The following is a 72,089-nucleotide window of genomic DNA, read 5'->3' as shown; positions in this document are numbered from 1 at the left end:
TTTAGCAAGTGAGTTTTTATACCTTCGGAAATGAACAACTAGCATGGTCCCAGATCTTTCAGAAAATGAAAAAGCAAGGAAAGAAGAGGCAAAAATAAGTGGAATTCACAAGAAAATTTATGATTTTTATTTCCTATAAGCATTTTTTCTCTTTGAAGGTTTAACTGGCTCTTATTCTTCTTGATTGGATTATTGACAGAAGTTTAATGCAGCTAGATATTATCTCACTGACATTCAAATTCCTAAATCCACTAGGATTTTTGATTATCCTAGTCCTTCTATTCAGGTTAGCAAGCTCACCTCTAAATGATAACAGGGCAATAGAGCATTGTGCAACGAGATACAACTAAATGCAACAAATTGTGGGATTTCATCCTGTCAGAAGAAGAATGGAAGTGCTGCGTGGTCACTGTAATACAGATAGGGAATGATTTGTGAGTTCAGCAACATGCATCAAGGATTTTGCAAAACTCTGAATTGGGTGTGAGGTGGTAGGAAATACTTCTGTGTATTTTATTTTTTTAATGATAACTCACTGGATCTCGGAGCCCACCCTCCACTCTCTTCAAGTTAGTCTAGGAGTAAGAGCAACAGATTTGGCTTACATTTCCAGCAAGAGAAGTGATACAAGACCAAGCAACTCAGCAGCTGGTCAAGTCCTGGGCAAGCACATGGTGATGCTCCAGTGATGGTGCAGCGGAGCTACACACCACCATGGCGGACTCTTCAGGGGCTGGCCTCATGCCAGCCAGGAACAAGATACCGTGTCTCTTGCTGCAGTTCATTACCTAAGTTTATGGAAGCTTTATGGACCATTACAAAGATCTGATGTGGATTTTAAATACTAAGCAACATGGGGTACTCTAGTGTCTTTATGGTCATCTTTGCCTTGTTTCAATGAAATGTTTGAAAAGGGAAAGTTAGGCCCCCTGCCAAAGCACTGTGAAAGCCAGAAAAAACAAGTGGATTAACAGATACGCTCTCAGTGTCAAGTGAGTCAGTGGTACTTCTAGTGGGAATGGATAGATGCCCACATATCTTTTCTTGCTTAAAAGCTTTATACTACTCCTTAAACACATTAAACAAATATCAGGCATCCTTAAACTTCACGATCTTCTCTTGCGTCATCAGTCCTGCCATCCATCAGTCAAAAATGCAAAACTTTTCATCAAGCATTTATCTCTGCCAGTTCACTTCTCAGCTCTGAAAAGCACACGACTGGTCTCCAAGTCTTTGGTGGATGTTCTGCTGGTAGAAAATTGGCTCCATGGAAGGGTAAATGGAGTTATCAAGGAGCATACGGGTGGCCAGATGGAGAGATGTAAACACAGAGGAAAAGCTGGATGAAGAATAAGGCTGAAGGATTGTGTGGATAGATGGACAGTGATTCACTATGGACAGATGGAAACTGAAGCTGTTTGGAAAACAGAATTTCTGTTCAACAGTGACGCATTGGAATTTGTTTCCATTCAGAATGAAAAAACAGTCAATACACTGGCATTTTTTAACAAAATGGAAATGTTTCTCCCCCCTCCCAAAATAGTTTCAAACAAATACATAGTTTAAAGAATTTTAAACTTAGCAATGTAATACGAAATATTTTTGGACTTTTGAAATGCTAGATATATATATATATATAAAAGAAACATGATTAATATTCTCTAGGATATAAAGGTTGCCATGAAATAGAAAGCTGAAGCTTAATGTGACACCTTGGACAGGAACGAGACACTTATTATATTAAAAATAAACAAACAAAAAAGAAAATAAATGTATTAAAAATAAACTTTTTAAATAAAAATACCTTGTTTTTCAATGTAAAGGAAATAGAAAATAATAATAGTTCCATTCCTAATCACTGCATCCTCCTCTAAATTATTCATGATATTAATAGTCTGTCAAGTATGGTGGAGGTCTTGAAAATGGACAGAAGGTGAAATGGTGGAAAGGTGTCAAAGATTTATTTCTGAAAGTGTTGAAATTGTCCCCATTGCAGACAGTGACAATTCTTAGAGACCTCAATAGGACCAGCTGGGAGTTTGCTCCAAGCTGGCAGTGTCTAATGGAAAACCATAAGTCACCCCAGCCTGTCCCAGGATGGGGGGAAGGCTTCCAGAGCAGCTATCACACACACTTTGGTGCCAGGCTTTCCAGATGATGTTCCTGAACATCCCTGCACTCCAATTTACAGCTTTGTGGAGAGGCCAAGCCAGACTTTGTCTGCCAGGGAGTTTGTTTGACTTGACTTTTCCTTTCTGTAGGCACATCCTTTGCGATTCTCCTAAAACATACCCCTTGCATGCGAGTGGTTGTTTTGTGCACAGGAGTCTGATGGGCTAAGTTCTGCTTCCAGCTGCCAAATTGTTAAATGATCAATGAATAATAAATCACCCCCCGAACTGTGCCCATGTTCTGCTGTCACAGGTGATACAGTGCACTCTGTCCTTGAGATGTAGCTCATTGTTCAGAGGAAAGAGGCAAAACCAGCAAGGACCCAACACCAGCCTGTGAAGAAGCAGGAAAATGACAAATTTCTCCTGTATTGCCATTGTTTTGGAGCCCTTCTGCAGCAAATCCAGATATCTTCCCTTCAAAACAAAACTGCCCAGAGACATGGTTGTCCACATAACAGGAAAAAAAAAAAGCAACTCCAAAGCAAAATAATTGTACAAAGAAACAGAGCCCCAGAGGTGTGGTGGAAGGTCTGGAGAGTGAGTGCAGGTCTGTGTGCCTCCAACAAAATGGGCACTTTATAAGATGGAGCTGGTAGGACATGACAGCTTCAGCTCTCTTATGATTTGCTCATTTCTGCAGGAATCACACTGTTTTTTCTTCTAGTACCCCTTCTTAATTTGGTACAGAAGGAAAAAAAAAAAAAAGCCTTTTTTTTAATTAAAAAAAAAAAAAAGTCAACAAGGCTTTAACGCAGAGGGAGGAGCACTTAGAGAACAGCTGGGGGGCCTGAGGAGAAGACCATGGAGTTGTATATGAGGAGAGGGGGATCCTGAAACCACCTCCCAGATCAGCTTTCCATTTACAGTTTTTCATCGATCCCTTGCAAGAGGCAGCTAGCTGGTGTGATTGCCCAAGAAGGAGGGCACATGAGCAGGAAACCTGTGCCTTGATGCTGAATTTTGGTGAAGGTTTGTTGTTGTTTTTTTTTTTTTCCCATGCCGAGAGGGGCCCACAAACATCCTCTGCCGCATCACATTCTGCAGCAGGACTTGTTGCATATTCTAATTCCCGCTGGCTCCCTGATTTAGTGCTACAGCTAATGCTTTTGATGTCAGCCTGAGTGAGATAGAAAGGTTTAAAAATTCATAGCTGACCTTTCCCTGACACGTTTAGTTTCCGTTAGGCAAGCGCTGCATGGCAGGTCCGGGGGAGGGGAGGGCAGTTTTTTAGCCTGAATTGCCTTTTTCTTAAAACAAGAGAAAGCATTAGGGGTGTAGGGGGAGTTAGTGTTTCAGTTCTGTACGGGAGAATTAAACTGAGGGAGAAAGGCCTCAAAAGCAGAGGACAGGCTTATGAAAAATATATACCTTTACCAAAGAAAGATGGAATACAAATTGGATCCCTTTTAAAAATATGGCTTTAAAACAGATGTTTTAAAGGGTGGGAGGGGGGGATGAGAAGAGAGGGAGGGGGGAAAGCGAGGGGAAAAAAATGTCTCTTAAATGTGTTCAGAACATTTCTGCAGCCTGCAGAGCTGGGATTGTTTATTAGAAGATAAGATAGTGAAAAATGTATTTTGCAGAAAGAAAATAGTAAAGCTGGTTTCCCAGCAGATAAGAAGCCAAATTTCTATTTTATGCTCAATTGAATGATTCAGTTACATTATCTAGGAGGCAGCAGTGAAATAACACCCTTCGGAAATGAGACTCTGAGGATGGGAGGCTCGGAGATGGCAGCAGCAGGGCCCTTGCCCAGCAGCTCCAGCCCCGAGACCCAGAACACCCCCGTGGCACAGCCCTCCCTTGAGAGCCACATCCCAGGGAGCTGCTGAGCATGTGTAACGCTCCAAAGCTGCAAAGATGCAGGATTGGTGCTTGTGTCTTCATGCGATCCGCTGGCACGAAGCACTGCTGTTTTGTAAGCAATGCTTGGGGTGGCTCCTTCCTTCCTCGCCACTACGCGGCCTGTCCCGGACCATAGCACAAATGAATCAGCAGGGAAAGAGCATGGAGCCGAGCAGGGCCAGCTGCTGTCCATGTCTCTGCGGGAGAACTGCAGGGCCCGGAGTGGTGGCAGGATCACGCTGCTTTTCTCTCTGCAGTGCCTTGCCATTTCCCTAGTCTGCTATCCACAGAGGCAGCTACTGTATTGTGCGGGGGAATTAACGTGACATATGCCAGGACATGTGTTTTTGCAGTTTTACAATGAGTTCTGCAGCTTTTGGGATTCTCCTCAGAGCTCCAGCTTCAGAAAAAAAAAGGAAAGAGGAAAAAAGGAAAAGGGAAAAAGGAAGTGGAACTTATTTAGCATTCTAGCAGTGAACATCATCCTGTTTATATAAAACAAGCACCCTTTATAGTCTCGAAATCCAATAAAGAAATTGGTATTGTTATTTTAAAATAAAAACTCCGCCAAGTAAGCCCAAGAAACATCCCCAACTTTTTTTACCCCAGGATTCTTAAATGACAGACTCTCCTGTTTTGATTGCTCAGGGTTGACAATATTATTTGCTGTGGTCCTTAGGAGACTTTGCTTTTGTTTTTCTTTCCCTTAATATAAATGTCATTCCTTCTTAAAGCTTATGGCTCCCTCTGTAAATGAAGAAACAAACGAAGCATGTGGCACATTAGTGCCAATCTTTTCCTTGCACTAGAGGATCTGGCTTACAACAGTGGTTACTGTGTCCTTGATAAGTCCATTTTTTATTTACTGAGCCATTTAATTCATGATTTATGAATTGTATAGGCCTGTCCACACTGATCATCCAAAGAGAAAGCCACTATTAAAGGACAAAGCAGCTCTCTGCAAGTTTTTACAGTCTTTGTCATGGGCAATCTGAGGTGCTAACAGAACCTGCATCAGGCTCGGAGCTGATGTATGGGTTCAGGTGTTAGGTGTACAGCCTGGAGTATGTAAAATCGAACTCCTGCATTAGGGATTATGGGGGAGAATGTTTTTCTGGGTGAGACCAAGGTGTGATGACAGCTGTGTCCACAATGTAGTGAGGGAGATGGCAATGGGCCTCTCTTCTTCAACATGATGATTTTCAGTGGCCTGTTTGGATGACTAATGATCGTAGTCCAGGTACAAGTGGGCAGATAGATCACATTAATTGACTTATAATGACATCTTGTATCATGACATGATTTGGAAAGCTAAGAACTGAATGCCACGGGGGAAAAAAACTATTTACTGAGCAGAAAGTGTCTGTCTTTGTAGAGGCTTGTTTCACCAGAAATAAGATGGTGATTTAAAGAATGAACCAGATAAAGTATTCCTTCTTAACCAACAGATTTGAATATGCCTTGAGGGTCTGCATTTGATTACTTGTATAATATTATGCTTTATTATGCAATTTACAGCTAAAGGTTCCGATTAAGACTGAATTGCCACCGCAGTAGGTAAGCATTGATTAGACACATGACAAGGAAGTCCTTGCTCCAGCCTTAATTTTTGAGAAAGGATTAAAAAAAAAAAAAAAAAAAGATCTTCAAGTTCATTGAGTGGCTGACTGGGGACTGGAACCCAATTTCTGTACTCTAAATCACAGCACTTACTAAAACTTCCTTGTCATTTTCAATACCGAGTTTCCTTTCAACAACACTCCTATGTATCAGTTTGATCCACGATTTTGACAACAACATGTCAAAACAAGTCCTTCTGAAAAGGTCTGATGGAATTTTCACTTCTACTTTTAGGATATATTTCAATAGTGCCGAACTTTCCATTTCCACATTGTATTTTTTCATTATAGTATAACATAAAATGGTGAGCTGATAAAGTTGAGGAGATATGCCAGACATTTTAATCTTGCTTAATGGCTTAATTATTTTTTGATATGAAAATCTGAAAGTTTAGTTGTACGGATGGTTTAAAAATTGTTGACTTCCAACATAATGAGCAGGCTTGGTGTTGGCCTCCTGCACCACTTCCCTGAGCCAGTTTTCCTCTTTTAAGGCCATATGATAATAAAGGGACCTGATGGATTATACTGTCACTCTGACTGCTTTCCTCTCACTGTTAAAGAGCTAGAAATATTTATCTTTTCCTTTTCCAAAACTAGCAATAAAAATTTTAAGTCTTGACCTCTGTTGGCCGAATTTTCAGAAGAAATTCCAAAATGAGGGAGTATTTAGAGAAAGAAAATCTCCTAAGGGGAAGAGAGATTAAGAATTAGAGAGATTATTTATAGCTTGCATCCTGCTGTGGATAAAACAGCACTGCAGTGCTCGGAAACTCAGTAATTGTAAAACCACTGCCCTGTTCCTTGGGAACCCCATACAGCATCTGAGGTGGTCAGAAGAGCAAAGGTAATGCCTTTTAGATTTACAGCACACCTCTGCCTTTTTCTTTTTTCTTTTTTTTTTTTTTTTTCTTAGCGCAATGAGGCCTTTGTCCATTTCTGGGACTCCAGAGCACTACAACCACACATAAAATAAACTATATTTTGAGTCTGTTAATTTTTTCACCTCTGGGGTAAAGGCTGGTCTAGCTTGTTAGAGAAAGCTGTTGTGTGCTGTAAAAAATAATTGATACATAACTTTGTGAATAACCGTCACAAACTCCCTCATTGCGTTTTGTGATTTAACCTCTTGGGAAAATCACTCACAGTGTGAAATGCATCCCAAAAATCAGGGACGAAGGTTTTTGAAAGACAGTATGTGAGTGAAAGTCTTGCCCTTCCTGAGTATGTTCTGATGAGTCCATTCAAGTATTTGTCTAAGCACAGCATCAAAGCAGATACAGACCTTACTGAAAATAGTACCCCTGGGCAGATGGAGAAGACTTGTGCCTGTTTCCATTGTGCAGAGTGGGATGTGGGTATGCAGATACACGCAAAGTTGCTGCTGGCAAGAGGTGACAGCAATAGAGGACTCTGAGCTAGTGTTGAAGATGATTTAAGTGTAAGGGTTGCTAAAGGTGTAGACTGTTCAAAAAACAACATACTTGACTATTCAGAGAAGGAATATGCAAGAGCTTTTGAATTCTTTTTTTGAAACAAATGCATGATTTCCATTGACCTACATGTTACCAGATCTCTTTTGGTATATTTGCCATCACTAGTAATGACTGAAAGACTTTGACATCTGATGGAGGCTCAGGAGTCCAGAGCACTGTGAAGAGAAAATGGATTTTCTGTCCTATAAGAAAATTGGATATTTTGATATCTGTTTTTCTCAGGAACTCAACTAAAAATGAAAAACAACAAGAACAAAAAAAAAAAAAAAAAAAAAAAAAAAAGGATATCTTTTTATAGAATGAAAAGTTCCTGGTCACTGTAGCTGACAAATGACGTTGTATGCTGAACTTTGCTTCAAAAGGGCAGCTGTCCGAGGTGCGGGAAGCTTGGCTAAGACATCCCAGTCCCATGTGCTTCTGTAATAAAAGTTTGATCCAGAAGAGATGTAAAAAAGATAGTTTATTGCAAGTGAATCTAAGTGGCATCTCTAGTCAAAGGCTAAAATCTGTTGTGGGGTGTCATATGTGGAAACCCCCCTTGAAAATCCCTGATTAACTCTGTGAGGAACCAGAGAATTCCACTGACAGGGGCCATCAGTCCTCTGTCCCACATCACAGCTAAACTTAATGAAAATAAAATACAGAAACAACAACAACAACAAAAACAACAACCTTCTAGATTATTCCAGGACATTTTGGTCCTCATTTGCCTTGTGAGCACAAAAGGAAAGAAAAAGCGGGCTGCCCAGCTGCTCTGTTCTCAGAATCGTCATCACCCTTACTGGTGGTTGTGGGATCGCTGTACCAAGGTTGTCACCACTGGAAAGGTTCAGGACAGAGTAATATGTCTGAGTGGCCATGAGCCAGTCTGCCTTGTCATTTATACAACTGCTTTCTCCCTTTATCTAATTTATTTTCCCTTTCTTAAGATTCTCCTTCTAGAGAAACAAACTACTGGTGGGAATGGGAAGTCTAAATAGCTTTCAGGCCTTTTTTTTTTTTTTTTTTTTCTTTCTGTAGTGTACACATTTCACCTTCCTGTGCTTAAGTGCAATGCCACTGCATTACTTTCACTCCATGGAATCATGGAGCAGGATGTTTGTGCCTCTGTGTCATTCATGACATTATATCAAACAGCTCTGAGCAGGACTTTCTTGTGCTCTGCTGACACAGATAGGGTGAAGTTCATATAAATCTCAGGCATTATTTTGGGAGACTTTCACATCCCCTTAACTATGAACATGGCTGTGTTCATTTTTTTGGCTCATACTCAGAACTAGCTTCCCCCACAGAGCTGCGGTGGTATGACAGGACTCGCACTGAAGCAGCAGACGGCAGGGCTGGGCATAGGGACTTTGGCACTGTTTTATCCTCCAGACTCTTCTGTACTATTATCTGTTGGGGTTGCAAATAAAATATTGATTCACACAAACAAGGGCTTGATGTGGGCCAAAGAACAGAAAGAGATTGTAGCTTGGCTTGAAACTGGGAAACAAACTCTTCCAAACTGAACAGGCACAGTAGCAGTTAATGAAAGGTTGAAAAAAAAAAAAAAAAAAAAAAAAGCCATTTCTCTTCACATTTTGTTTTGTTTTGTTAATCAGTAAAAGAGTCATTGTTTCTCCAGGCCTGTGGGGACTAAAGTAAAAGCCCCTGAGATGATTACATTGGATATGAGCTAAAGTATCTTTCCAAGAGATAAAAAATGTCTGGCTGACTAATAACTATGAGACAACAAAAAGAGAGAGAGGGAAGAGAAGAGAGAAAATGTAATGCAGTCAGAGTCACAGAGGTCTGCTGCGGGAGCATTTTAACATGCGCACAGTCTTCCCCACCACACGCACACAACTATCTCTTTAATGTGCCTGTTTCTCTCACTCGCTTTGTAAAAATACTGCCATGAAAGTGGGAGAGTTTATTTATAGAGAGAGCACAAGAAAACAAATGTTTCATTCACTGAACTCTAACCTCTTTCGATATTAATGTGGGTGATAAATTTGTTGGCTAAAGGCAGGAGATAAACGAACTGCATTTAGCCACCAAATTACATTCCTTGCTATTCTTCTGTGAGAAGAGCCAGGGAAATGCTGGCCACTGGTTTTTTTGTGTGGCACCGCACCTAGCGCATTATGAGAAATACCAGTGACTAATAAGAGCAGCTCGTCAAACAGATATTTTATTCCCACAGTACCCTAAGAAGAAACCTAAATTTCCTTCAGAAAGGATGCCTAGACTTGGGTTTACCTCTGCAGGCTGATCTGCATCCTGCAGCTACCTGGAACCCTATAGACAGCAATCACACTCCATACACTCCTCCTGCCTGGATGAGATTTCAGGCTCTGCCTGTGACAATCACAATGGAACTAGTCAAACAGTATTTGCCAGGTAATTTATTCAGTTGATGTTATAGTATTTTGATAGCATTATTTGCCAATTTTCTCCTCCTTCTTCCTCCATTACATACCTAGTTTATAGAACTGGTGAGACAATTTGCAAATAAGTTTAATAGATCAGATTCACAGCACTTTACAAACAAAATATTATAGGAGTAATTCCCATGCTTCTAAATTGGAAAGTCAGCAACAACTAGATGTGAAAAGCTTTCTCATTTCCATTCCTCCATTCCAGTGCCTGGTCGAAGGTATGAGCAGGTTTCCTGGAAGACTGTTATTTCTAGTGTGCAGATTAAAACTTACAAAAATCTTCAGGGTTTGTTCTATAAATTTTAAACTTGCTGGAAAAATGATACTAAGTTATATACTTCATTCATTTTTTTTTTTTCTTTTTTCTACAAAATATTTAGTACATTGCCACCACAGCTGCATGAGTGAATGTGTGCCTTCTGAAAAGTTGAAGGGATGATTGTCTTATATAGCAGGCCTTATTATATGTATTATGTCTTATATTTGTAGCTGACAGTGATAGGCAATTCACTGGGAATATCTGAATCTAGGACGAGGTGAACTGAACTTTTTAGTCCTGCTGCAACTGATTTCACTCTCCTAGGCAGAATTTGCCTCTCCACAATGGCTGCTCTTTGACTTGTGTGCCATTTTGGATCTGCTGGGAGGCTTTGACCAGGGTCATCTATCTTTACCTACAGACATACACCCAAAGAACAGGGTATTCACATTCTTTCCTAGGAATGGGTATTGGGAGTTCATTTGTCTGTTTTAGCTAAGTATAGAACAAAAAATAAATATACAAAGAAAACAAAACCAATCTTTTCCCATCCTCCTAGGAATTTTCCCAACCCAAACTTTCAGATTTGCTTGCTGAATGGACCAGAAATTGATTGAGGTTGGGGGAGAATGCCTCTTTGGTACAATTTCCATATGATGGGAGTCTACAAACCCAGATTTTCTTATGCATCTTCAGAAAGCTCTTTCTCCCTCTGTGATGGTCCGTCTACACTCAGTCACACTGTAAGTTAAAAGAAAGGTACATTAAGCCACTCCAAGCTGCAGGCTGCATGGCTAGCCTGCTGCCTGTAGTCAGCTAGCATAGATAAAATTACTGTGTCTGGGCTTCTGCACAGACATTCCTTCTTACCACAAACAAGACCATTCATTGACTTCTAATTTTATTTTATTTTATTCAACTGACTTGGTAGTGAAATGGAGTTTAATGAGGGAAGATCTAACTGTCTGAGACTGATGACTTTAATGGTGTTAATGAATCCCATACAACTTATGCATAAAATAGACTACTTATCAAGGTCATTGTATATTTGCTTTAGTGAAGCAACAAAAGTATCAATCTTTTCTATAAACCCAGCAGATTATATAAAGCCAAGTAAGTATTTAAAACCTAGCTTAGAAATATGAAAAGGGCACATTTGTTCCAGGTTCTCAAATGATTCTTTAGAATTAGCAGATGATTTAGTGACATTAACCTTGAAAGGCCCCAAATCTATCCAGCAAATCTAAAAGGAATGGAACCGATTTCTCTGGATTGGCGAGGTATAAAATTACATCGTCAGTGTATAATAGCTGAAACTCTCTTATTGATGATTAACCACATTTATTAACAGAAGGCTATAATCCCAAGATGATATTTGTACAATGACTGAGATACAATACAGAGCTTTCTAAAGGACCAGATCATGAAATTCACCAAAGGTCACCATGAAACCCCAAAGAAATTAGAGCATCAGTCTTAGAAGAAATAGGCAGAACTATTGGCCTTTCTATCTAGTGCAAAACAATTCTGACTGGTTCCTCTAGAAATTTCCTTATTTTTAATATAACTTATTGCAAATTTAGACCCAGGCTTTAATTGTGCAGGAGCTTTCAGCTAGTAGTATAACTAATACTGCTGTAAACTTCCAGGCTAGGAAGAGAACCGTGGGTGAGCCTTGGTAAGAAGATGATCTAGTGAGGTTCATTGCTATATGAGCTCTCTGTGGAGGGACTATACAAAGAGACCATTGTTGCCATCACTGTTCATCATGGTAGGCCTTAAACAATACATAAAAACCTGATTTACTGAAAATGTATGGAGAGGTGATTGGGGGAATGAACCATTTGGAAGGAACTGCTGGAGAATGAAAACGAGAAGTACTTTTACCCCAAGTGGAGTTTCATGATGGGTTAATTTTCAGGCCAAGCAGCTTCCTGTACCTGCTGCCGCGAAAAGCAAAGCATGTGCTGAGCACCAGGAATCTCTACAAAAATTTCAGGATACTAGCAACCATAGTCCAGCTTTTTTGTAAAATTTTAATTTAAAAAAAAATTATTTTTTTTTTTTTTTTTTTTTTTTTTTTTTTTTCCTGCTTGTTTAAATCCACCTTCAATTTCAAATTAAACTCAAGACTTCTCAGTAATCCCCATGTTAATCTTTCCATAGCATTGCTGTAGTTTGGTCAATAACTGCCATGTTCCATCTCAGAGGTAGTGGTATTTTGGTGTTATGGTGCCTGTCTTTGTGTGTGTTGTCTATAAATCACTCTTGCATTTCTTAGAACAGAAAATTATTTTTGAATGCAAAGATAAAACCATCATTAAAACACAAGGATGTCCAGGCCACCTACCTAGAGAACATATACAATGCTACAAAACTACTTCTCCCTTTCCACTCTCTTTCCCTCTCAACCTGCATGAAATTACTAAGGCAGAAAGGAGAGAATTTGTCCTGAATTTTAAATAACATTCCATTTAAAAATGCTGGGGTTAACAGTGTCAGCAAGAAACTCTGCTTTGGTTTTCGGAGCTGAGGGAGAAATGCAGTCCAACTTACAAGGTGTAAAATAATAATAATAGTAAAAAAAAATTAAAGAAATCTAGTACTAAGCTATTCTCTTGAAAATCATTTGAAAAGGGCAAAGTATTGGAATTTGAGACAATAGGAAGAAAAATGATCTTGGTTTAGAAAGTCTGCTTGCATTCTAATGAGAGAGGCTATTCTTGGAAAAACAGGCACCTTTACTGCACTCTCTCAGTAGAAGATGGTACGTCAGGAATAGATATCATATTCCCTCTGAGTTCTTCATGTTGGACAGACAAAAATTATAGCCATTGACTGTAGTGAACGGAGCTACCTCCATAAAACAAGTCTATTAGAGCTGAAACTGGCTTTCCTCTTTCAAAAGTATTGTGAAGAATTTGAAATGTTTTCCTCTCTTGAATTAAGACAAGAAGCTGACATCTTTAAAACCTTTGCAAACCTATAATCTGAAGAAATATTTCACTTTGAAAAATTGCAAGTGTTTTCATCTGGTATTTGAACAGCTCCCTCCCCTCCATAATTAAATAGTTAAAAGGTAGCATAACTCTTTGTATATTGTAAAATTACAAGATTAATAATTCTGCACCAATTTAAAAATGGAAAGTCATCCTGAACTGGAAAATTGGCATTTTTCAGAGAAAATGTCAGAACAAAATGTTTTGACAACTCTGAAACTTAAAAAATATGGAGTTGAGGAGCAAGTCAAAATTGTTTTCCAGCTTGCAAAGTTCTACTATCCTAAAATAAAATGTTTTGGTAACAAAACAAAACAAAATAAAAACAAAAAACCACCTGTTCTAGAGCTGGTTGTGATTTCTATGTGCTCCTCAGTGACACCCAGGCTTATCAGATAATCTGAAGACCTCCTTCCTTACGTAGGAGGTATTTACAAGACTATCTTCATCCACATCTTCCTTCTGATTTCCTGTATTTGGTTGTGGATGGGTCAGTCTGAGAAATGCTTCCAGCAAAGAATAAACCAATCCTACTACTGGGAACATCCACCTTCACATCTACTTTTCATATCAGACCTGATGCTCCCTCATCTTGAGTACAAGCTTGGATACCACATGGTTCCTTCCCACAGACCCTCAGAGCACTGCTTCTCACCCCTGTAACCTCACTGCTGTGCCAGTGGTCCTTCGGACAGATGCATGGTCTGCAGGGTCTGGAGATGGGAGGATTTCTTCCTCTTCAGTGCATTGCTCTCTAGTTAAGGTGGGCCTTGACCACAAATAAAGTGATGTCAGGAACCTCCAAGAATGTTTGGAGCTGTGCACTTGGATTTTGTCTTGCTCTGGTTGCTCATGGCATAACCACAGATCCTCCCCATCCTTTCTCTCCACCTTGCCTTAGCAATAGGAGCTACACAGAAAGATCTTTCCCACAAACTTGTGCATCTCTCCCTGTAGATTAGTCAAAGGTGCAGATAAAGAGGGCTGAATGACTGAGTAAGGCTGCAAATGAACTCCCATTAGCTCTTGCTGTATATCTCTGGTGGAGGGGTTTGGTAAACAGTTAGCACTTATCTCTCTGCTCAGCATTTAGCTGATTTCCATAATGAGCTCCATTGAACTGAGAGGCCTCGAGGTGTCCCAAGGCTTCTGAGACGCAATGTGTTCTCTAAATCTGATTTATGTAAAGGTGAAGGCAATTGTGTTAACAAAGGAGAGGAACACGATCAACATGCAGTCTGCAGCGGCTGGAAGACAGCAGTGTCTGTGGCTGGCTCTCTCTGAGTGGGATGTGACAGCGGCTAGCCGCAGGCTGGGGCGGCGTTGAGATGCAGCCTTGGAAAACGCAGCCGGGAGGAAGACTGCATGTGTTTTATTTATTATTATCTTCATATTTTTTCTCTCTCCCCCTTCAGAACAGAGAAAAGCCGCAGCTCTGAGCCATGCAGCATCCATCTTAGAGGCGAGCGGAGGTGAGCCAGCGCAGGGTAAGCCCATTGATCGCGCAGTCCCCGCTGAGTCCCGGCGCTCGGTTCCAGGCTCAGCCCTATCTCCGCCTGGCAGGTTCGGCTGCAGAAACCTCGCTGTGGGCCTGAGCGCAATCTCAATTCCTCCTGCTCAGTCAGGCACAAAAGCCTGCAGACTCCAGCAGTCCCTTTTGTGGGCTGGAGTCTATCTGTCACAGCCATGAACAAAGAAAAGAACATTTGTACAGGTTTTTACAAAATCACTTATTTCTTTGCATCACCTCCGTGGGCCCCTGTTTCCATCCAGTGGCAACGGGCTCCATGTTTACAACCAGAGAGCCTTTCCAAGGTCACGTTCATCAGCAGTTACTTGGAGTCAGCTCTGAGATAGGTGCTCAGGAGCTTTGGGCCACAGTTTAGAGAAAACTATTAAACTACAAAATAATGTCACAAAGGAGAAAGTGGAAATCTTCTCATGTGATGGAATAGAAAAATTAAGGCTTGGGGGAAAAAAAAATGCAGGAAAAAGATGCTATCATTGGGAATAATTCTACTTTACATGTAATGGGAACTATATGACTCAGTGGAGCTTTTGCATGGCTGGATGCTTTAAGCAAGGATAATCATAAAGAGAACTGAGTAGAACATGAAGAAAAAAAAGGATCAAATACATATTTTTCTCATGGTAAATTAAGAGAAGATTGTAGGAGTGGAAATTCAGATGAGGCAAACGCAGTGGAATACCGTCATGACAGAACTAGCCAGCTGCCTCTGCTTTAATCCCTGCTTGCAGGGTGGAGATGACAATATGAGCATGTCTGTCTCTCAAGGAAAAGAGAGGTGTTTTTCTGCTAGTTTGCATTTAATTGTGTATTTTGCAGTTTCTTATAACAGCAGCTATTCTGCTAAACTTGTTTTAATATGCAACAAACACTAACCATATAAACAACACATCGGTCCTAAACCCTTATTATAATTCCCAGAACCACTTGCAAGCTTTCTGAAACCCATTATTATAATTATAATCAAGAATCACAGGACACTGTGATTTGTGCCAAAAATATATATACACTAAATTGTTTGTACAGGCCACAGAAAGGGACCGAGATAGAGAGAGATGCAGCTTCCATGCTGCTCAATTCAGGAGCAGTAACTCCTACCCCATTTATTTTTTTCTCCTTCGTTTTCCAATTTAACTTGTGGCTGCTGAGATCCGGGCTAATATTTGCTTTGTCCTCTATGCTCTCCTGTGGCCTTAATGCAGGGAACCTTGAGCTCTGCCTGTGTCTCCCGTGCCTCCACCTGCCCCAGGTGGGGCTCCCACCAGATCCCAAGCCGTGCCCTGGGTGAGGATCTGGGGTGCTGCAAGATGCAGTGCTCCGAGCACTGTGCTCATGGCAGAGGCTAGGAGCATCATGCTTCAGGGATGGCTGCAACAATGTTCAGCAGATGCAAAATGCAGGCAAACTTGGTGGGAAAAGCAAATGCAGCATGGAGCTTAGTTTTATTAGTCTTTTGCACACAGTTCCTCCCTCTTGAAACACTTTGTAATCAAAAGACACTGGAGTGGACTATTTTGAGCCCTGATTCTTCACACTAAGAGGTAATGCTGATTAAGTTGTGCCAGCACAAGGCACTGATACCGATATTCTTTCTGAGGACTGTCTCAGAGAAATACGAGTCCTGATTCTGAATTTACGTTAGAAAATGTGGGAAGTGACATCCCCGGGGTCAAGCTGCTGCCTGGGCACTGGAACAGATTTAATCTTCTCAGGTCTGTGCTTTGAGCAAACAGTTCTTCAGGGTTTCTTTTATGTATGCGTGTATACACATTTATATGTGCATGCATATATGTGCATGTGTGCACACTTATGCATTTATATACATTTATATAGGCATCAGAATGTGCACAGAGAAGATGGTGAAGCAGAGTACTCCACATGTGCTGAGGTAAGAGCAATGGTGTGCCAAATTTTTGCATTAGCAGAACCTCTGCCTATGCACGAGCCACCTCTGAGCACTTCAGGGCAAATAGTCTTTTAGAAGAGAAACCCTTAAGCTCAACATATTGTTTTCAGCCCAGAAACTGAGTGCAAAGGAGATATGGACAGATGCTGGAGCCAGGAATAGAAGCACCTTTCTGGTTCTACGGCAGTCTTTCTCCCAGGGACATGTTAACCAAGAGAGCTGCATCAGAGTCAGGTTATTGGTGGTCTCCCAGATGTTAGGAAGAGTTTTGACCCTGTGGTTGTACAGTCTGTACACTGAGAAACTGGGAGTAACCTATCACCAGGGTCAGGCCTGATCGCCAGGGAATGAGTACCAGTTAAGGTAACCATACTGAGGAGCACTGGTGGTCTTTAAATTCCTGTTGCTACAGTATGTCGTCAGATTCACTCGTAAGAGAAGACATGAGGACTCTGGCACATAACATTAGCTGAATTGCATCTCTTTTTCAGAACCAGCCAGAATGTGAAGTTATTTATTTCCTTAAAATGGTTGTTAAGAGATAGCTCGGCTCAGATTAGAAGACCATTTACACCCAAGGGTGTCTCAAAAGACACTGCAGAGGACAGAAAACAAGACAAGGCAGTCTGAGATCCCAGGGTACAGTAAATCACATCAGAGTTTTACATTTCTTCTCTCCAAATCTGTAAAGTAACACAGAAATCCATTGGCTCTTGAGGTTTCACTGGAGCCAGGCTGAATTACGCCAGCTGAGGATTTGGCTTTGTATGTTTAATGGTCACTGCCAACTAAAATTTGCACATGAAAAAAAAAAAAAAAAAAAAAAAAAAAAAAGCCCAGGCTGAATCTGAGCCAAGATGACCAAAAAGGTCATGAAGCTTTTAGAATTATTAACTCCTATTAGTATAATAATCCTTTTTATGACACCATAAAATTACATGGTGCCTTTCAGGACATAGATAAACTACATTCCCTGTGCGGAAGGGCCACCTCTCTCACAAAATGCATAGAATTGCCTATGTCTGTAAACCTCTGCCCTTCGTCCTCTCCAACCTCGGGACCTTATCTGTTGATTAAACCTTCTATGAGGAGAGTCCTTTAGCTCTGCAGCCTTGAATCTCCTCTCCACAGCTCCACCACAAAGGCTTCAAGGGATGTAGAGAGATCATACGTTCTTTCTGGTTTTAGTAGAATAAAAGTCTACTAAAAGTGGAAAAATTTACATTTCCTTTGTTGCACCTTTGGGCTACAACTGCTGCTTCTCTGTTCTACAGGGATGTGTGGGGTGTGGTGGTAGGATAGAAGTGGGCTCGTTCTGGGAAATTAGGACAGAGAACATTTTTGCACCTTGTTTTCCCATGAGGTGACTAGCTGATCTGAGGGATGCTGCAGAAAAATGGCATCAAGCTTATAATATCACAAAAATAGTGAGATTTTTCTACAGTCCCAAATTCTAGTGACTACAAGGAGGTTTGTAGGGTTGGAGTGGGTTAGAAAATCTCTTGAGGATGACAAAGAGAGTTGTGCCAGAGTATTTTATTGCTGGACAAACATAAAATGCACCTTCTAGGCAAGTGGCTCTTACCCACATACTGAACTCTGGAAGTCTTTAGAAATAAGACTTTTTCTTTCTTTCTTTCTTTTTTCTTTTTTTTTTTTTTTTTTTTTTTTTCCCCTCTAATCTTAAGAGGTAGACACAGATGGCATAGAAAGTGGAGTTTGTGTTAAAAATGACTAATCAATTCACTGAACATTAAAAATGAACCTGGAAAAGCATTAAAGTTTCCAGAGACCCAACCAGTCTATTTTTGCTGCTCTTGTGAGCTGTGTGAATAGAAAACATCTACTGATGTGCAGTCCTGCTGAGTCAGTGTGTGGGGGTCATATGATGTAATATGTAACCATTTGGTGAGAAATTCAGGCTAAAACTGGTTGATTTTTATTGTTGTTCTTATATATTTCATATCAAAATCATTACTTGAACATTGACTTCTGGGAAATTAATCTCTGTTTATGGAGACTTGTCAAGATTTTTGGATTACAAGCTAAAAACTTAGTTTGTGATGCAGAGGAGGAATGGAAAACAAAATTAATTTTCCATGAAATAGTTAAGAATATCCTAGCTTAAAACTACTAGTTACACACTTGCAGTATTTCCCCCCCCCCCCCCCCCCCGAAAACTCTTTTGCTTCTGATAATGTTAAAAAAAATGCCTTTTAATTCTTTGTTTCTTATCCCCTTCCTACCTACTCCCCATCATACTGATTTTATTCTGTATGGCAGATATTACTTGTTTCAATTTTTTAAAAAATCCAGTGGTTTAAAAACATAGAAAATAAAAATCTCAATTTGGCCAGGAATGCTGCTAAAGCAATAGCAATGATCCCACTATTGACTGACACACACTTACAGGCCTTGACATTGTCACATACTGAATGCTGAAATCTCAGATTCTGGCTGATACTGAAGTACAAGAAAAGGGGGTCTCATTGGCTTGGATTTTCTACCAACAGCTGAAAAGAAAAAAATAAATCAGTATGTGCTTAATGAAGATGAATAGATCCAGCGAAAATGAAATTTTCGTGTTTCTAGGGGTTTTAAAACAACACTGAGTAAAATCCTCCTAATAGCATAATTAAAAAAAATAGCATGTGGATATCAAATTAATCTGGGTTGTCATTGCATTGACTTCAATGGGCTTTGGGAGGGAGGGTTAACTTCAGGGAGAAGTCCTGTGTAAGGACCAATGTCAGTGGAAAGTGACCCTCAAAAACTGTGTTGGTTCTTGTGTGGGGTGAAAGCATCGTCACTCTGTAATCTCTTCTCCCACTGCACATATTGAGGGCAGGATGTTCAGCCACACAGCGAGGGAGCATTATGGGGACAGCATGTGCTGCAGGTGTACGGGACAACCTGGGCTGCAGGAGGTTCAGGAGGTATTGGAGCAGATTTGACTGCTCTGGTCACGGATTTTCCTAAAATATGGGCTATACAGAGTGATCTGTATGTCTTCTGCCTGCTCCAGGCATAACTGTAGGACAATGGAAAAGAGGAGCTGAATGTGCATGGAGGCAGATTTCTTATGAGCAAAAGCAAGTGGCAAGAACACAGGCTGCTTGGGTTCTGCCCCTTCACTCTGCCTTTGGTTTGTTGTGTAAAGATGTGGAAATCGCTTGATTTCAAAGTCCCTGTCTATATAACTGGGAATTAGACACTTGGTTCCACTTTTTGACATCTCTGGATTACAGGATCTTGTTGTGTCTTTGTTGTTGTTTTGGTCAACATGATAATCTCTCCACCTTCAGTTCAGAAGTGCAACCATTCTGCTGGACCAGAGACAGGACAGTATTTCTGCTGTAGAGTACTCTGCTCTAAATATTCCAGAAGAAAAATATATATTTTTTTCAATCAGATTTTCTTCTCTAACTGTGAAGTTGGAGTTCCAGCTAGTTGTCATACACCAGTACTTCGAAGATCTGAGGAGAGGAGCCCAGGTGTGTGCCGTGCTGAGATCACTTCCAGGTCCAAGGTGGAGTGTAGGTAAACAAGGCGGCAGTGAGATCCTGTTGCAGAAATTTGGGATCCAAACTCCCAGGTAGCTGGGAAGCTGCACAAATACAACTCCCAATCTCTGCAGCACACACTGTCTAGCTCAGTGAGTAGAGGGAGCTGGAGAATAGAGCTGAGACCATCTCTGGGTGTGGTTTGATCCAGTTTCTGGCAGCAGTTAGTTCTTGAAGAGCCTCTCCATCTTCCTGAAGGATTGTCCTAGAGAAAGCAGTTCTTGCTGTTGCCTGACAGAGCAAGTTGTATAAGGTCAAGCTCACAAGATATATGGCAGCGTGAGGGGGGGCTCAGCTTCCATAGTGTTATGGCACAAGGAACCATTCTTCCATTACAGGGAGATCTATAAGGAATCACTGTCATTAATGAACTCCATTAAATGCAATACATGTGGGAAAAATTGCAGTTTGATTTAGTTTAGCAACATGGAGATATTGGCAAGATAATCACATAAAAGTGACACCTTTTATGGCCAAGCTCTTTGATTTTATGTCAGTGAGTTTCAATTTCACATTTTTATGTTCATATATAGGTCCTTGTTCTAATGTATGCATTAGCTGGCATAAAGGTTAAATAGATTGTTTTAGCATTTTGGGATACAGATTGTGGATATGCACAAATCTTCAATGAGCTGCATGAGTTATTTTGGGTAGGTAAGGACTGTGAGAAGGGAGCAGGAATTACTCATTTGACTGGGTCCCATCTTTTTTTTTTTTTTTTAAAAAAAAGGAAAAGGAACAATCAGGAAAAAGAAAAAAAAAAGGTATTATATATGTGCAATGTGCTTTGAAAAGCAGACCTTCAGGCTTCCCAAGTACTGTCAGAAGGAGCAGATGGTGTGGGTCACCCTGCTTCATGAAATGCTTCAAATCTGAATATTTATTTTTAAATGAAAAAAAAAAAAAAAAAATCCATTCCTTGTGAGGCAGATTGTGATCTCCCTTACATCAGCAAAACTGTCTGAAGAAGGGATTGACACTGGATTGATACAGAGAGTCACAGAATACTGGAGCAGCTGAGACCATAACCTGACCCCCTGTGGAGAAAGCCAGTCTCAAGGTCTGGCTCCATGGTTAAGCAGCTAAAACTCCTGTTTTGTTCCAGTGTTTCCAACAATATCATTGTTAAATAAATAAATAAATAAATGGATGAATCCTACTTAAGAAGGTACTCAGCGTAGCTGCTGAGTCTCCTGTAATAGGTACAGGTAATTAGGAATAACTTCATTGGTGTCTATTTGAGATTTCTAAAAACATTTCAGGTTTCCCTGTAGCGTGAAGCAGCTGACAGGAGTTTGCTGTCATAGACCTTCCTGATAGACACTATTCCTTTTCATCATATTTAGCCTGGGCCAAGCAGATACCTGGCTGAAGTCATATTTCAAAATTTCTTAAATCACCTTGGTACATTTAATCCCTCAATTCATCTTTTCTTTATATGTCCCTAGTCCCTCTTCCCCCCTCCTCCCCATCTCCTTGCTCTTTACTGAGAGGTCTTTGAAAGACTAATATTACAAGTCTGGATTCCAATAGATATATATATATATTATCACCTTTTCTGCTTTTTAGCTACATCTGAAAATCTTTTGCCACTATCGGTCCCAGATTCTGGATAGATTACTCTTCAGTTCATGAAGGGAATTCAAGTTGTCTCTTTAAATCTTTCTCCTCTCCCCTACCTCACATGCTTCCAACACCTCTCTGTCTTTTCATTTCACCTCATTTAAATATTCAGCCCAATTTCAAAGCTTAATAATGATGAATAAGATTGAGATTAGGATTTAATAAGAGTGTTAAGGAAAGATCTGTCATTCCGATGGCTGTAGGTCTTGGCTGAAATTGAATTGGCATCCAGCCTTTGAGCATTCATGGAGTGAGTCTGCCTGCTAGTTCCTGTAAAGGTTTTCTTCAGGAGAACAGGAAAGGTTTTCTATACTCAGCCCTGGTAAGGTGACTTGCTGCCTAGCTAATACTCTCCTCACAATCCTCTTTCTTGGCTAAAGGTCTCTTGAATCAGTGGGATCTCCACATGGACTGAGGTCTTCTTAGGCACGAGGTCTTGACTCTCTCCACTAGTGCACTGCACACCCAGCTATGACTTGAACAGCTGAATCAGTGCTTTTCTAGGATTTACATTCCTATCTTAGCACGGAGAAGAATCTCAGTGACAAAGCCTAAATCTATAACTACATTCAGTAAGACTGAGTCTGGTGTTGTAGCTTGGTCTGTGGGGAGGTGTAGCCATCAGATCAAAGCTCCAGGACGATGCATGTGTGATGGGTGCACTAAATTCCATTACTGCATTACAGACATCCATTAATACCATTAACTACATGCAGGATGAGCTGAGTGGGAGGTACTGCTGGGAGCTGCATATTAGGATCTGCAAATGGTGAGCTGAGCTAAGCAAAAGCTGGACCTGCATGTCCAGGAGTAACTTGGTGCCCAAGCAAAATGCTGAGACCTAAGAACACACATCCCAATGTGCTAATGTGCTAATGTAGTAAAGAGTGGTATTGAGGGAATGGGAGGATGCCAGGATTTCTCTGAGAAACTGCTTCCAAACTGAGTAAATTTTCTGTGCCCTTAGTAGAAGAGTCTGGCCACAGAAAGCCATTTACACTTTCTCTTAAGATAGATGGTTGGTTGTGTGTTCCCACAGCAAATCTCATGTTTGAGATCCCCCGAAAAGCACCCTGAAAACTTTGGTGCCTCTTTCTTCCCAAGGAGAAACCTTACGGATTGTGCAACCGATCTAATTTAAACACTTGTAAAATGTCTACAATGTCTGTTGTGCTTGGGCTCAAGATGCTGCACTAGTAACGGCGGCTCAAACTGTTTTGACAAGGGCTTGCTGAAGTGCCTGTTTGCCTTGTACACACAAGGCCCAAAGAGGCTTAAGGCTTCTAAAGTTTTAGGGACAGATTCCTGGTGGAAGAAAGCTGCTGAAGCTCTTTAGAAACCAGGGGACTTGCACCACTTTACTCCAGGCAAGGGTGTGGACCTTAGGGGTGCCCTAACTGCTGAAATTGCTCTGCAGTTTTAGGGAGTTTACAGTAAGCCTCTTAAACTGCTCTAAGGGCTTACAGTATCTTAAGCTTCTTAAATTATATTAAAAAAAAAAAAAAAAAAACTTACAGTATTTTGGCAGAATCTACAGTTTGGAAGGATTCAAGGTTAGAAAAAAAATCAAACTTGTCTTGTTTGACAGATATTATTGGGGATTAAATGTTTGATAAAATATTGTTTAAATAATTTTAAACTTTTAAATTATAAACTTACATATTTTGCCAGCACACATTAAAGTACTTGCTCGTGAACATATATAAATATATATAATAATAATAATAAACTGGAGGAAAATTATATAATTTGTAAACTCATAATTTCAGGTTTTATGTGTTATTAATTTTGCAACTACTCATCCAATTTTCTTCAAGCTTAAGCTAATTTTTATGTCACAACTATCTCTCCAAAATAAGACAGCTCAACATGGCCATCCTGCTCTACTACTGAGAAATCAGAGTAAATTTCCTGGTCAGAATGTATGAGGAAAGTACATTTTTTTCCAAACTTAAATAATTCAAAGAGGGATCTGCTGGCATTCCTGAAAATTAAATAACGAACAACAACAAAAAAGCCCTTTAGGCTGAGACCAAATTGAATAGTTTTCTTCATGCACAATTGAAAGGAGAGATTAAAAGAAAGAAATTGGAAACTTAATGTGACTACAGAGATGGTAATATGCCTACCCTCTCAAACTCATTAGCTACTAAATTTTAGTGATTCTTTGGGCATGATGATTTTTGTGACACATGACAAATATATCAGTCTTTTCTGTGTTTTGTTGTTATTCAAGCACTTTTAGAATATATTGGTAAAAGTGCTGCGTAACTGCCCTTACGTGCAGGCACACACAGAGTGGAATTTCTGCTTTCCTTCAAACTTCCATAATAAACTGCATCTCTCTTCTTCCCCATCTGCCTGTCATAAAAGTGTTTGAAGAAGAGGCATCAAGTCTTTCCCATGGAAATCTTGTGCCTCCTACAAGAAGGAGCTCTGGTTTTAACAGCACTGGTGTGATGTCTGGAGTCTGTCCACATGAACAAATGCGCACCATATGTGGTTGACAGCCACTTCTTTCTATTCCGGCAAAGCCAATTGATTTGAGTACACCAATTTTATATTGGCCTGTTGGGAGCCATCAGACGGTCCTTGATTTTGACAACTCAATCAGCAAGCAGGTTATGTTCCTACAGGGCAAAGGATAAAGTAGCTACTAACTTAAATCTTTAAGTGGAACTTGCACCAGACACAAGCTGAATCTTTTCTGAACCTTGATACACTGATTAATTTTTTTTTAAAACAAACACCTTCTGATTGTTTTGCAGCCTAGTGTTCAGTTATAGGAGTTGTCAACATGGTCAAAACCAGAAAGAGTCCTGGAAATTCAGTGTTCAAACAAACCTAGAAACTTGTTTGCCAAAAGAGAATGTGAATCTATCTCACCACTATTCTCTGTTTTCAGAGGAAAGGTGGAGGCAAGTTTCCTGGTGCTGCTTGAAACTTCAATATTCCAGTTTAGTTCCATGGACCAGAGAAGTTGTGTTATTTTTTGGCTGAAGCATCCGAAAGCCCAAGGGCTGCTGGTCAGTTAGCTGAACCTCTAAATGATTTGCCTTTGAAAAGTTCCTCTTTATGCCACACAGAAGAAAAGCCTGCATACAGATATAGTTCTTATATCCAAGCATTTTATTTTTTATTTTTTAATTATTTTGTGTTGTCTTTTCAGACTTGTGACACTTGTTGCATTCTTGCACTTTTGCTCTTCTTGCATATCCCTTTGGTGGATTCAGAGCCTTACAAAGTCTTTGCTGTGGCTGAAAGTCAGGGGAACATTACAAGCTCTGGACATCACTTACAGGGTTCTTATGATGCATTCTTGGTTGATTTTCTGCATTATTTCCACTTAGATCCCTGCAGCCAGGTCTTCCCTATGCATCTTGCAAGCCTCAGCACCCTCTCTAAGCACTTTTTTTTTGATTGCTTCATTACTCATCTATGACTGAAAATAACAGTAATTATGGGGGGAGAAGGGGAATTGTTTTGTGTTTATCATTATTATTTTGTGGATATTTTTGTAACATCTTTTAGAGATTAAGTTCAATTAGGAAACAGATGGCACCAAAATATCGTCAAACATTTCTGATGGGCAGCAAATTACTGACTTAATTATGTAAATAATTAAAATTTATATTTACACCTGATCATCCAAATGAGGGTGAAAATACGAATTTCAGGGCTTGTTATGATTGCTGGCTGGGTGTCAACCTGTGAGCAAGCCACTTCATTTTTTCAGCTTCAGATGTCTTTCTTAGATCCTGGAACAGTATAAAAAAAAAAAAAAAAAAAAAAAAGGAAAAAGGAGAAAGAAAGAATGTGTGAAGACTCCCAACTAAGTTTCTACCATGAAGGCATTCTCCTGTCTTTAAAAGGAATATTTGTGTTGGATGAGGGGATGTTGTCGTTATTAGCATGCTTACTGCAGTGACATCCAGAGGTACCAGATCAGATCGAGCTGGCCTTGTGCGAGAGGTTATACAGAGATATTGTGAGAGATGGTTCTTGCACTGAAGAGCTTATAGGGCAAATAAACAGGGCTGACAAGTAGTAAAAAAATAAAAAGAAAAGAAAAAAAAAAAGAGAGACTGAGAGGGAATCAGGCAGTTTTATTAACTTCTGTATTACAGATGCAGAACTGAGGCACAGAAAGATAAAATGTGTGATTCTCATTTGCACTAAATTTGCTTTCCACTACCCTGGCAGCATAAACGGGCCATGAAGTGGGTATATATTATATTTACACTCACTTTTCACTTCTCCTGTGATGTTAAAATGCATCAGCATTAGTGAATATCAAACCCAATATGATTTCTCTAAGATCACAGAGGAAATCGATGCCATTGAACCCACATTTCCTTAGTGCCACTTCAATGCCTTATTTACCTGATATTTTTTCACCCTTTCCTGGGCTGTAATCTTGTATGCACAGCTATACTTAATGCTATTGTTCCTCCTGGGGTTATTAAAACCTTTCTAAAGAACTGCTTTTCTGAGAACCCACAAGGAACCGGGAAAATGAGTCAACTTTTCCTTGTCTTTTTACCTTAGTTTCCCTCCCTAGACCATAATGGAGATGGAACTGGGAAAGCTGTGAGGTGCTGCTGTAGATTAGCAAGCTGACTTCTAACTTCGCAGTTTTCTAGTTGTCACTCCTCAGGTGTGAAGACTCTTGTGAGGTCTTTTGTTCTCCATGATGAAGCTGCTAAAAGCCTTCAGGAACAACAGTTTGTGTTGTCTCCATTATTCTATTACTAGCAAAGATAAGCCACTGGGGGGTTCAATTTGCCTTCAAAACCCTAACCCACCTCCATTTTTATGGGTATGCTTGCGGACACGGGTATGCTTCATTTAACCTGCCCCAGGGGGTAAAACCCTGGGAGTAACACAGATATAGTCCCATGGTTCTGATTCTGTGCCATCTTTGAAGGTCAAAATGGAGCTGTTGTGGTCCTCCATATCTTTTATGTTGTGGGTTCTGCAATATTAAGACTTTTATCTTAGCCCTATTTTATCAGCTCTGTTCTTCCATCCCTAATTTGGAGCCATTGGGGTTGGTGAGGGGAGAGGTGATAGGGAAGTCAGACAAATGCTTCTATTGATAGCCCTGTAATAAAAAGAGCTTTACTTTCCCTTCTGCAGATAGCAGTCAAAGGAGCTTTGCTTTTGATAAAATTAACCTTGGAGCCAGAAACAACAGAAGCTGCTATGATTTCATCAGCCCTTCTATCTGAGGAGACATGATCACTTACTAGCAATGAAAAGGGGCATGTCGCCTGCACAGACAACTAATGTAATAGGGTGAATTCTTCCCCTCAGTTCAGTGCAGTGGATCCCACCTCTAACAGTCTCTGTACAGTTTCCAAGCCTTGTCCTACCACAGGGATGGAGAGAGAAGAAGAAAAACATGATATTCATGTTGGATCATCAGAGATAATAAAAGCTGTGCATAGACCAGGTAACTCCCATTTCCATCTTCATGTGGACATGCTTAGACCTCATCTTGGCCCTCTACTCTCAACGCATTTGCTTTGCATGACATCTTTAACAAGACATTTGCTTGAAATCTGTGCACAGCTTAAAGCTACCCATGTGCTGAATTGTTAATTTGGTTCAGGGTCCAAAGGAATATTTGCCCAGGAGGACACTGCTTGGAGAGAAACTGGAAAGGTGATAGCCTTGTCTCTCTGACCATCCTCAGCACTGCTTGGAAGCCAGGGATGAATCTGCCTTCTCAATCTTGAAGCCATAGTGTTATCACAAGCTGATTTTACAGTTTAAGTGCTCCCCCAACCAGCCATTTATCAAATGTTTCCAAGCTCTAAATTCCTTATTTAATGTGTTAGTAACCACTTCGAAAAAGTACCTGTGCCCCATAATACTGAAGTACTTCACCATAAAATATAATGATTATGATTATGATCTGCATAAGCAAAGGCCATTGCTTGGTCTATGGTGATAGTATAAAGGGATTTGCCATACTTCTCCCTCCACTCAGAAATGTTCTTCTGTGCACCCAGAGCTGTTAACGCCACTCTAAGCTGTCACCACATGTGACTAAAATGACTCATAGACACAGATGTTATTCAAAGGCAGAAATAAAGCCTATTAATTCTTTTGAAGGCTGCTTCCCCATGTAGCCTGAAGACCATGCCTGCGTAGAGCATTGGTGCTGGACTGAAAACAGGATGCTCCTCAGGGCTGAGCTGGGCTCTGGGGGCTGTGGCACTTACAGAAAACTGTTAGGAAGGGCAGTGCTCCATGGTGTGCTCCTCTTTCCCTGCTGCCTCCTCCTCCTGGGACTGCTGCGGAGGCTTTTTGCAGTCTGTGTGTATGTAAGCTATGGAAACATCAACCAGACTGCTAGCTTCTGAGCCAGTAGGTGTACTGCGATATGTTAGAACTCATGCTGTAGGGTGTAATGTTTGGTCAGGCTAAGGGCTGTGCTCAGGGCCTTGCTGTCTCAGTGGACAGTGAGTTTAGATTGAGAAGGACAGCACACATTGTGCACCAGGGTGGCAGGAGAACCTGTGCAGTGTTTCTTTAACCTGTGCTTCTAAATGCCCATGTGCAACGGGCTCTCATCTAAGAAAGTTTTAGTGGAAGAAGCAGAGTCCAAGCAGAGTCATCAGCAGACAGAACAGGTCCCTGTTCCTGCTCAGCCTTGTCAGAAAACCTCCATCATCCCTCTGCCCTGGACAGATCCCACCATGCAAACCTAGCTAGCAGAAAAGGTTTGTCTGCTCCAAATTTGTGGGTCTCCTTTATCACCCATGACTACATACGGCCTTTGAAAGGATGGACAAAATGTTAGTCATCCACCTAGAAACTGTCTTCTCCCCTCTTGCTTTCTGCTGGAGCAGAGGGATGAGAGGGGCATTTGTATTCCCTGGGGTGGGGAGCTCTACAAAGCACTGCTGGAGGAGGCTTCCAAAGGGCTTCCAGGGGAAATCTCTGCCAATCCACTGCACTGTTGATTAGCAGAGCAGTTTAAGCAGCTAAGGGTAATATATCCTCAGCAGACAGCTGTAAATGTTCATTGTCAATATGTACAAATAAATATTTCAGGTGAAATAGACAAAGACATAATGGCTCATGCCTTCGCTCAAATACAGTGTGGTATTTCCTGCTTTATTCTATCTTTGGTTTGTACATCGGTATAATACTGATACAGCCCTGAAAAAGGGGCATCAGGATGTAACTGGGGAATAAAACTCCTCTGATTTTTCCCCAGCTCTTCTGCCCTAGCCATGTTCTGCTGCATGGCAGCATTAACTGATGATGAGAGTTTATTCAGAAAAAAAGAGTTTCTACTTCTGCCCTGACCATATGACCTCAAGCAAGTGACATTTGCTCTTTGGCACTTTCTTTCTTCCCTCCTATTGCTTCTCTTTTCTGGATTTATTTACTTATTTATTTATTTTTAAAGTGCCATCCACTTCGGATGCATCCAAAAATAAAGCCATGTCCAGTGCCAGTGGCTTTAATCTTTTTTTTTTTTTTTTTTTTTTTTTTTTTTAAAATAGAAATTAGGGTTTTTAAGCCACACACAGCCAATTGCTTACCTATTTGGTTTTGTTGTGGATTGAATAATTAGTCCTACTAACTCAGCAGGGGGCGTTGGAGATTCTCAAATTCACTTCCATTTTTCTTGCTCATTTTCAAAGGGAAAAGAAAAAGCCTTTTTCTGTATGGGTGAAAAAATGTTAATATCTTATTTGGTGTTTTACTACACAATTGAGGATTGAAATATGCAGCCACTTCACTGGTTTTAGAATCAAAGCATTCCCTCGATTATGTAGTAGTGTGTGAGAGAATTGAAATTTCCACACGCCCATTCACATCCTAATTGATTCTTCTAACCATAATGCAATTTTTTCCCCCTGTATCTTTTGGACAAAGCATTTACAGTGATATTGTTTTGCTGTAAGCCCACACTGTTAAGTCGTTTGGAGTGAGCTGTTGGTTGGAGAAAATCAACAGCAGTAACATTGTGCTGCTTATAAGGTGGGTTCCTGGGAGAGCAACAGCCTGGCTGCAGCTGCCTGGGCTTCTGGGCTAGTCGGAGCTTGGAAAGACTTATGAAGTCCTCAGATACCACCTGGCCAAATCTTTTTAGAGCAGAAAAGATGTCATCTCCTAGAAAACCATGATATATGGCAGCCCTCCTTGTAGGGTAGCAGCACAGTATTTTTAGGTCTACCATTTACTCCTGAGACAACTCACGCCTCCCTAAAAATATCATGCTTGAAAACAGGTTTTCAGATAATCCACGTCTCAGGCAACTCACATTTAAATGTAAGATGCGCAAAATTGGAGGCAGAGGCAGGAATGGGCTAAAACATGGGAGCTTTTGGGAAAGAAGGAACAAACCATGGTATATCAGGGCTCAGGAAGCTGTCAAACAGAAGGGGCTCTGAAAGCAGAGTGCAGTCATGGTGCTCTCACTCATGCATAGCAGACTACAGCAAAATTGCACGGTTTTGGTTGGACAGTTGGTTTAATAGCTAACCTGCTGTTATGTGGTGAGAGTATATTTAAATGCAATAAGGTACTCTGGAAAAAGATTTTTGGTTATAGTTCTGACTATAGAAATGTTGAGTTATTCATTAGTTCAGGAACCAGCATCTCTTCTATTTATATACACACACCTGTATCTGTATCTTTCTATATATGAACTGCCTTGCAATGGGTTTGATAAAAAAATGCCTGAGTCAGTTGAAGATTTATTAGAGATGTTATGGAATTGTCCTGCTTTCTCTAAACTACTTGTGAGACTGTTATGATTTTCACCTATATTTAAACAGCTTGACTGAAATAAATATGGCCTGATTTTCACCCTGGATGTTTTCTGTGCACAGCACTGGTCTTTGATGCATACACAAGATAGTAATTAATTTGCAGTTTCATTCACTAAGAGAGACATGAAATGAGAATGTCTCTAGATAGATAGCAATTACTGTTTTACAGCACACCACAAGATTTTTAAACGGAATGCCATCCCTTTATACAAATTGTTTTCCTAAAGATCAGAGTTGGCCCTTCTACCCTGCTATCTCTTTCTCTGGAGTTTGCCTGGAAAATCTCTTGTGTGATGGGAAGAGGAGGGCCTTGCAGAACGACAATCTGTGTCTTGCTGCACTCAAAGCATTTGTAAACAACTCACAGTGTTTGCTCAGAGGTGTTTATTTATTTATTTATTTATTTATTTTAATCCTGCTGTATTTCTGATGAATGCAATGAAATGTGAGGGAAATGAAGGTCTCCTAAGTACATTTTAATTTAGATGAAAAATTATACATTATTATGGCATGCTGGTGGTTGTTCTGACATAATTGATCGGGAGGGCCATCCACAAAGAACAGCAGGAAAGCTTGACATTGAGGAGACTATGAAAACTGAATTAACCATTTAAAAGAGTGATGGAAAGCAGCTGGATCCAGTGGCCTGGACTGGAAAAGAGAAAAACTGAATTTTGGTTCCAGTCGTGCCACTCTCTAGGGGAATCACATGTTTTTTTTCTGTGCCTTTGTTTTCCCTCAAGAAAATAACAAGGGAGATTTTTATTATTTCTTGAAGTGGCAAATATGAGACAAACATTGGAGAGAGACTTTTTGCTTCACAGCATCTAAAACATCAGTAATAACTCAGATGGGGGAAAATTCAGCTCCCCTTGTTCCCTATTCCAGCACGGTACCGGGTTGTGCTGCATCCATCGTCTAATCCTCTACAGCTTCTTGTCCAGGCTGGGAGCTGGATGGGTGATTGCAGTCCTGCAGCCTGCCCCAGTGCAAAGGCTGGAGCTGATGGCTTGGGTATTGCTGATTCTGAATCTCTGGGAGATGATGTGGAGAATCTCTTTAGGTTGAGGGGGTCTTGTACGGCAGCTCTCCTCCCAGTGCTTTACCAGGTGGGCATTCATGATGTGGAAGTGGAAGGAAAGTGGAAGGAAAGGATTTTTATACAATTGAAAAAGTGCTCACGTAAAATAACGGAGATATCCCTAATTAGTTTTGTCTTTACATCTGAAAGAAACTCTTGTATCATTGGCTATGCAAATGTGTGAAGAGAATAGTCCTCATTTGATGCTGCAGGACAAAATACATTTCTCGTTGCTATAGCCCATAATCCATATAACCAGTTACACACCAAGGGACAGCGAGTAACGTGCTCTGTCCTGACCACAAGAAACAATCAACATATACCCTGAAACATAAGCTTTGATTATCTTTAGGCCATAATTCTGTTTACTTGGCTTATGTTTATGCTATATGTTTATATTACTACACTTTTAACCTCCACTACCAGATTACATGGCAAAAATGCAGCAAAACGTAATGAAAATGAAACAAATAGCCTGTCCAACCCCTCACCCACCATTACTTCTCAGAAGAACAGTTAGTGTGTTCCCTAAGGTTTTCCACACACTTATGACGAATGATTTTCCATCCTTCTCTAGGATTTTCTTTTTTTGTTTTTCACAGATGTAATTATAATTCTTTTCATCTTCCCTGGAGAGACCATCTTATGTTATAAAGATAGTGTGAAATGGGAGACCTTACATGAAATGTTATTATTGTTACAATGTCATCTGTGTTACTGTTAATTCCCATCCACAATGTGAAAGCAGCCCCTGGTATATTCTGCTCCTCAGGTTTTTAACCATGAAATAGCAGTGATGGAGAAATGAGTGAATGGACTGGTGTTGGCAACTCCCAAACTGCAGGGATTACGGATTGCAACAGGCACTCAGAAGACCAAGCTCATCTTTACAGTGTCTGGTTATTCCAAATGCCACCCAAAAGGACAAGGTAAAGGGAGTGGGAAGGGGAGAAGGGAGTGTGAAGGGGAGAACAGAGGGGAAAATACTTGTTCCAAATTATTGCAACCAGGACTTTGCATCCACTGTGGATTTTTACTGTGGGCACAAGATGCTTACTCCTGAGATCTCTGTAACTTGTAAATTTGCATATTTATTTATTTATTTATTTATTTATTTATTTTTACAGAAGCTTGTGTGTTTGTCCTCAGGTTCCTTGTGAGTTTTTCAGGATTTTTTCAGATCTCAATAGGGTTTAAAAACCCTCAGAAATGAATCTTCATAGGGTATTTTGAGAGAGCGGTGTCACTGATGTATCAGATATTGTTAGGAATTGCAGAGATAGAAGCAAAAGTGAAAAATAATGGGAACTTGAGAGAAAAAGCTAGCTTTGGGAAGAGTTTTGGGCAAGTCATTCAGATTACTTTGAACTGCCTTCCCTGTGCTGCTGAAACACTCAGTGCTTATCTGCCTGCAGGAAATCCTGCGATCCAGAGGATGCTGTGAAATCAAAATGTTTCTTCGAAGTGTTTGTTAGGACAGAGGGGGATATATCTCACCTGGAATTGTGTAATCCAAGGCAATAGTCAGCTTTGGCTTATTCAGATCCTTATGAAATTTTTGCCATAAACCTTTTCTGAGCTGAGTTACAGGATGCATTTCTCTGACTGCAATGGATTTATGCTATCTCCAGAGAACCAGCTGAAAGTTCACACCCTACATGGTCCTCTTAGGTAAGAAAAAGAGACAGCACTGAAGAATATATTTTGAGACAATTTTGAAGAGAGCATTACTGAGTTCTGCCTAGTGCAGGCATTAGTACCTGCTCAATGGGTCTCAAAGCAAGCCCTTAAGTCTGAAGGCAACTCCAGCAACCTTGTGTAAAAATGTCCCATCTTGACATGAAATGATGGGGTTTTCACACTGCTGCCATTAAAGAGGGCTGGCAAAAAGGCTATGTATGTCTTACATTGTCAGAATAAGACTCAAATGGTCTTTATCCGATGCATGAGATGTATGCTGCTTGCTCTTCCCTAGGCTAAATGTCATCCCCATGAGAACAAATGCTCTGCCTCACCTCTGCATTTTATAACTGAATGCATGTATAATAATTACTTCTTTCAGACTGCAAGTGCCCAGTTTCCTTAAGTTCTCCTCATCAACATTAGTCTCCTAAACCTTTTTATTTATGAGTTCCTATGAGCTGCCTTTCTGTTCCTCCACCCTGTTTTTTGAAATATAGATGTGTATAATAAAGCACTGAGCTCCAGCTGAACACACTCTTCCAATTAAAGCCCTACCAGAGCACAGCTGAGTGGAATAATTGCCTTTCTTGTTTTACATAGAATACTCTATTAGCAGTTTGATCTGGGACTCAGCATTCACCCAGAATATTTGGTCTTTTCTTATTTTTTTTCATCCCTCAGCAGCACATGAAAAGACAGGTGTAGGCTCTGCCAGGCCAAGTCTCTGAGACTCCAACAAGTTGTTGGTAACAGGCAATGTGGTCTATCTGTTTCATCTTTTCCATTCCTCTTGTTTTTTGGAGAATTTTGCATCTGCTTATTTTATTGCCTTTACATCTTTATGCCCACAGAATGTATATTCTTTTTTTTCCTTGAGCCTTCCACTTAGTTGCAGCATAATGTGTAATGCAGTGCAGAAGATGAAAGCTGTTATCTGATTTGAGTTTAATGTTTGAAAGTCCTCAAGCTGGTTTATCTAAAGATACTCCCTGTATAATTGTATACTTAGAATTCAGCTGCAGTGTAATAGGGCAAGTGCTCTGTGTTCTGTCTGGAATTACAGAAAAGATACTATTTATTTTTAAGCAAATAGGTATGGGAAAAAAAGGGAAAAATATTACAACATAGGAAAATGTATTCAACCAAGTGTCAGAAAAACTACCCTGGGGTTTGATGTATGACGGAATTAGATTGGATTTAAGGGCAGTGAATAGGAGGAGAATCAGCAGTCTGGAGAGATGAGGATTAAAATTCAACAGTAATAGAAAGACTTTAGGCAGCTCTAATCAAGGAATCAACCCTTTTGGGCTAGGTGCTGTACATAAATGTGGTACAAAGTTTCAAAGTGATCATGGGATTTAAGTCTAGCTCCTGTATGTATTTCCCCTTAGATGCATTTTAAAGCCACTTTATTAATATAATGAAAGCAAATTACTTAAATGATTTGACTGGTTTCAGAGGATCTAAGTCAATCAACTCTAAGCGGAATTGTCATTGTGCTAGTTCAGGATCTATTAATATGATCTTCAAATCTCAGCCTGAACCTACTGTTGCTATGAAAAGTATTTACAGCCTCCAGCTCAAATACACAGAGAAAACATGGCACAGAAGTAAAACAAATAAATCATAAAGACAAAGAAAGAGGAGAACGGAAGCTCCACTATGTCATTTTATTGGGGGAACTGAAACACAGGGAGATTAATGGTTTCATTTGAAGCTACAGCACAGTCTGTGACAGGATCAGGAACAGAATCCAGGTCTGTTGTTGAAAATTGGATTTTTGATGAAAAACTTCACGCACTCTCTAAAATTAGGAAAATTTCACCTCACCTCTGCAAGAAGTACCTTCCAAGAGAGGTGGGAACTTGGAGTCAGAGGGAAGTGGGCTTTGAGCTCACATCAGCTTCTCTCTGCCTGTTTCACTTCATAAAGGGACTCATTCCAGCTCTGAATTTGGCAGCTAGCTGATGAAGCCGATACCTGAGGGCCAAAGCCAGAGTGGCAAGCCAGGAGGTATTCCACAAAAAGTTTCTATGAAGAGAATTATATTAAACTGCTGTGAAATTTTATTTATTTTTACTAGAGAACATCGGACCTTATTCAAATGATTTTTTTTTTATTATTATTTTTTTTTCGAGATTTAACATCTGCATTGATTAAGACCACTTCTCACATAAAACTGTGAAAGTCTCTTAATTTCACACTGGTCAATACTGAACCACCATCTTATGAAGATTTTACTAGAGGGAAGGAAAAGAAAAGAAAAAAAAAAAAAAAAAAAAAAAACTTTTTCAATAAGACTTTTGCAGCAGTTCGCTGGCAGCCGTGAAATGTCCTGGGGTATAATTAAGAAAAAACCCTCCGTGACATTTTGGGGGGAAAATATATATTCAACTCTGCTCACACCGTTCCAGAAAGGAAATTAATTCTACATAAAATGGTAGCCTCCTTAGACTTAGTAATGAGAACAACTGTCTGCTACAGAAAGACTGAAATAACAATGAGCATTGGTGCTATTTTAATAGAGCTGCCTTGCTATTCTGTTCTGGAGACAGGGAAAAAAAAATGGGGAGGGGGCTGAAAAGCTCCTGAACGGAAGAAGCCACACAAACCTCCATGGCTGGCATAGATCTCTACAGCCCTCATGGCAGCCCATTTCCTGCAGACGCAAAGAACAGACGAAGATCTGCCAGAAGAACTGCCCCCTGCTAAATGCTGAGCTGCTCTACAGCCTCTGCCACCAAACCCTGCTCTTGTGCTCTCTCACACTGCGTCATCCTGCCTTCCTTTGCATCCTCATTACAAAAAAACCTTCACCTCTACTTTGCCACAGCCAGTGGACACTGAAACATGCCTGTGTACGTGGGCACCGACATGTCTACACACACATATTTGCTCTCAGTGAATATTCGCTTTTTTTTTTTTTTTTTTTTTTCTGCAGAAATCACTTGACTGCTGAATAGTCACTGGGATTTTTTCATACACTTCTGTTTTGCAGCAGCAAGGGCATAAAGGTGCCAATGGAAAATTGCTTTGGTACCTTGAACTGTAAATGATGCTGTTTTCATGATTCATCAAATCCGTCTGAAGCAGAGGTGGCATGTCAGCAGGGCTAGGCAAAGTTTAGAACATAATAGGGCCCAAGAGGTGAGAGACATGTCTTTCATTTCAGTGGAGCATCTTTGAAGTGACTGCTGGAAATAATTAGGTTCCTTGATTTCCATTGCCATTTGGTGTTCTTCACGCTAATCAGAGTAACTGCGCATTTGCATGAACTGGAGGGAATAGAAGTATTTCTTATTAGAAAGAGCCTCTAACAAAGATAAAGGTCTCCTGGCTTCAGAATCCAATGTCCCTGCAATTCTACACCACACTTCATATCTGGCAAAAAAAATGAGGTGAAAAATGTATATTTAATATTTATTAAAGAGCCTCAGATCTTTATAATCTTTAAACTTTGGTCCTGTTAAGTATTCCAAACTCTTTTTATTTATTAATAAACGTTTCATTCTGTCTCTTCCAAAACCTGAATGAAGCTCTTAGGTCACACTGCCTGTGAGATGAATCACAGAGGGGAAAATGAATAAAATCAGATTTCTAATCACTTTGAAGGATTCTTTAAGGACTTTAGGGGTCCAGTGTTTAAAGAAGGGAGTGGGAGTTGTGATGTTTGACCTTTCCCTTCCAAACTCAGCATTAATTTATAGTTCTTTTATGATCCTGAGCACATCAGCTTCACCTCTCTGTATCTCATTTTATCTATATGTAGAATTAGAAGAGCAAAAATATGACCCTATTTTACAAAGGTGTTACAGGTCTTAATAAATTTCTGATATTAAAGTGCTGGGAAAGCTTTGCTTTATAAAATACAGGGTATGTTTTCAAAAGAGCTCAGCTTTTATTTAGGCACCTCTGCAGGAACCTGGGCATTGAGGGCATCTTATGTCCCGAGTCTTTGCAAATATCAGGTTATGAGAATCACAGCATTCTCTGTAGGAAGATGAGCTTTTAAAGCAGTCCAGATTTTCCTTATATGCCAAAATTGAAAGCAACCTCCTTTGAAAATCTGTCCCTAATTTGAGAAAATTGAATGTAGGGGAATCCAGCCCCGAGATCACTTGATCTTCTGAGTGAAAATAACTTGAAAAGGGACTTTTCATAGGCCTTTAAGTATATGGAGGACTCCTGTTCTCACTGAGGACAGTGGGAGTTTGGCCATGGATTTCTAAGGAGCCAGGGTGTTGTCTGCATGGGGCATTTTACGGAACAAGTTTTAACACTGACACTAGATGAGAAAACTTGGTGAGAAAGAGAGGGTAAGTAACATTTTTCTTGACAGTTAATGAGGCCTCCCTTGCTTTTGATTTACTTATTTCCTTCATGTACATAACTCTTGCTGTCAATAATTGTTTCTGAAAGATGATACTAAATGTTCGTTTCAATTATTTAAAGCTAAGAGAAAAAAAAAAAGAAAAAAAAAAAACAGAGTGACTGAAGGATTGAAATTCTGCTCCTGGTATCTGCAGAATACATTGTTCTTGCCCATTTCTGATGTCCTCCTTGTTTGCCTTATTCCAGCCTTTCCTGTGGTGTGGAATTGTCCAACTAGGGCAAATTTTGCAATGTATTTTTATCCCATGAACCTCCTGTGGCTCCTTGGCTGTAGTCAGGGAACTAGTCCTGCTGTCTTCAGAGCAATCTGAATGAAGTCTTCTCCACCGAAAGCTGGTACGAGGGCTTCTACCTCCTGCCACCCTCTCAGGACCACTCATGTAGCTGCTAACCCACTGAAGACTGTAGAACTTTTACAGACCAGACACAGCCAGCCTTCAGGAGGTTTGGGCACAAAAATCGATATTAGCTCGTTTTTTATTCTGGAGAATGCAATCCTTCTTAAAAAGAGGGTTTCTCAGCAATGCTCATCCAGGTCTCTCTCTCTTTCAATATATTGGAATCCACTGGAATTCACAGTTTCTCCACATTTTTACTGAATAAACATATGCCTTCAGGTTCCTTATAAGGTGGAGAAAACACTTCCAATGATCTTAAGTCTGTACTGGAGGATGAATGGAGGATTCTACAATCTATAGTAAGAATCCAGAGCTGTGAGATACATGAGCGTGTAGTAGAGTAGAGACAGAACTGCATACCATAAATGTGAGATTCATCTCATCTTGCTTTACTTTTGTAAAAATCTGTTTTTTCTAACTTAACTTTCTAAGACTCCTTTATAATCAATTGAGATATAGTTCTGCCAACAAGACCGTATAAAATGAATGGTACTTTAGAGTGGTCTGTCCATCTTTACATTAATACTAAAAAGAACCCAGACAACAACTTCTAACAATTCACATAAATTCAGGTTACTGAGGTGAAATGTGTTATGTGGTAACTGTAGCAATTGCCATCTTGTTTGACAATTTGTATGCTACATTACAGCATCTGTTTTCACCAAACCCATGTGCTGGTGGCTGACTCTGGGTGGCTGCCTTTTAAGCTCATTTAATGCTTATTCTGTGATGTTTCTTTGGAAATAAAAGGCCATCTTCTAGTCCATAATTAATCTCTTATCAGGCTTATATTTTATGGGAGAAGAAGCCATATATTGTCTTCAGATCCATTACGTGCAATGATTGCTGGAGGGAACCCTGTTTGGTTACCTGAAATCACCTATTTTTGATCTAAGATTTCTCCTTCCAAATTCAACTTGATCTACAGCTGACCCAAAAATGATGAATTAGTCACAGCTCTGGTTCTCCTGGTGCAGACAGATTTTGGAAAGAAGCAGTTCAGCCTAGACTGTGGCCATTTTTCAGTGTTTGAGTATTTGAATTCAGGAAGTGACCCCACCTTTTTTTTTTTTTTTTTTTTTTTTTTTGTGTTTGTGTGTGTGTGTTTTTTTTTTTTTTTTTGAGGTACAGAATGTCTGTGTAGATGCTGTTGCTTTCTGCTTGCTGCAGAGATGTACTCCAAAGTGGGACTTTCTGTGCTCTTCTGACTGTTCTTCTGAACTTGTCATGAATTCTTCATAGTGAGTGGCATATTGTCTTCCCAAATCCTATAATGGATGAGCAAACCTTCTCCAATAATCTTTGGCAGAACTGTCAATTTACTCTAGAAATATATCAGGACAGATAATAAAAATAAAGTTTCATTCAAAGCAGGAAAATTGTATGCAAAACATACCCTTTCCTTTCCACAACCTGAAAGTGAAAGAATACATTGCTCCAAACCACATTTCACAGTTTTATTTTCTTTTTACCCCAAGTTTCCAGACTCTCATGCAGTGACACTGAAATTTTAGGAGCATTGAAGTTGTTGCTAGTGAACTGCATGGGGCTGTCTTGAAAGCAGCGTCCGTTCACCAAGCAGCCTGAGGGAGAAAGCCTTCTCCTGCTAATTTTATTCGACTGAAGGTAGAACAAAAAACACAGTGAAAAGAGAACAAAGATTCTGAAGGTCCCTCCACATTTTCATCTGGAAACAAAACATTTATAAACTTTTGCTTTAATTCCCTTAGATCCTAGTTACAATTTTTGACTACTTTTTAAATGCAGAAAATGTAGCTAAATTCAAAGGCACAGTGGGAAAGAGACATAAGCCTAAACCATAGGGGTTATAGTTTCTAGTAAACAGTTCTCTTCTTGTCACCAGTGTAAAACGTCCATGGTTGAATTTAACCTGGTGGCTGCTTAAAGGCAATTAAGACCTTTTGATCTCTGTAAACTGATTCCTCAATTACTTACCATTTTGGAATTAAAGAGAGGGAAACAAAACAACTTTGTTAATTAAGTAGGAAAAATCCTTCTCTTGACCTGGGCAGGTGCTAGGATGTAGGCTTCTTCTGAACACCTGCAGGATGTCTTCAATAGATTTATGAGTTACAAGACTGATTTTCAACTGCTAAGGAGTGCAGTTTGATTTATCAAGGTGCATGATTCCCTTACCCCAGGGAATCTCATTTTCTTACAGGTGGATTTTTCTCTTTACAGGTAATGTTTTCTTGCTAAAAGACAGATTGCTGAAGACTGTTACATATCCCAGTGGAGAGAGGCATCATCAGGGTGGGCTGAAAATAATACTAAGATTAGGCATGTCTCTGACAAACTCGGTACAGGTCCCAGCTAACAGCAAGCTTTGTGGTTGACTGCACAATATGATTTTAATTCCCCATGAATGGAAGTTAAGTTTTTAGTTCTTGTGTACATGCATGCTGCTGGGGACCGGATGTTTCATGACTGGAAGATGTAAATTCAAGAACTGAGACTGGTTCAACATCAGCTTGCATTTTGGCCAGATTCATCTTTCTGAGAGAAGCAGGTTGTGTGGATATACTTCGGGAGGGAAGGTTATGTTAAATGCTCTGATCCACATCCATTTGCACTATCAAAGCTACACCGCTTTGATTTTGACCATGGGCTGTCCTGTTTTAGAGAAATAGAAGAGACCAAGTCAAATCATTAGCCACAGTTTGCTGAGGTCTTACCTCTCCCAGGACTATTTCTCACTTGGAAAGGAAGCCCTGAGCTGCTCTGATTTCTCAGTGGTTGCTCCCTATAACATAGATGCAATTCTTGCTCATTTGGGACTAGATCTTTGTGGACTTGCAGCAATGTAGCTTGGAGGGTCAACAACCTCCAGGTCTCAAGACAAAGGAACAACATGCATCATATTTTTCAATGCCTACACTGCCCGGTAATAATGAAAGACCTAAAGCTCTTTTCTTCCTCTGACCTATTTTGGGGGAAATTTGGATCCAAGGTGATGTGCATGGGAAATGCGTTTCCAAAATCAGAGAATACAGTTGTTCTTAAATGATGTGGGGTACTTAAAATGCAGGATAAAATTATATTCAGTGCAGGTGGCTTTCCTGAGGGGCTCACTTAGTCCTGTGATTGTGCTGTGGCTTCATAGCTGAGACTGTGCTTTTGCCCAGGGCGTGTGAGTGCTTACGGCATGTAACACACATGCACCTCGCCAGCTGAGATTAACTAAAAACCTGAAATTTCCTGTGGAAAGCAATGTGGCCAGCTGAGGGCAGACTTTGTACATGACCTAAATGTCCTCCTTCACTCACTCATGAATTTCATCCACAAAACTCCTCCATGAGATGGGGAAGTGCTATTGCCACCTCCTCACAGATGGGGAATGGAGACACAGAGAGACTCCCTGACTTGCCTAAAATCATAATTGCAGCTTGTGGGGATCAGAGGAGGCAGCAGCTGAAGAAGGAATTGATCACAAGCTTTTTGATAGCACTCTGATGATTAGAATAGCCTGCTTTATCTGGAGATAGGTGTAATTCCACTCTTTTTACCCAGCCTTTTGTCTGTCTTGTCTTCTGAGATAGCGGGCTCTTTAGAATAGGTACCATCTGATATTTTATATAGCACTTAGCAAAATATAGTCCCAATCTCACTGGGCCTCTGAGGCATTACCATAATCAGTGCATTAGGGGTCATTTTTTTCAGACAGAGATTTGAAAATAACTTTGAGTCGTCTTTTGTAATGAAAGTTTTCACTTGCCATTCTCTGGAGAAGAGGTGGAGAAGGGGAATTTACGTTTTCTCTCTCACCCATGCAGCGCTGCACATCTATACTGAATCTAGAAGAAGATGTAAATCCCCAGCTGCCCCAAAAGAAGTGCAGCCTTCTGGGTATTTTAGAGGAGAAAAAAAAAAATGTTTTGAAAGCGCCAAGATATTTAGCTTTGAAAATTAGCTACTCAGCAGGCCAGCATTAAAATTAATTTAATGGAGTGTAAAGTAACATACTTGACACTTTTTTGATCATTTTTCATAGACAGTGCTGACCAATGGATATAAATGCTTTCTCCGCCATGAGATTAGGACAAGAAAACTCACAAATTTACCGCTCCCACCCCATGGGGTTCTTTCCCTTTCAGGAGTCATTGTAATACATCAAATTTAAGTCTTTAGACATTAAACATTGGCATGAGCCTTTGCATATAATAAACCAACTTTTCAAAAACTGTTTCATTCACTGACACTGGAAATGTGTAAGGAATTTTCCTTTCAGATACACTGTAGAAGTTAATTAAGTTCACTCAGAGTTTATAGCAAGGATTCTCTAAAAAGTACAGAGGAATATTTATATCCTAGTCCAAAAATGCAACACGGTGAAACTTTTGATATGTTGATAAGCGATAAGAATGTCATTTGAGGTTTATTTTTTTAATAATAATTTAATTGTCATTGTAAAATGCCTCATAGTTGGGACAGATTAAATTGCCACAAAACCCATTACTGAAATTCATAACCCCCCATAAATGTAAAGTGTTTGCTGCTGTGCCATAAATAACTGCACTCATTCCAGGAAAATGAGGTACAGGAAATAAATTAACAAAATCCAAACACATAGGACATTAGGTTGCAACAATTTGCTGTAGAGGCTGCTGACGGGAATTCAGCTGAGCCCAGAGGAGAGTCAAATTCAATGTTTAATTATGGTCTCAGTAAATCATGCCCCCTCTGTGTGTTTTGCTATATTGACGTGGTTCAAAGATTATTTCAGAGTCCAGTTCAATAGCACTGGTAAAGTATGTACATTTCAGATGTCATTATACTTGAAAAGGTCTGAAGAGCACAATATTTCTCCAAAGACATGTAGGATCCACTCGTGGTTAAATGAAAGGAGGTAAATCAATTCGTGTTAGTCTCATGCAAAAGGCTCTGGGTCTGATTTTCCATCATTTGCACCTTGGGTGGTCAGTTTAACTTGGTCTTCGTGGGGGTGAAAATGCAGTAACATTTCAGAACTTTCCATCAGTTTAAATGACCACACAAGGCTCAGACCTCTGGCAAATAGAGCTTTTAGCTGGAGTGTGGCATCAGCCTGGGAAAGGAATCAGGTTACAATGATGCTTGTTGGAAAGAAGATGGGAAGGCTGGGGAGGGACATAGCGGGTGGGAAAAAGAGGTTTTAAACAACTTAATTGTCACACAGAAATGGCATCTGTAGTAAGCATATTGAACTGATAAACAATGCAGCTGCTACAGATTTCACACAGAGAAGTAAATGCCGTGGCCATATGCAATTCATTACCTGCGTTAATTAGGGAATAAAAAAAAAAAAAAGAAAGGGAAGAAATTCTAGGAAAAGGGGACAAATTGGATCACAAGAGCGAATGTGTGTCTGTGGACTGCACATCTGTCCTGTGCCAAAACCATGCACATGTTCCACTGCTCTCACTTCTGGCTAAGACAAGGAAGGTGCCAGCACCTTTCCTGCCCTTGGACAATGCACAGGGCCTGCCACTAAATTATTAGGATCTGCAGGAAAAAAAAAAAAAAAAAAAAAGAAAGACAAGAAAATAATGGGAAATGAATTTTCAAATGCCTGTTCTGGACACACTCCATTTTTCCCATTTTTCCAGCCACATGCCTCTCCACTGACCTGCAGTAAAACCCCACCAGTCTGAAGCAAAATAAAGCCTCTCCTTATGCTGCTTGGCTTACAGCACATCCACCAAAATGGGGCTGGTCCCTGGTTTTGAAGCTGAAAGACTCCAGCACTGATTACAGGCACCAAAGGCACTTTGGAGTATGGAGTGCTCCTGGGATGGGGCATTGCTGCTTTACAGCCAATTACCACCTGAACCCACCACCATGGGCTCCCTACAACATTTAACGAAAGCAGCAGGAGCCCACCTTGAAGAGACTTCGGATCTACTCCTGCAGACATGAAATACAACTAAAGATTCCTTATTAGCGAGCTGGAAAGTCACAGACAGCCCCTGAAAAATAAAAAGTTACAAAAAACTCTCAGCTTTTAGGTAGGATTTCATGTTAGTATTGTAAATTAATGTAAATGTCACTTTAAAAGAGAATACTGAATAAAAACCTAATAAAGCTGCACAGCACTGCAGGGGTGGTGAGTAAATTGAGGGAATATTTGATTAGATTTCAAATGCTGCTCTTTAATTTGTATGCTCTCACTTATTTCCCCCCTGCCCCTCCCCATGCTTTCCTCATCCATTATATCTGTTGGTGCACAGTGAATTTTGCAGCCCTACCTAAAAGGTCTCTTGCTGCTGAACGAAGCCCACATCAGCTGGCACTCAGGTGGTGACAGCTTCCTCCAGAGCCTGCCCCACGGCAGAGGGGGAGACAGGCTGATTCCCTTCCAGCTATGCTGTGCCTGTGCCTCTTAACCACACCAGCAATGAGATATTTTCAAGCCCGTGCCCTTCACGTGCTGGAAATTGTAGTGGATGCAGCCCGCCTCCCTGCAGCCACAGGGAGGGCAGGTCAGAAGAGGATGCTCCTGAAGGCAGCTGCATCTCCCTCCTTGCAGCAAAGCCCTAGTGAGATTAAGCAAGGCCGTTAGCTTTCAGGGGAAACTGTGTCAGTAAAGACCTGCAGAAATAAATGAAGCACAATCCCAAGATCAGGATGCTTCTGGATTAAATCAAATCAAGAGATGTTGGGAAATTGAATGAAGGGACTTAGTGAAAGCTCCTGTGTGTTGGCTATCTGTGGCTCCAGCAGTGCCAGTGCCCTGTTACTGGTATCAGTGTTATGGTCCAGGATCTGGGACAGCCCCCAGCAGCCTGATCATGTGGGCTCAGGGTTTCTTATCCTGACCACCAAAACTTTCCAGTGATTTGGGACCCTCTGGGATTACAGTGCCAAGAAAGGAATGCAAAGACTCCTTAGGGACGTGCTGTCCTGCCTTTAAAAGCTCTTATCCTGGCAGAGAACACTGCTGTGTTTTAGCAACAGCAACCCTGTTGTAGAGATAAAAATCTGAAATCTCTCTGGCCTTTAGCTACTTCTCTTTTGCCTCAGTGAACTGCTATTGTGGAATCACTGCCGCCGCAGACCGGGTTCCTCTGTGCCGGTCAGGCTCTTATCTTCCTTTCCTGAGCTTTGGCCAGACTTGCAGAAGAAATGTGCTTAAAGGCTCTCCTTCTGTCTCAGCCAGAGTGTTATCTTGGCATCACTGAGCCTTTGCTACTCTCTTCTCAGGTGGCGTCAGTCACGTCCTTGCAGTTTGAAGCTAGAAACTATCTCCTTCATCCCTCTACATATTATTTCTTGAGTTGAGCAAAGATTGACCTCTCTGTGTCCTTCCTATTCCCCTGCTGCTTAACAGACTGGCAGGAAGTGATGGACTCTCTGCTTTTCTCTTAGAGATCTGAGGGCCAGCCACAGTGTGTCAATCAGCCTGAGCTGTCTAGCTATCTGTTCATGCTTGCTCAGATAATAATACTAACAGCAACATGCTTGTGTTTCTCAGCCCCCTACCTCATAACATTTTCAACATTTTCAAATCCTTCCCTTCCAGGAAGGTAGGAAACAGTGGGATGGTGAAGATGAAACTAGTCAAGGTGCGGTTTCTTAGCAGTATTTCGTTATTCCCTACTATTTTCTTCCACCACCAGAAAGTGGTGAAGTAGCATGTAAGAGTGCCTTCAAAATCAGGCTGACAGTAAATAAAATTGCACCCTGATGAGTGGAAAAGCAAGCAAAGATGGAGGAAACTCCCATTAGGAAAATACTCGTTCTTAATGAGCCAGCAAACTTGCTTCCCTTTCTACCAGACAGTAACTGTGTGCCTCAATGCCTATGTGGGATTTTAGTTTTAGTGTTTGTTTCCATTGCTGTCTTAAATGCCTAGAGACAGATAAGAATGACAAGCAACATAAATTAATGATGCATGGGCTCTGTTCTGCTTGAGTGGGAGAAGAGATGGGAACAGGGAATGGGACAGCAATTGCTGCAGTGCAAAATTTGGCCATATGACACATCAGTTTTGCCTTATCAGACTGCTATAAGATCTGTGATAAGACAGTGATTCAGCTGAGCAAAGATGAGACTGACACTTTCCTTATGCTCTTACCCATACAAAGGAAACAACAGTTATCGGACACTACCAAGTGATCTGATTCTGTCCAGGAACATTACCAGTATTGCTAAAATAGTAGGTATTACACCTTTTTCCTCAAAATGTTATGTGGCATTGGTGATACCAGCCATTTGGCCATGACTCACTGTTTTACAGATCCTGTCCAAAAGCTAAATTTATAGCAAATCAAAAAGGGCCAGGACTCTCAGCTGAAACAGATTGAAGAGGAAACTTTTAATGAGTTTTTCTTGGAGATCATCAAATCATCAAAAGAAGCCTCAGAGAAATCAACTACAAGCACAAAACCTGGCTTTCCCTTTATGTTATTCTCTAAATGAGCATTTTGAGGAGTCACAAGGCTGTCTGAGGGGAGATCATTGAGGAACAGCAGAACCCAGCTCTTCTTCCCTCACACCTCAAAGGATGGAGCCATCTTTGCAGGATACCTGCACCTGTCCTTCTATTGCCCAGAGCTTTTACAAACTGTATGCTGCTTTTTCTTCTTTCTCACTCCCTTCACTCTGAAAACTCATCAATCAATCCAAATTGTTGCAACAACCTGTGGGAGGCCTCTAACCTTGTTGTCATTGATTTGAATAATGCAAATATTAATGAGTAGAAAACTCATTAAAAGAAGCACGAGAATTCTCTCTGACAATCCACCTTTGCTGTAATGCTGGGTGGGTCCTGCTACAAACAGGAAAAAAATGATCAAGCTTTTAATATTAGCTTCACTGGCATACTTATATGTGTTCTGCAGCCTAGATACTCTGTGTCATCCATGTGATCATATTTTTAAAAGACTGATTCTCTGTTTGCATGTTCTAGACAATACGTTTTGAAACTTATTAATCAGAAATTGTCCAACCTCTTTATGCTGAAGCATCAGTAAAACAATTACTTCAAGGCTAAACGAGGTCCACTGAAGAATCACTTGATTAAAGTGAGAAGTTATGATAAATAAATACTTCAAATATTTCATTATTGATGCTCCAGGGGGAAAACAGCTTTGATTAAGTCAAAGAAGGGGAAAAAATATTTCAGTTTGAATAAGTATGATGAACTGGTTTCTATGTTGGTGTAAATCAGCCTAACTCCAATGAATTCACTGTCTATGTCAGTTTGAGTGAGCTGAGTATTGGATATAGAGTATTTTTTCTCACTGGCTTCAATAGGGATATTGTCTAAAAGGGACTGGAAAGAAAATGTTTGCATGCCATTCTTAGCTCAGACATTTTCTTGTTATGTTCCTTTTTGGAGAACCCCTCTGCATCCCTCTCATTCAGGTACCCATACTTAATCTCAGGCTCATAAGATTTATATGTATCACAAGGTACTTGTGAATCTTAATGAGCAGTATTCAGGAAATGTCATTTCTTGAAAGTTGATGCCCAGGTGCAATGGATCATGCGGTACAGCAGAAGTATTTTCATTTCTTATTAACACTGTATAGAAGAGATAAGGAGCAATCATTAAATACAAACATTTATTTAAATGCAGAGTTTAGGTGCATGCTGTAAACACACAAAAGCCAAAACATTTCATAAGATGAAGGGTGAATATTTTGAAGCCCGGATGTTTCAGATCTCCAAATCCCAGTTTAGAGACCAAGCACATTGTGGCTTGAGTAACACATTGCCTATGCTGAGCACCCACAGACCCTTTTTTCATTTTGCGATTGTTGTCCTGGTACAGCTTCTCACACACAGTGCAATACAGCATCTGAGAGAAGTGGGGTAGCCAAGATGCAGAGTTTAATGGTTTGCCCATGAGACGCCAAAAGACTGCAAATGAGCCACATATTACCGCTGCACCTCTTGCTTGCCTTCTGACTCCTTGCCTGCTTTGCCTGTGCAGCAATCAAGCTCCTGGGAACAAGGACTGGGTCTTACAAGGTTTTGTTACGTGCCTGCTGGAACAGGGTCTCAGTCTTGGTGGGAACCTCTTGACATAGGTCATAGCAGAAACAACAAAAATACAGACAGAAAAAAAAAATGGGGAAATACAATTACAGGATATAACAACACAGGAAACTGTAATGCAAGACAGCAAGACATCTATAGGTTGGGAAAGAAACACTTCCCAGGGTATACTTCTGCAGCAAGTAAACTGGGGAAATAATTTGTTCACCTTTCCTGGTAGTGGAAGTGCATCATTGTCCCAAAATTGTGCTAAATCAAAGTGTTGGTCCTTTATACAGAGATAGCACTGCATAAAAGCAGACAAATGTATCTATATCAAGTGTAGGAAAATCAGTGAGTACTGGCAGTAATTGACAAAAAATTGCACAAAACATCAGAAGAATTTTTCAATGTCTGAATAAATTCAGCTTTTAATTTCATGCACAGATAACCTTAACGTGACTCGGTAACCATATATTTATTAAGAAGGTTGTTTATTCCCCTACAAAAATAAAACTGGAAGTGCCATCTGAAAATGAAATGATATTTTCAAGTTTCTTCTATGATTTTTCCCTTAGGAAGATATATATGAGACAGTTTCAAGTGGAGTGGGCTGAGAATTTTCAGATAAACAGATTTTAATCCAGAAAAAAAAAAAAAAAGCATAAATTAGTAGTTAAACTTCTGCTGAAACACAATCCCTTGAAGTTGGGGGAATCCTAAAAGGTCACCAGGAGTTTGGAGTGATACTTTTCAGGTTGAAAAATCAAATAAAAACAATTCAATTTTCTGGATACTTAATAAAATAAATCCCAGAAAAAAAAAAAAAAAAAAACCCTCTACCATATAATTTTAAATTATAATGAAGACATTTTCAAAATATTTTAAAGTCTCATTTAGTAAAAGGCCTTCCATTGCTTCTCAGAAGAATCAGGAAGCCTTTTTCTGTCTAACAGACACACACAGTAGCAATGTCACATAGTTGGTAAATCTGACAGAGAACAGAATTGACTGGAAAATGCTTTTTTTTTTTTTTTTTAAAAAAAAATATTATTAATTTGTTTGGTTTGTTTTTAAAGTATTAATTAATTACTGGAACCGTGGGATATGCATATACCATGGGATGTGGAGAATTTGCTATTTTTCTCTGGCTTTAACTCCAGCATGGATGTCTGTCTTGAGAGATGGTCTTAAGGTAGTTGCAATATCTACTACCACAGTACTGATAAGATGACTAAATCCCTTTCTATCAATGGAAGTTATGAATCTTCGGTGTTCTCTGTCTCAGGCAAATAAGGGCAAGGTCTGCGGTTTGGAACATAGCATCTAATGTCGGATTCAGTGGCTTTAGATATACGGAAATATCTCATGAGGATAATGATTTTATACAGAAGAAAATTAGTTTGACATCTGAAGTAGGTCTGTCTCCGTAACGGCTTGCGACCAATTATGTATTTTTTTTTCTCTATATAACCAGCGGTTACATACCATCAGTTAAAAATTTCACTAATGAAATAAAGCAGGAACAAAAAGTAGTCTGATCTCCAGTGTGTGCATGTCCCCAGTGAAATGCTTCATAAACCAGTGCCCATGCCTCCCAGCCACTCATGGATGCAATTTATAACAACCACCTTGGTGTACCTCACCCATTCCCAGTGTTAGTGGCTCACTCTGGGCCTTCCTTATCACAGTGCAAGCAACAGAAATGGTGTCCTGTGATGGGAGATTAGGATTCAGTATAGGACCGAGCTGCCCACGGTTCGGCCAAGCTAATTCTGGCTTTATTCCAAGGACTGTCTGCCAATACTTTCAGGGGTTCGAGGTCTCCCCTCCACCCCTTCGACTCAGCTGGGCCTTCCAGCGCTCCGTGGTTGTTGCCCCTGGCTATGTTTCTATTTTATTTGTAATCCTTTGAAAGCAATAGCCAGTTCTGGCAGATGAATTATATTCTGTCGAGAAGCAGCAGGGGATGGCTGGGACCGTCTCTTTCTCCCTCTCTCCCTGAATTCTAATTTAAAGAGAGGAAACAAGATTTCATTGAATTTTAACAAATTAACCATTAATCACTTATGAAAACCTCCTGATGAGGACATAGATCGCCTGGGTTATGAATGGGAACAGCTTCATTTTGCTGTGATTGCTAGACCAAGTTAATCCCCAGCTCTTTCTCTACCTCCATCGTGCTCCTCACCTTGTTCCCCGTCTCCCTCTTTGCTGCACGTGCCTGTCTTCTCTCCCCCACCTCCACCCAACACATATACCCTGCTCTCTCTTGTCCTCTTCCCTGGATGCACAGCCCCTGCTGAACTCGACTCTGAATCATTTTTGATGTCATGCTGAATATGGAAATTAAGGAAAAAACAATGTCTTCCGCTGGCTGTGCACTGTGAATATTTATGAGGGAGCCAGTGAGGAAGCTAAATAGGAGCTGCGAGCAAGCCAGCCAGCAAGGATGGCAGCTGACAAGGGCTCATTCAGCAGCACATCTTTGGCTGCCGGCAGCATCCCAGCAGAGTGGGGGCTGTGAGTGACACAGAGGCAGCATCCTTGCCTGGGCAACACAAAATAAATAAATAAATAAATAAATAAATAAATAAATAAATAAAATCTAAGTTGCAGCCATTTCTCTGCTTCCTTAGTATTCCTCCCATCTCCAGCTGATCAATTTCAGCTAAAAAAAATAATAATAATAATAATAAAAAAAAATCCTTGGATGGCATTCAGCTGCAGCAGACGATTAGGCCTTAAAAATCAATGTTTATGTTCAACAGGGCTATAAAAACCAATGCTTCCCTCCACTTATCAAATCAGAATTGGAATCAGAAAAGCCCCTTGGCTCGTTGTATAAGGGGTCAGGGATGGTGGCACATGGTGATGAAAATCTCTCTAAGCCAAGGCTCTCCCCAGTGCTGCCTCTCCTCCTGCTGCTGTTTTCCTGTACTCGATAGCAGTCTGTCCCACAGGGAGGCATCACTCTGCTAAACACCACACAGGGGGCCTGAGCACAGATGGGTACCAGAGGCCCAGTGAAAAAAAAAAAAAAAAAAAAAGCATGGTGAAAGTCTATCCTTTGGATTCATCCCCAGATGGAGCTCTGAAAAATGCCATCTTTATTTTTCCCCTTAAGGATAAAACAGATCCAGGAAGGAAACCGATCTGGAGCTGGTACTGGGCATAGACCAGATGGGTAACGACAGAAGTGCTGAAGTGAATCCTTGATCCTTTTGCTTCTCTTGAGGACTCCAGAACCTCTGCACGGTGATTAATTTGTTACCTGGACTGTGGGAACAAGGCTGCTCCTGCTGCCAGGCATAGGATGCACATGGAGCAAGGGGAGGAACTCCACCTCTTCAAGTCACAGTCTTCAGCATAATAAAACCTGATCCTCCCATGGAGGTGGTTTTGGTTCCTATCTTACCTGGTATTTGAAATTATTAAAAAATAGATGAGCTTGTTAACTGTGGGATGTATAAATCCCAGTGATCAAGCTATGGTGCTTTTCTGAAGAACATTGTGACGTCTGTCCCTAAACTGGATGGACATCAGTTTTAAGTGTTAAGAAGAGGAGGTTTTCCCATAAAGAATCCTTCAAATGGTTTTGAAATTAGCTGCCAAAGAAAGGGTGAATGTGAGAATCAGTGGCCTGGATGACACCAAAAAGATTCAAACAAAGGCCAGATCTATTATATTTTTGTGTTGCTGAATCACTCAGCAACCTCCCTGCAAGTAGCATACAGAAGCTTCTTCTGTAGTTGCTATTCCCAGCCCAGGACCAGAATTTTCCCCTTTCAGTATCTTTCACTGATTTCTTTTCAGAGTGCTCTGAACTGACCCCTCTGGTGGCCACTTGCACACTGAAGCACAAGAATACCTGTAACGATGTAGGCCTGTGAGCTCCCTTCTTAATTATAATCTTTTCAGAATGATATATAGCTTTGTCTGACTCAGCTGGAATGTCTTTTTACCTCCAGACACATACTGTGGCTTGTACATATGGCTGGACTAGAAATTGCTTGGTCCATCTGGGCAATCATGATAATCCTTCTGCTCACATGCACAACATTTCTGGTCATAGAGTTGGTGTCTGCTTCTGCTTTTCATCTTTTTTTTTTTTTTTTTTTTTTTTTCCCACCAAGATTTTAACAGAGGGCCCCAAAGCCTGTGGCCAGCCAGGAGCCAGTGGATGGACTTGATGGCAGAAGAGCAACCTGAAATATAGGATGAAAAGGCAAGGGGGTGAATCTAATGAGATGGATGAAACTACTGATATATGAATCCCATGGGAGAGTGTGCTAGAATATATCACTGATGCCATAAGAAAAAGTGGTTCTACTGTCTGGCACTGCAGCAAATAAGATGTCTGGAACATGCTATAAACTTATGGGAACCATATCACTGCAATATAGGAGACTTTTAAATTAAAATTGATTAGTCTATCTATCTCCATTGACAAATGGCACTGAAATCCATACAGGCAACCTAGGCAAAATCATCCAAAGGACACTCCTAAATTTTGTACCTTTGCTCATCTTTCTGTTCAGATGGATATTTATATGAATTATGTGGGCAAAAATAAACCTGAAAAGACAAATCTCAGTTCTCTTATTTTCAGGGGCATTCAGGTATGGCCACAACATAAGATGCTTTAAAGAAACATGGATCTATCTGTGTCCCCAGATGTATCACCATTTGGATATTAGTCATGATTAGTCATTTTCTCAGTTATTAAGTCACTTCAAAAATCTTTCCTCAGTCATAATTGGTATTAAATCTCTACTTGTTTACTCATTGCAATCCATCAGTCATTTTGACTTTGAGAAGTTCAAAAAACTTGATGAGAGCAGAAGGCTTTTTTTTTTCAGATTTGGCTTCAATTAAATGAGAAAAGGTACACCAAATGTGTCTTAAATGACATACACAATCTCTGAACTGGTGTAAATTGTATGCTTGTTGTCCCCAACTTTGTGCCAGAAACACAGTTTTATTAAATGGATTTGTTAGAGGAAGCACAGCTAATTGAGATGACCATTAACTAGCTGATATTCAAAGGCACTTAAAACTCAGTATTTTACTGCATTACAGCTGATTAATAAGTATGAAGACCAGTTATAGATTTAATTCCGCATTGGAAAGCTCTAAGCAATGAGTAGTCACTTTCTTATTATCATTTGTGGAACTGCAGATAAATAGGCAAGTAGCTTTCCACGTAGAGTGTAACTCACTAAAATATATTAATGGCTTGCCTACATGCCTGCAGAAATGGTGTAACATCATGACAGCAACTTAGTGCTTCTGGATATCTCTGTAACAAATAAATAAATAAATAAATAAAATAAAAATCCACCAAACACCCAAGCTCAGAAGAGGCCATTATTTAAATAGCTGTCTCATTTCATGTAATTTCAAGTTCAATGGTGCGGCAATTCTGCAGTATTAGATCTACTGAATGATTATTAAAATCATACCTATTCAAGATTAACTATGAATTAATTATGAGAGGAATTCAGAAATTCAGATACCTTCTGAGATAGGCTCAGGGGTAAGGGTAGGGTAAGTGTCAAAATCTGGCACAGGCATAACCTAGTGGGAATTTTTCCAAGTGTATGCTCCTCTTTGTCTTAGCAACTATATTGGACAGGGGATTACCTGCAGTGATTACTGGCACCCTGGATGTGCATAAGGGACAAGTGTAAAAAGTCAGATGAGTCATGCCCGAGATGTGTTATTTCTCTCTCCTGATGATGAAGGGAGTCCAGATGATTGACTCAGAGGTGGGGAATGACACCTACATCTTGTCAGAATGAGTTGCCACTGGGGAAATCTAAAGCACTCAGTCACCAAAGGAAATAACAAGCTCAATGTGGGCTTGAGCCCTTGATGTCCCATCACACCTGAATTTGAAGAGTAAATTGCAGAGAATTAGTTCGAGTTCAGATGTTGAATTATACTCCACAGAGGCAGCAAGGCAGGGACTGGCATTCATGGGCAATAGTATGGCTTCAGCATCTTGGTGGTGTATTGCAACCTAACTCATCCAGGCTGCCTCTGTTCCTCCTTTCCTTCATCTCTCAAGTCTGCTGGGACTTCTCTTCTGTAAGTCATACACAGGAGTCACTAAGGTGATGTGACAGTAGGAAGTTTTATAGAGACATAAGATAGCTGGATAGACAGGCAAACGATGGAATAGGTCCAGATGCTTCTGTGCACAACAAAGAAGAAGAAATCATTCACGTTTCTCCGTCTGCAAGAGGTCTTAAGAAGGCAGCCGCTATATGTCAGGCTGGCTCAGAGAAGGGCCCTTTGCTGGGCTCTGGCAGTGTGGGGGACATCAGTCATTTCTAGCAAAGGAAAAGCTCCTTGCTAGAGCTCATTTTTGCTCTGTAGTCTGGAAAGGGAAACTCCAGATATCTGTGGCACGTTGGTCACTGTTTCCTTGGCTGCTTGCAATAATTCAGCTCTACATCTCCTAGTGGACAGTGAGCATCTCTGCTCTGTTTCCATTTCATTCTAAGTTCTCAGCATGATGAAGCATGGAGTATGTTTGGCAAGCAAAGGTGGGGTAGAGAGCTGCTGCTGACTTCTACCAGTTGCAGATAAGTAAGCCTGGAGAGATCTAAAGTCATGAAAACCTTTTCATGTTGACTTCATCTACAAATTCATCTCTGAAGCAGCAAGATCTTGGGGAGAGAGGGAGAGTCACATTGTCACAAAATCCCCCATGGATGGAAGTTAAGACCACTCCTTTGCCAAGAAAATTAGTGTGAGGACTTAAGATCTGGGCCTGAATTTCTTCACTCTATTATGTAAGCCAGGAAAGAAAATCCAGCCTTTTAAAACAACAGAATATTTGTTTTTTAAGCCCACTGTCAGAAAGCCACAGTGAACTAACAACAGGACTGAGCAGTGCTGTTTCGATCCAGACCCTTCTCTGCTAGACACACACACAAAAAACCTCTCACTGGTTATAGAAATTTAATTCACAAGCATGGCAATCACGTGGATGTGGAATAAATGAGGGTATGGCACAGGCTCAAAGTTGTTAGTTTGCCAAACATTCTTCTCTGCCAAGGTCTTGTCCATGTACATCCATTCATTCACCTCTGTCTAGAGAATCAATTACTGTGGTGTCCAGCTACCACAGATATTATATAGAGCATTAGCTCACAATGATATAGTAGATGGTCTTCAATGATATGGCTGAACCTCTCTGGAGCCAGCCGTGATGTATGGACATTACCCAGGTGGAGCACAGCTTGCGGCATGGCAGCCTTTTTCCCTTGTAATAGGGCCACTATAGGATTTTCTCCAGCACCAAACCTCCTGTTCTTCACCTCTTTGCTCAAAGATGCACAGGAAGGCCATGCCAGTCTGTGCCCATTAAAAAAATATCTAACAGGTGGTAGAAATTTAGGCTTGGACCTAGGATCTCAGGCCACAGCCCCACCTCCCCACTCACATGAAAGAGAGCCTCAGAAAAGAGTTTATCTGTGAACAGGCTGAGTTTTTCTGTGGGGGGCCATCCTCTTATTGCTACACTGATTTTTCTCAGCCCTTTGGGAGTGTGCAGGGTTTTGAGACAGGGCATGCACAGCAGCAAACACAGTAAGAAAAGATACGTTCACATGGCTGTTTTAAAGGAAATAGACTGTGCTGGGAGGCTGGTTGTAAGTAAAGGCCACTGCTCTGGAGAAATGAATGAATTCATATCAGAATCACTATTAGTTTTTCATCATTTTTTTAACTTCTCCACTTGTGAAATGGCCCTGAAAGGAGCCCAGCTGGAGACGCGTGCATTGTATTTTCTCATTAGGGTTTGGCTGTCCCCTTCAACTCCTGCTTTCTGTTTCAAATTGTCTCCTAAGCAAAATGCAAAGCCACCAGTGTTCAGTGGGTTCAGCATTTGGCAGAATGAATTTGTTCATTGCTAATTAAAACAAAAGATTTCAGAGGCACTTTCCACTTTGGTTTATTAGCTTTCCTGTGCGATAGCAAATCGGAGCCCTTGTTACACTGTCAGCAGAACTATTATTATTATTATTTATTATTTACAGTACAACTTGTGACTCACTTCCTATGTTGGTGGATCTTTCACCATCTGTTAAAAAAATAATAACAGTCATTTTCTGAAATATTATTCTAATCCAAATGTTAAAATAGAACCATATGAAGCCAATTAAATAGAGTGTGTGTTGTTAATCTGAGTTGCTTCAGCTCAGCTAAAGAAAAGGAAAAAAAAAGGGATTGAGAAAGGCATAAATGTAAAGCAAAGATGCAGACTTCAGAAAACTGTGGAGATTCTGCCAATGTTTCTTGGAATTTTAAATTTCAAGAGAAAAAAAAAATGTAAACGAGTCATCTTTTAGGCTAAGTTTAGGAGCGGATATGGATCCAAATCTGGATGCAAGCTTGCAACTCCAGACCAGGCTTTATGCGAATCCTTAAAAGATCAGAAAATTTCAGTTTTAATCCCTTTAATATTTATTGCTATTAGCTGTTTTTGTTCTTACTCTGAGTGAAAAATATACTTCTTCTGGTTTGGTTGCCTCCACCTGAGGGTTTTATGCAAGCTTATGACTAATTAACATGAAGTTCCCAGGTGGTGCTTCTAAAGACATTGCCCCTGCCTGCAGAAGTCAAGGAGAGATGAAGCAAATATATCATGAGGAAATTACAGTGGTCAAGCATGAGTATGCTATCCCTACGGCATGGTGATCAATAGCAGCTTCACATTTGGAGATCAAATGTGTGTGTGAGCAGTTCTTGGGACTTTAGATCTCTGAGTTTGGGCCAAAGCATATTTGAAAGAGGCAGATTTTTACCTGATTTCATGCTAAAGACTTTTTATTTCTTTTTATTTTTTTTTTCTTTGATACCTCTGGAGCGGGATGTCCACTGGGGGTTTTGTTTAACTGAATTTGGGGTAGACATTACGAATCCTCAGCCAGATTTTGGAAGTCAGCTTTAGGGATATGAGTTTATCTTATGTGATCACCCCAGATGTCCTATGTAGAAGTGGGGAGTCAGCCATCTCGTGGTTAAATCAGCCCAATGAAAACATGAATCATCATCTGGCCATGCCATGCCGGCCTCCATCAACACCTAAAGGGAGCTCCAACGACTACAGTCTGAAATAGAGTAACTGGCCAACGAGCCCAGCAGGTAAGGACCATAAATGCATGAAAACTGAGCTCTGTTTTAAGGCTTTTTCATCAGTTTTTCATGCCAGGATGGAACAGTCCCTTGAAAGCCAGTCTCCAGTGGGACACCCTTGGCTCTTCAGAGGCTGGGGATAGAGGCAGAAAGGTCGGAGTGCAGCAAACCTCATGTGTTTTGGGGAATGGAGCTGGCACATGGCAGGGGCTGTCCCCTCATCAGCCAGCTCCAGCCCCACAGCATCCACTGAGGGATGCCGCTGATCTCCTGAGGCTGAGCAGCCAAACTGCATCCCTGGCTGCAGTTATTTATATTCCCTGAACAGTGTTGTTTACACAAACTGCATGAATGCAAATCAACGTGAGGAAGTGCTGGAGTCGGTGAGGTGTGCAGCAGTAACAGGTTCCTGGGATTGGTTTTAGTAATGTAGTGTTAACACAGCTACACATGGCTACACACACTTTCATATCCAAGCGAGGGAGAGGGAGAGGGAACACTCATTACCTGGGACACTGGCCGAGTCCTTGTACCTCAACAAGAGATAAAAAATAGAAATGGACTTCATTATCGCAAGCTGCCTGTCAATCAGCTGCCATTGCACCAAGCCTGCCTTACATTTCTCCGACTGAGAGGTTCCCGTCACTGCTGGTGAGGAAGTGACCTGGATGTGTGAGAGGAGCCAGAGCAGGTAACGTGATGACTAGCATCTGTCTGCTGGCTGCTCCCGTGCCCTGCAGCACACGTATATGCAAGCACAGCCTGCTAGAAGTTTTTTTTTTTTTTCTTATAAACACACATGAAAATGAACGTGACATAGGTATCAGTGATAGGAGGCAGTGATCTTCATTTTCCTCTGAGCAAGTGATGTCCAGTGGGCAGAGCTTGGGCTACCTGAACAAGGTGGCATCAGCCAGCTGCCCCCTAAATGTTCACCCGATTCCCAGGGCCACAGTATCCCTACACCTCTGCATTTACCAGTTCCAGTTTGCAAAACAGAGGCAACCGTGTGAAACAAAATTCCCTGGTATTTAGATATTTGACATCCCTCTGGGGATTCCAAATAATGTCACTGGAGATCTTTAGGGCTACTTCCTGCCTCTGCTTTTCTCATCAGTAAAACAGGGGTAATGATGCTTCAAAGCAGGTTTACCAAAGTGTTGCCAAGATCTCTTGAGTGCCAGTGACCTTTTATTTAACCCCTAAGCATCAAGCTGTCTTTCATTCCATCACTATAAATTCTCAGGAGGCTTTGCTGGCAGTTCAGTCTTTCCTCTCTCTGCACTTACGTTTTCAGAAGTACAGTAAAACAATAATAATAAAAATCTATTAAAACAAGTTCCTTGCTAGTTTATGGTAATTAAAAGCAATAAATATTCCTGCATGCAATGCTGTAGACCTTGACTCATCGGTCGGTCAATACTGCTTTCCTGGTGAGGCTGGGTAATAAATCTTTATTCCTTTTTGAATGGAAATAAGGATGGGTTTTTATTCATGAATTCTGTGACCCGTTGAAGTGACATTTTCAAAACAAACACTCCAGAAATGAGGAGTTTTCTCTGCAGAGTGGGTTAATCTGCTCTCTTCTCAGCGTGTCTCTTTCATACTGATGATTTGCCTGATGCCTTTTTAATCCCAGCAGCAACTTCTCAGAGAGCAGGAAGAAAACTAAAATAAAGCAAAATAGCTCGGAGAGACCCGAGACAAAGGTGCTACGGGGAAGCTGCGGGGGAAGGGGGCACATGGTTGGAGAGGACCGCCTAGAAGAGGTCTGTGAAGATCTGGCACTCCAGATTCAGTGTCCAATCACACTTCTGCTTGCTCTGAGGCTCGGGGTGGCCTTGGAGCCCTGGCTCTGCACAGCTACATTGCTCTTGCCTCCTCGGCTGTCGGCCTTCATTAGCTTCTACTACTGACGGAGGGTGTTCCTCTGAACCCAGATCAAACAGCAGCTTTTTGTGCTTGTCTGCAATTGACTTCATTTCGTTATGTAATCTAATTGGCTTGGGATGTTCTACGAGCCAGGGAACGAAGCCAGGGGTTTATAAAACAAACTTGCAATGTGAGGCATGCAAATTCCCATCGAGTCCTGCTCTTTCCGAGCACCACGCGATGCAAGTTAAGCACTAGGATGAAGTCTCTGGGTGATTTTTCCTCTCTCAAAGAAGCTGCTCTTTCTTTGGAGGAGGCTAAACATAGCAAGAGGCCCCTTCTTCAACAGAAAGGATTAATCGGCAGCTGAGTCACTGCTTGCCATTAAGCTGTGTTCTGAAATGCTCTTGGGGCCAGGTTCGCTGTGGGTGTGAGGGGGCATACCTGCTGTCTGCCCCAAGAGGCAAAGAAAAAGCTGTCCTTTTGTGGTACATGCAGACTCATGCTGCTTCTCAGCAACTGTTTCTATCACACACTTTACTTTTTTTTTTTTTTTTTTCTGAGGTCAGCTTCCATTGCCATCAATAAGGCATCACTCAAAGACAAACAGTTTGGTCCAGTCTGGCTATTTCACAGGCCAAAATTCAGAGCTTTCCTGCTTACCTAAAGAGCTAAGTACTGCCGGAGCATCCAGCATGTGTGGCATCTTCACAAGTTTCTTGCATACCTCTTTCTCCTCCGCCATCCTCTCCTCATATTATTCGTTTGTCAATCATATTTTACAGCTCCAGTATTTATTCAGATGTGCCACAACTGTGTCACACTACAACCACAGAAAGGTGGCCTTGTGACAGCTGAGCTGCATCCATCAGCACAGATTGGGCTGGAGAAATAGAGCACACCTTAAACACTGCCTACCCAAAAGCGCTGAACCTTCATAAACATTACCTAAGATTTCTGTCCACAGAGCTAAGAGAAATCTTCTCAGCACACATCAACAAGATGGACCAAGAGAGCTCATCTCTCCTCCCTTGCCCAGGTCCACCCAGGAAGCTCACCCGTTGGATGGAAGCACCTCTGCCATCACCCACTTCCCTGTGCAACCTTGTTCTCATTTTGAACATAACACACATTGGGGCTCCACAGAGAGGATCTGTGAGGTGTTTTCATCTACAACAGTTGCTGCAAGCCACTGGCAGGATGCAGATGCAGGTGTTATACTGACCAGAAAAGCAGCACTTCGGATGGGATGGAACTGTTGTCTGGTGGTCCTCATTTGAGCTGACATTTGAAACAAAAGAGTCTGGAGTAAAACGATGCTTTCCCCTTAGACTCAGAGCAGTGAAGTGGCAGGAGCACTCACCAAGATTAATTTAAGTTATTTTAATTATGATTCTCTCCCCTTTCTCTCACTTCCCTCCTCCTCTCTCATATACACTGTCTGGACAGGGAACTGCAGGTTTTCTTCCACTTAGGATTAATTAAAAAGGAAAAGTCAATAAGTTTCTCAGCAATTACTGTCTTTTCTGTTTGGTCATTTGAGACAGTAAGGGGCTCAGAAATTGAATTTCCAGAGAGAAATCATGTCTTGTGGATCCAAGCACGAGATCCTTGGAGGGAGAAATATCTACATTTTCTTTAGCCTGTCACCGTGTCGGTTTCACAGCTTCCTGCTCTTCATACTAAAGCTAGTTTTGCTATTGTAATGCACACTCAATCACATGGAGAGAGATGGAAATAACTGTTTTTAGATGATCTGGGAGGTTTTTCTCCAGGCCAGTCCTGTACATGTGAGATGTCTGAGAGAGGGCAAGTGTTAACACAGGCCCTCACTGGAGGTGAAAATGACAAACTTTGACTGGCCAGCATTCTATTGCCTTTTTTTTCTTTTTTTTTTTTACCAGATAAGATGACTGGTTATTATCACACCCTTAATCCAAATCCCTCACAAGTCAATGGAAATCTTTCTACTGACATTGGTGATCTTTAGATCTGACTTCACTTGATATATGTGAACACAACAGATGTAATTCAGCAGCAAGGTGCAGCTGCTTTCCACCCTCCTAGTGTGGACCTAGCATTTTGAGACTGAACAAAGCTAGTGCAACACGTTACAGCTTTTAATTTTTTACTTCTTAGGAAAAACTGGAGCTGGAAAGGAGAAAACGTGTTTCAGATTCAGAATGCAGGGAAAAGAAGTAAAATAATCAGAAGCTAAAAGAGAGATATGGAGGAGGGATAAAAAGGAAAAAAAAAAAGCAATATGCCACCTCACTTGGTTTCGATTTACAGTGGGGCTACCCCATGCTACTGCTCATGGGACTAAGTGCAGATTCACTCCCTCTCAGTTTAAATTCAGCAGAAGCAGGGCTTCTGGTTATTTTCACATTCCCATTGAGTGCTTTCTGCTTGTATTTCTCAGAATGAAAGAGAAGAAAAAAAAAAAAAGCAAACCTCACCAACTCTGTGCGTGTTCTTTTGCTAACCAACCTGCTTTGCCCCAGAGACCCTGCTGGGTGTACAGCAATGCTCCCTGCAGCTTTGTTTAGGAAAGTTACATTTGCTTCTCCCTCAGTGAGGCTATTAACAGCCTCTTCCCAGAAGTGAGTCTCCTTTTGTTTACTGTCACCTGAAATTGCTGGGGAGCAAAATAAATGTAGAGCAGAGGAGAAAATAAATAAATAAAAAGATAAAGAAAGGGGAGAATTGCAGAGAATTTTACTGGGAAAAATAAAATCCCAAAGAAATAAACCCAAAACTTCAGAGCTGGGGTGCCTGACAACAGGCTCTCTGCAGCTCCTGGCCAGTTGGAGCCTTGCTCGAGCACTCTCCCAGCAAGACTGATTACGCTGTCACCACAAACAGCATGTAAAAAATTGTGCCTCATTTTATTAGCTGGAAAACAGTGTTTAATGCAGCTGGAGCTGCAGCTCAGGGTAAACGATGAAAGTTTCCCCTTGGAAAACTGTCGGTGCTGGTAATGACATCATTTCTCCACGAATTCGATCCAGTTAGGACTATGGCTGTCTGCATTTTCTGTCACACTTCTCTCTCTTCCCTGGCACATATGCCATTCTGAGGTAGCTTGATGGCTTTAAGCCTGTTCTGACACAGACAAGCAGACATGGGTGGTAGGTAGTGGACACCAGCCTTGCTTAACCTGTCTCTGAAAGGCAGGTGAGGATTTCCCTCATGATGTGGCAAATCCATACTGAGAACTGGGATTAATTCTCCTCTAATAACAGCAGCAAATGCCTTCAGATAATGTTTAAAAGCTCTCTCTGTCACTGCAAAATATGGAAGAGCCCAGCCTTCCCTGACTTGGGTCTTTTTGCACAAGGATCCATCTCACAAGGAATGAGCTGTGCCAACAACGCTGGAAGCCTTCTGCCACCAACTGTCCCTGTATGTCAGCACATCCACAGGGCAGCAGCCTCAGGCTGAACATGCAGTGAATCCTGCATTCAAGCAACATGGACAGGCTAAGTGATTCTCTTTAGCTAAGTGATTCATGGAGGACTGTTTCTCACATGAGAGTTTGCAAGGTGAGCCCTCTGTGTTCCCATCGGAGATGGGGTAAATCTTTGCACGTGCCAATCCACAGCACACCATGAACACAAATTTTCTGCTGACTTCAATGGAAAATGTGACTTGTTACTGGTTTTCTGTCTATAGAGCTGGAGTATTGAACTTCCCTGACATTCAGAACTAGACAGATATCCAACAATTCATTAAAAAATCAAGTCTTCCTCCCCTCCTGCAAATTGGCCACTCACAAATTGCAAAATTCCCAACTGCTATTCATTGCTAAAATGACTATTTGCAAGTACCTTCAGAGGATGGGAGTCAAAGCTACTAAGCTGTTCACCAACAGTTGATTGAAAATATCCAACATTCAGAGTTTGAAATCCAAGCTGCACGGATAGCTACACGAGTTATATTGTATTATTTCTGTTCTCTGATTGGGCAGGTTGTGTAACTAATCACATCAGAACCAGCATCCATTTTGAACTGCATGTTCATGTGTGTAATTTGGAATACACTTTTGGAAAATATTAAGCTATTTGAGTTCCAAATTGACTTTTGATGAGTATTCACACTAGTAAAGCTCATTTGCTAGAGTATTTGTGGAAAGCGGCCATAGAAACAGACCAGGAGATTCAAAGCAAATTTGTTCAGGACTTCAAATGAATATACACAGACATCTTTCTGCAGCATTCACTCACCATTAGTCATGTTGCAGTAATACCTGCAGTACATACTTACAACTGAGTTAGACTTTCTGCTGTAAAGCTCTGTTTGTGAGATTTATTAGCTCAGCGGCTTCAGAATGGATTGGACTGAGATTTTTAATACCAAGTTCCCAGCTTGGAGGGACACTTTCTAACTCCATCCCCTTTGCCCCCTCCCCCTTCCCTCCGCAAACCATTACGATAATTTAAGCAATTGATCACTTCTATGTCTCAAAAGCCTGAGCACAGAAAAAAAGGGCAGGAAAATGGTGGCTGGGGGTGGGTCAGAGGATTTTAAACACTGAAGCGGAGAATCCCCACGTTCTCTATAAGTCGACTTTCTCATGCTCACTGAGAATCCCCAGAAGCGTGAGTAATAAAAGAAAATGCTCTAGAGGTAAAACTTAAAGGACAATATGTGAAATCTCATTTACAAGTGGGAAGCAAATGAGGCAGAATCCAAATGCTATATAGCAAAGTCTGCTCTAAATCAACATTTATAACAGCGACTTGGCAAGTGGGTTTTACCTCTCACCAACCTGCATATGCTTTAAAGTCAACAGGCCAAAATGTATTCTTTGTTACATTCAATCAACTCTGAACTAAATTTACTGAATTTAAGGAGTTGTGCAGTCATAACTACAAACAGAATGTGCCATGAGAAAGATCTGGTAGGGAACTCTCACTTTGTAGAAATTTTACATAAACCAAACCCTCTTCAAAAGGGTTTAATTTGCAGAACCACCAAATCCTGTAAATCTGAATATCAAAACATTTTCCCAGTAAGAGAAAGTCCAGTCATGATATAACTGGAGTTGTTTATAAGCATTGCTCCATTGCTTTCCAATTTCTCCCTTTCATTCTGCTCTACCTCATCCCCAAGATTTCCTCTATGCCTGTGCCTTTCCAAAGTAATTCACACTTCTTTAGGACAAGCTGACTGGCACCAGAGCTTTGTGTCCACTTGACCATGGTGTCAGAGATTGGTGCTTCAGCTAATCACCACAATAAACATTCAGGAGACACAAACAGAGTCATGGGGCTGTTCTAGGACTGCCATTTGTCAAGTCTATGGCAGGTAAGTCTGTCAGGGGACTCCAAGATGATGTCAGGAGACCCTAAGATGATGGTGTCCCAGCACACATGCACCCAGCCAAGCAACGCTTGGCCACTGGTGTTGTCTCTTGCTATTTGCCCTCAGCTCAGGATTTCTCCACTTCACTGCAAACTGTCAGAGTCCAAAGCTGAAGCACTCAAGCTCACAGAAGAGGAAGAGTTGTTTTTGCTGCTAGACAACTGTATCTCAGCACATTGTTTTCTATAACCACATGCTGATTGAGTCATGTAGTAACAAAACACCTGCCCTATAAACATAAAACAAGCTGTCACAGCATATCAGCACATGAAAAGGCAAAGCAATATTGGAACGGGGCACCAGAATTACATGCTGGCTTCCAGTATCATTCTGGAGAAGAACTGTTCCTACCAAGACAAATAAAGTTTTGCACTCGCTGTTTGAAAACACTGTTGCATTTTGTAAGAGTTATTTCCAATCATTTTCTAGAACGGAGAGATAGAGGGATTAAAAAGTTAAATCACGCATTCTAAGAAGGGAACAGTGTTCACCTGAGGCAGAATTAGGACTCAAACCAAAGGCTTCTAATGCATATTTTCCTCTTACACCAGTCCATTCTGCCATACAGGAAAATAAAAATGAAAAGGGACCACCTGAGGGACAGCCACGTCCCATTTTCCCTGATTGTAAACAGGCATGGAGAAGAAATGTCCATACCAAATACAAAGTATTCACTAAAGTCTGATTTGAAAAAATGAAATATTTTTGCAAAAAATATACCTCAAAAGCCAATCAACCTGCTTTTTCTTCCTCCATGAGCCCTCCTGTCTTTTGTGGAGGGCTGGAGACAGATCAGGAGTGGCTTCCCAGTGTCCCCTCAGCATCTCTATCCGCTGTTCTCTGCAGAGCCTCTTGCATGGGCAGATTAAGCAAGAAGACCTGGAGGCAGAGCCAGCAGGTGCCCTGTTGGGTACCCAGATGTCTAAAGGTGTATATCTCTGATCTGAGGGGGTCACTTTAGCATTTTCTGCAATTACTAATTACTACTATTTCCTATGCTACAGCAAAGAATTCAGGCACTAAATTCTATGAGAACAAAAATACATTCCAAAATGAGACCATTCATGATGCAGAGTTTTAATGTTATTTGCTTCAGAAAAAAACATGCACATTTACAAAAGTTCAGCATATGTCCTTCTTATATGGTCAATGCCTACAGTTATCTAGATAACGGTGAGCCTGGGCCATAACACAAAACCTGCAACTCCTTGAAGCACCCATTGTCTTTTTGTTCTGTGCTCAGACATTCCCAGCACTGCGGGGTCTTGGTCCAGGGCTGAGGTCCCTTCTGTGCTGCTGGAATACAGATCAATAGTGGGAAGAAGGTTTTTAGCATTCAATTTCATGCTTCTAAGTGTCTCATTTTTGTACATGGAAAGCAATTATCGTAACATTACAAATTGTCAAATAATAGCTGTGGATAAAAATGCCCTTCTGTGGGGTGCTAGGGCTTTTCAGGTTAAAGCCAAGCAATTTTTTTTCTTTTTCTTTTCCTTTTTTTTTTTTTTTATATATGTATTTTTATATTTAACTTAGGTAAATGAAGAAGATCTGACCCCCACTTTTTTTCTTCTTCTTTTTTTTTTTTTTTTTTTTAATATTAAATTAATGGCATGGATGAGTCACCAGATTGTTATTAAAATGAGAGAACTGCATGGCTGACCATGCTAATAGTACCCCTTCCCATGCTCAGCTGTGTTTAACATGTACCTGAAATAATTTTACAGTGGCCTGCCAGTGCCTAAAGGGGGCTACAGGAAAGCTGGGGAAGGACTCTGTCAGGGAGTGCGGTTACAAAACAAGGGCTAGTGGTTTTAACTATAAAAGCACAGATTTATATTAGATATTAGGAAAAAATTCTTTGCTATGAGGGCAGCGAGGCCCTGGCACAGGTTGCCCAGACAAGCTGTGGATGTCCTGTCCCTGGAAGTGTTCAAGGCCAGGCTGGATGGGGCTTTGGCTTCCAGGGGAAGGTGTCTCTGCCCGTAACAGGGGGATTGGAATTAGATGATTTTGAAAGTCCCTTCTAATCCAAACCATTCTGTGATGATTCTATGATGATCACAAAAGTATCACAGAAGAGTTTGGGTCCTGTGAGCCTGTCTTTGGTAAAGGAGGGGAAATGTCAGTATCTCTGTCCTTCAGCTGTCTTCTATCTCAGTCATCTGCTCAAAATATAGGTCTGGTTCCATGCAAATCTTTCTCTTTATGCTTTTGAACCAGTTTTCACGGAGGAGCTTGCTTTTTGACTGAACAGGGGCTGAAGCTGCTCTGCCCAGACATACATACATTGAGCGTGGGGCTGATGGCTCCTTCCTGCCAGCTCACAGCTGTTTAAGGAAGATCTGCCTTCTCCTTCCTGCACTGATATGGGTGTCCTTTGGGTACAAAGGAAGGAGCTACCTGGAATACCTTCTTGACCCTGAATTAGAAATTTGGGCTAGGTAAAGCCTCTGTCACTGCCCTTTGGAGAAGGATATGTTTGGCTTGGGGGCGAATCTCCCAAAAGCAAAAAGGAGAACCCTATAGCACCCCTCTTCTCTACCTCCCTCTTCATCTGTTGTCTCATGGCTTTAGCTTTGCAACAGCAAAGCACTGTGGCCTCTGTAAACCTGGATGCTTAATAATCCCCAGGCTGATCATTTGCCACACAACTAATTATAACTCTTTCAAGGCTCCCGTTCATGCCCCTTCCCTCCCCTGCCTCCTTTTCATTTCCTGTGTCCAGGGCCTTGAAATGCTCGGTCTTGACACAACAATTTATGTCTGCTGGCTGTACAAACGTAAAGGCCTGGAGTCTAAATAGAGCCAGATGGAGCTTGTATTGTATTGTGTGTTTTTCTTAAATAAGGGAAAGATTTATAAATTGATGAAATTTATTGTAAATAAGCGAACATTGTCCCTTTATAATAGTTTATTGTAATTGAAAAACACCCATGAGTAATCTGCTCTTGGGTCACATTGATGCTTTGTTTTTCATTTGTTGCTCTCTTGAAGAGCTCACACAGATGTTTTGTGTCTCCTGTCCCAGCTGGGCTCTGTGTGTCACGTTCACTCTCACTGTTCAACACTGTGCTCATGGATACTGGCATTCTGCATCCATAATTTCTGTTCTGGGTAGGTAAATGAGGCCAAGAACCTCAGGCTAGGGAGGGTCAAAACCTGGGTTGGAAACTTTGGTAACTCTTGAAACCATCAGACTGTGCAAAACAGGTAGTTCTTCTGGTGTGGGTCTTGGGTTTCACTCCAACTACATCTTGCTCACCTTGGAGGGGGCAGCCCATGGGACATGGGAAAGGCCTGCCAGACGCCTGTTGCTCTTTTGCTCACTGCACGATAAAACCCACCATAAATCCTGCCCTAAAAAATCTTTATAGAGTCCACCTGTCCACAGCAAATAAATCAATTGCTCTAAATTAAATTCTGTAAAAGCTGAGTGGCATAGGGTACCGTGTCTGGATTTATCTGGGAGCCAGGAAGACTGTAATTTTCTAAGTCAACACTCTGACCCTGCTTTATTCATTTGCTGTTCATGATAAAACTGGATCTCTCCTTATATTTTTGGCTGGTTGTTTCTTCCCTCTGTGATATCTGTAATAAGTGTGTCCCTGAGAAGGGAGAAGTGGGGAGGAGGCACAGAGGGCTGTCATCCAAAGGAGAGAATTAAATCAGGATGTATCTCCTCATGCTGGCTCCTGTTTTCTCACAGCCTTCTGCTTGTATTTTCCCTGCATTAACTTCTCACAAGCAAAGCTAAAGTGCCAGGCAAAGGCCTTGTTAGACACACATCTTGGGGAACTCTGATGTGCCATTAATTAAGCTCTTTCACTGCTTCTTTCCTGCTGCTTTCAAGGACCAGCCTGTGTGCCTTAACTCTTTTCTTCTCTTTCATTTCCCTCTCTCCTCAACACTGCTCTGAAAAGAGCAGTGCAAGGCTCTGTTGCAGATGGGGCCGGGGTGGTGTAGTGCCCTCCAAGTGAACTCTCAAGTCTTCTCTAGCAGAAGGAGAGCCCTTGCCAAGTTTGTCAGACACTGACGCACAGAGCTGCTCTCTGTCAATGGATTTGCTGGGCAAAGTCAGGCTTTGACAAAGAAGAAGTAGATGCCAACAGATCCTGGCATGGCAGTGTCGGTACAGCACCGTCCCCCTGCCGTTACCCTTCAGCTGATGGTGTTGGGAACCTTCCCATTAGAAGGGTTTGCACTGTCAGCTTGATTGATTCACCCTGCTAAAGACTCACACAGAAATTCACAGTATTTGGCTCCTGGTGTTGCTTTTATTTCATTTTATTATTTTTCTCCCTCTGTTGTCCCTTCCAGTAAAGTTTAGGGGTAATTTAAATCCTGGTGGCGTGCTCTCAGAAACGTAGGATGCCCTGGCGGACTGAGCCGTTCCCCATCACCCTTACCCTTTACCTTACAAAAGTGAATTAAAAAAGTGAAGTGCTCCCCAGTCTGACCCCACAAGTAATTGCTTACTCAGACAAGACATCTTCCCTCTACACATGAAATAGACACTATATATATATATGCTTCAATACTGCATATATCCATATGTTTTATGCCAAGAAATGAGCAGTCAGGACTAATCTAACGTTTGGAGGGATATTTTAACGCCTATTTATCCATTAGAAGAAAAGGAAATGTAGCGCCATTTATCTCTCACAGCTAAGAAGCTATGAGATGGAGATGATGCTAGTATTTTGATCTGTGTCTTCCCTTGGCAGCTCAATCTTCTTTTCATACATCTTGGAGGAAAATTGGGTGTCACTTTCTGCTGAGTCTACTGCCTGCTTGGTCCTTAATGACACACTTTGTTCCTATAACTGAAATCCCAAGTACACAAGTATTTAGCAATGGATCTTGTTTTGGGTCCCTGAACAATTTCTTCTCTTGCAGCTGCCTCTTCTGCCTGTTCTTCAGCCTTCACTCCCTGTCCCTGCACAGAGCCTCGCAGAGGCTCAGTTTGCAGGCAGGGATGCTGGTGCTGGTGAGTGTGTCGGTGCCAGCAATGAAATCCCTGTGCTGGCTCCTCCTGTCCTGCCATTTCGCAGGTACCAAGGCCAACCTCTGCTCTGTGCACAAGCCGAAGCAGAGCTCCACTGGTGGCACGGAGAAGGTGACAGCTCAGCAGGAGGACTTCTCACTCACGGCAGCTCCTCTCCACTCTCTGCCTGCTGTAATTAATATCCTTTTCCCTGCAGGCTTTGAGGCTCTGACAGGCTTTATTTTTAACTCCACTTAATGACAGAGTATTAAGACAAAATGCAACTTTTGTGAGCTCCAGGCCTCGGGGAGGCGCAAGGGCCTTAGAGCATTGCTGAACCTGGCGAGGAAGCATGAGTTTGGAGGCATGTGTGTGCAGCACAGAGAGTTCAGCGTGCCGGGGATGTGAGGCCATCTAGAGCAGACAGCTGAGACCATCTGAGACATAATTCATTGGGCAGTAACTCAAGGGAATGCTCTTCATGGGCCCAATCCTGCCCAAAAGCCAGAGTTTTCAGCAAAAATGTGAGCATCTCAACCAGCAGCCTCAGAAGGAAGTAGTAGGTATTTGCCCACAAGAGGCAGATGGAGGTTTGGGTTTAAATGTTTCCAGATGGGGAAGAGGAAAGTGAATGATGGCAGGGGGGATGCCTTGAAGTTTCTTGTGTATCTGCAAGATGGAAGGCAAATTCATGGAAGATGAGGAGTGAAAATAGACAATAAATGATGCTTTAAGTTTAACCAGAAGGCAAGGGAGGACACGTTAACAAAGCAATCGTAGTCACCACAAAGTGAGCAGTGAAGGAATTGGTTCTAAACAACATGTTGGCCATAGATTATATATCCCTTATATAGAGATCAAACAAATGAACAAACAAACAAAATACCAAGGAAGCAACATTTAGAAGCAAGGTGTGGAAAAATATTAAAGTACGTGACTATTCTTCCCAGAAATAAAAACACTGATCATTCTTCATATAACCTTTTAGAGATTAAGATGTTACTAAGATCAGAAAAATAACTGCTTAATGATTTTTCCTTCTTCTAGGTCCAAAAAAAGGACAAAGTGTAAAAAAAGGTAATCTAAAAATTGCTAGAGATTGACAGTTATTGTCTCAAAAGTTACGCTTTGAGCATAATTTTCAGCAAACATCATAGGTTGATTTTTTCAACTGTCCCTTAGAAAAGACGAAGATAATAAAGCTTATCGTTATTTCACACCAGCTGGTCTTCCCTGCACTGATGGCAACTTTTCAGGAACTGCTCTTAAGGCAAAATTTCTGATCAAACTCCAAGTTTCTAGGCTGGGAAAAGGGCAATATGGAAAATTTAGGTGCAAGCCCAGTGTCTACTGCAGGCATATACAGTTGTGGCTGACTGAGGCATGATATGGATGCACATTTCTCAGAGTTAGCCTTACAGAGCTGAAAAAGAGATTCCCTTTTTTTTTTTTTTTTGGGAAAGAAGCATAACTCATTCACTACAGAGCTGTGCACTTACCAGGCTAAGAATGCTCCTTCCAAGATGAAGTTACTAACACATTCCCCAGTAAATTTTACAGGGTTTTTCTCTCTTCTCCCTTCCCTAAAGGAAGTGTGGCCAGGGTGAGTTAAAGAGGGAAATGTTTGTGTTGTGTTTTTTTTTTTTTTTTAATGAACTCTCTGAGCATTTACTTTCAGTGGTAACATTGTGTTTAGAGTGTCATAAGGCATCGTATTAAGCAAATGACACCAAAACTTAGTGCCAATAAGAAATGTAATTAAAGGAAGCCTCAAATTTGTCTTTTATCACAGCTTTGTTTACACTGGATCCTCAGACTGTACTGTGGAAGCATCCTGAGTTGAACTTACTCTTCTAGGACTTCAAAATCCTTCAAAATTCAGTTAATGCATGCTTACCTTATTTGGAAAGTGTCATCTCCCACAGATGAGGAACCAGGACCTCTTAATCATCCTTGTCACATCTTTAGTGGCTTTTTTCCAGCATCTTCTCTCCTAAGTTGCATCCTGCGAAAAAAAAAAAAAAAAAAAAAGTAAAAAAAAAATCACCACTGGACCAAGGTGAGATCAAACACTTCCCTGATTTATTTTACCTGGTGTCCATCTCTCCAGTAGTAAGAGGCAGGTGTTTTCCTTTTCAGATATTAAGCTTTCCTCAAGCCCCATGTTCCCAGTGGTCTAGCTAGGTGATCTCTTTTGCACAGTGGTCCTTCCTCATAATCCTCTGTCCATCCTCCAGCAGAGGAGAAGCTCCCCTATAATTAGTACCACTGGTGCTGCCGATGGATTCCAGGCCAATGCGCAGAGTAATTGCTGCTTGAGATTACTTATGACACAAATGTTGACATTCTGTTGGCATAACTTGCAATAATGTATGCAGATTGCATCCTTCTAGTGCCTTAATTATTACTTCTCCACAAGAAATAGTCAGGTTATCCTCTGCTTTGATTTGAAGGAGATAATTCCCCCTTCAGAAGCACGGTTGTTTAGAGAAAGGGGAAGGGCAGGAGGCGAGGGAAGGAATGGACTGAGATGCCTTCATCACGGTTTTTCCTCCAGACGGGATGCATTTGTAGCTCAACCTTGGCTACGTCTTCCTCCTTTTTTCTGCCTCACTGTGGGAGTGGGGAGGTCTCTCTCAAGGTGAAACTTTCCCTGGAAAAACACAGAAGTGCTGCATTTAATGAGCCAAGACAGATGTCCTATTCAACATCCAGCAGCATGCATGGAAGTACTTAGTATTTAGTATCTGTAGTGTGATAGTGTCTAGAGGCCACAACCAAGGTTGAGGCCATGTTGGGCTGGGCTGTGTGTAAAGCACCTAGTTAGATAAAATTCCTGACCTACGAAGTTTAAGCTATAAATTAAACAGGAGGCAGAGTGAGGAGAAAGGAAAAAGATCCTTCTGCAAAGCACAGATCACTGTGAAAGTCAGTGACAGAAAACC

At 41.1% G+C, this 72,089-nt stretch overlaps 1 long non-coding RNA gene across 1 annotated transcript; it reads left to right on the top strand.

Moving 5' to 3' along the window:
• Window positions 1–14,245: 14,245 nt before the first annotated feature.
• Window positions 14,246–71,159, top strand: LOC118175576. Its single transcript, XR_004755027.1, has 2 exons — window positions 14,246–14,287; window positions 71,127–71,159. It is a non-coding gene; the product is annotated as an uncharacterized LOC118175576 (long non-coding RNA).
• The last annotated feature ends 930 nt before the right edge of the window (window positions 71,160–72,089 follow it).

The sequence above is a fragment of the Oxyura jamaicensis genome, chromosome 17, assembly GCF_011077185.1.
Source record: "Oxyura jamaicensis isolate SHBP4307 breed ruddy duck chromosome 17, BPBGC_Ojam_1.0, whole genome shotgun sequence".
Lineage (NCBI taxonomy): Eukaryota > Metazoa > Chordata > Aves > Anseriformes > Anatidae > Oxyura > Oxyura jamaicensis.
This window is presented reverse-complemented; position numbering and strand designations above follow the sequence as displayed.